Below are 56,432 nucleotides of genomic sequence, written 5' to 3'. Positions count from 1 at the left end.
ACGCAAAATCGGAATCAACTGAAATTTTGGGAATAGGTTTTTTTCGTGGATATCTAATGAAAAATGACATAATAGAGGATGTTAGGATCACGAAAGATTTTTGTTATCTAAATCAGATAATTGTTCATTTTCTTTTGTCAAATTTTGACACTTGAACAAGAAATGTACATCGGAGTCTTTCGGAGATATACCAAACTATACTTTTTTAAATTCTACTAAAGTAGACTAGAAAGATCCAGATTTAGAACTGGGAATTGGGAATTTCCCGTTTTGTTTTCATTGGTGACGAGCGACTATGCACAGCTCGTAAGCCTCGTCACTTTCACTATCAGCTGGTGTAAAATTTAGTCCATTTCAGCTCCATTAATTTGTACCAGTTGTAACGATTTGTAAGATTTCAGACTATAGTCTACATGTCGGAGAGTTGCAAGTTGCACTGCGTTATACCTATATTAGATGCATGAACAAAAAAAGGTAAGCTTACGGTCTGTTATTCTGTTATTCTGCCTCTCAATCTACTCGGCCAGTAGACTGACCACCAATGTGCTATGTACTTGTGTAAGTCCTTTCAAGAATGACTCTGGCCGAGGTTAAAATCTAGTAGCGAAGCGTCAACCTTCAGCCTCGCTGCTTGAGTCATCCAATTTGTCGCGGGATGCATGATAGACTGCGCCACTATAGTTACTGTGTGGTAATTATGTCACGACAATCATGCACTAACCTTGCCATGCAGAGCAACTTGCAGAATGGAGAATAGCAGGTAGCAACAGTAGCTAGAAGGAGCCTGTCTCCCAACAACACTATTGAAGCCTGTCAACTTGTACAGGGCTGAATCACAACTGGCGTGGCCACTTTTCTTCTTGATTTCTTCTTCCCTTGTCTTGTCTTGAATTCATCATGGTGACCATGATAAAAGTTAATGAAGAACTAACGCGATAATAGTTCAGAATAGTTCATAACACGATGGAAACTTCCAATTATCAAATTCAAAAGTCAAAAATAACGCAATCAGCAGAACACAACTGTGTGTAAAGTACTGGAACACTTCAAAGGGTAAAATATTTACAAGATGACTCTCATACTCATAGAGTTCAAATAATTGCTGTGGACTGCTTTAATAATCCACCACAAAGTCCTGGAGGTGTGGTGGTGCCTTGCGGTGACGCTCAGAGCGTCTGGGGCCATTGATTGCAAGACCGGTATCTGTTGGCGTTGAAGGAGGATCAGCATCTGCTAAAGTTGTTGAAGGACTATCTGCTGATGCTATGGGAGGACTCTGGGAATGAAGCTCATGCATGTCTGTGCTAGACTCTGCAGGCTGACTGCTCTGCTCACTGTTTATATCATTAGATGCAGGGGTAGAAAGCTCAAGTGGGATGAGAGGAGGAACCGGTGGCTGTGGACTCTTGTCCACAGGGTCATCATCATCGCTACCAGTACCATATGAATAAAGGCGACCTGGTCGAGGATGTGGTGTGTGCTCTTGCTGATATGGAACTGTGTAGCATTCAGACTTCTTAACGCGATATGAGGCATTCCTTAACTGTGAGCCTATGAACTTGCGCACATTACACCAGGTACTGTCAACTGAAGTAACCAAATACCGATTTCTGGCACGGGATTTATCATGGTCAGTTTTAAGGTACACAAGATCACCAACATCGATTGGTGAGGAAACGACAGGCTGTTTGTGGGGAGTCTTCGAGCGCTCGCTGTATGGGTGATTAGACTTGCGGAGCTGATGTTGTGACTGAATGAGCTGCTGGTCACAAATGGGGATTTGTTGATTGCTGAACTGATCACGTTGGTACCACATCTCTCGTGCAGAAAGACCACGTGACCTAATGCGGGCATTTAAGTTGGCAATGGCGATTGAAAGGGTGAGGTCCGTTATGGGGCCACCCACTGGGTCGAGGCGAATCAACTCATCTTCTAGTTCCCGAATAGCCTTCTCAGCAACTGGGTTTTTATTGACATTCTTGATGCGGCCTATCTCAATGGTCAGTCGGTGCTGTTTGAGGAGCTTGTCCTGAGCAAGGCGTACAAAGCCAGGGGCTGGATCTGTGCGAATAACAGCTGGGGACCAACTAGTGGGCGCAGTCCAATGCACCAGCGAATTAAAGCATCCCGGAGAGTGTCATGACGTTCATTATCAATAATACAAGATGTGGTGAAAGATGTGGAGGTTTCACGGAGTACAAGGATGCACTGACGACTGCGTCGTATGACATCAGCAGCGAAGGATACACCAACAGTTTCTGGAGGGTCACCTGTCGACTGGGTCAGGAGTGACTGGGGTATGTTGCTGAGGGATGCACAATGGTGACAGCCTGATGTGACTTGGTCAATGGTTTTATCCAGATCCAGGGCATAAAAGTGGCGCTGTGTGACTGAGCGAAGTTGGTGTCGTGTGGGATGATCAAGTTGAATATGAAGTGCTGTTAATAAGCCACTGAGAACTTGGCGGGGACAATGATGCACTCACGCCGTAGGTGACAATGGCTGATCACGGTGAACAACTAGTAAACCATCCTTGGCGACTGAAGCTACCTGAAGATATCGTTTAACATCTTTCACATTGGTTGCTTTCTTAGACGGTCTTGTGCCCTGTGTGAGATGTGCATGACATCGTCGCATATCGGAGCACTCCTGCTGGATACTTGTCCAGGCTGGTCTACTGGTAAACGGGAGGCGGGCATGCCCAGACATAATGTCTTGGGTAGATATACGGAGAACTGTGGATTCTTCCTCTCGTTTCACAAAGTTACAGATCTGACACACTGGTTCGGTGCAATCAGGGGCATTGCGGCTTGCAAAATCGGAGGGAATGTTGGCAGACCCAGCAAGGTGGCGTACAGATGCTTGATAGCGACTGACGGTAGACAGAAAGGTTGAAACCCGTGGGCTTGTGGAGAATTCTCCACGACAAAGCTTCACGTAGGCTTGAACACATGGTTTGCTGTCTGTGAGGATACACGCATGGTGATGAGACTGAATGAGCAAAGGGCTGAAGTGCTTGGTAGAGGCTGCTATTGAAAGGGCTTCAACTTCACAGGGTAGCCATGTAGGTTGACGACCACGAAGCTTGGCACTGAAGAATCCAGCGAGGAGTGGTTTATCATTGCGAGTAACATACAGAGTTGATCCAATACTGTGTTTCTTGACAGAACCATCTGTAACAATCCACAATTGGTCATCTGGGCGTGGAAGGGTGATGGTATGGGATGAGGTGAGAGCTGTCTGGGCAGTTCTGAAAGCTGTATTGAGTTCATCTGTCCATGGTATCTTGTCCTTTGACTGGAGACCAGCGATGGCATTATCAAGTGGGCTGAGGAGCTGGGTACAGTTGGGGATCACGCGAGCCAGTACTTTAAAAGCACCTATGAAGGATCGAAGACCACGTACATTGCTTGGAGTGGAACATGTGCTGAGGGTTGCAACTTTGTGGGGACTAGCCCGAAGAGTGCCACTGGACCATATCCACCCCAGGATCATCGTACTTTTAGGACAAATGATAGTCTTGGAGGCAGAAAGACGGAGGCTGCATTTGTACAGGGCATGGAGTACTAACCGCCAGTTATGGAGTAGCTCTTCGACTGTGTTGCCTCCACAGTACAGGTCGTCGGCGAGCTTGGTAACAACTCCCTTTTCAAGAAGATCACCAAGTACACGACACATGAGCTCTTCCAGTGCCGTTTCCGAACCAGGCATTCCCATAGCTGATCTGGTGTACACACGTATTCCGCGGTAGGGTGTAGCTACCCATGCAGTACTTCATTGATGCCCGTGACAAAGGGATCTGATAGAATGCACTTGTGAGGTCAGTTGCAATGAGATACCTCCATCTCGCAATGTTGCGGAGAGTAGAGTCGACGTCTGGCATGAGAGATGGCTGCGGCTTGCTATAACAGCCAACCTCTGCAAAAGCGGTTACCAGCCGAAAACCGCCGCTGGTTTTTTTTATTAAGAATGAGGGGTTGAGGTACTCCACCGTTACGCCGATGTCCTCTGGACGAGCAAACACACCTTGTTTCTCCAGGTCGTCAAATTTGTGTTGGAGTGCTTGGAGCTTGTCCGGTGCATACTGTGGGAGTCTACCCTTTCGCTGTGGTGGCTGGACCGGCCCCATATTGACAACAGCTTTGAAGGGACCTGCTGAGCCATTGTAGCCAGGAAATAAAGGATTGAAGACCTCATCATACTCCTCTAACAGGGTGCGGAACTTCATCTGATCTTCGAACTGAGTGTGTTGTCCGGATCCACCGAGACAGATACAGAAAAGGGCTGAGTTGGTTGGATCTTTGTAGCACCACTTTGTCTTACAGGCAATGTTTCTCTGGCTTCTGGGATGTAAACGGAACGGATTTGACCAAAGTGTTCTTGGCGTTTGAGGGTTAGGGGCTCATTGGTGAGATTAGGGACACGGATTTTCCCTGCAATGCTTTGCACTATAGTAGGATTGGGCCATATCCGGTTTGCTGCGAGGGTCTTGGCAATGTGGGTGTCGGTGCGTGGCTCCAGGGCATAGGTACCGTCATGAGGTGACACTTCTTGTGGTAGCTCAATCTCAACAAAGTCGCCTGGCCAAATGGTTGTGGTTCCTGAAGGGGCTCAGTAACACATGGGCACGTCGCACACTCTGGTGATTAGGCTTGTCAGTAGTGAGCCGAGATCCATATAACCATGTAGTTCCATCGGCGAGAATGATCTCGTGTTTAGCAGGTCTGATTGTGATGTCATTAACCTCCATGAAAGGAATGCCAGCCAATACATCAACATCTAAGTTCTCAACTACCAAACCCTCAAAATGGAAGTCATGTCCATCCCGAGGGAAGGTCACAGTAGTTTCAACAACAACAGTTAACGGTGACGAGCCATCTGCTTGGTGTGCCGATTGAGTGCTTTTACGAATGTTGGCGTTCAAGGATTTTGTTGTACTTTCACGAATGAGGTTGCCTTCTGCTCCGCTATCAAGAGTAACTCTGACTGAATGATGCTTGTGGAAGGCATTAAAGTATGGCGACTGGCGAACTTGGACACGATGTGTAGTTGGTATTTCTGAGAGTGGTTGATCTTGTATGTTTTGTTCCACGACGCACATGTGACATCAGAGGCTTCTTCTTCATCATCATCTTCACAAATGTTGCCTACTTCGCGGGCACGTAAGATAAACTTTTCATCTTTGTCAGGTAGATAAGAGCACTCGCTAAGGAAGTGTTGGTACTCCGAAAGCGTCCAACTTGTTTGCATATGGGGCATGTCTTAGTTGGTCTTGGTCGTTGGGGTGCTGTGCGTGATCTTCCACCAAAGGCGCCCTGGCGGGAAACTGTTGAGGACGGGTACTGTAGCACGCATTGATCTTGCATTCTCTGATGTCTGTAATTCGTCAAGAAGGGAGTCCAGGGCTTGAGATATCTCTGGTTTGATTGAGGCCAAAGTTCTTGAACGGAGTTCGGTACCGTATCGTTGTTTCACCAAACGAGGTAGATCATTGTGGATTAAACGTAGCCATGTAAGCACGATAAAGTTCTCCAAGGATGGGGTAAGCTCTTCATCCTCGTCAATAGCCTGACCATGGTGTGTTATCCTCCATCTGGTACAAGTAGGTTGTCCTCCACAAAGGCCATGAGCCGCTGATAGAGATCTTCATGACGCTCATTTGGTTCTAGCTGTATGGTGCTGAAGTCAAGAAAGTGACCGCCGGTGCTTTGAAAACCGTGGTGCAATCTAAGTGTCTGCCAAATATTGTTTAATGATTTGGAGTTTTTGATTATTGTTTTACGCGCGATGATTGGGCAATAATTAGCGATTTGTCCTAGCATGAGATCCAGGGTGGCACACTTCTGTTGCGCTGTTTTCCGTAACGGAAAAGGCCAACATCTTCTCCATCATCTATCTTGCCACGTTGGGGGGGGGGGCTGTTTTAGTCTTGTTGCCCCACTGTAGTCCTTCAGTAAGGTAGGGGGGTGAAGTTTTGATCTAGGGACAATGTGTACAGTAAGTTCTGTTTCCAATTCTCAAAAGAGTTTACTGTCTCAATCTTTGTGAGACTCCACTGTTTGGGGGCACGATTAGTAGCCATATTGTAAGACTGGTGAGGGCTCTGCAATAAACCAAGGCAGTGTTATGACAGTTCAATACTAACTGACTGATTGTCCACTGGGAAGTGTGTGACTTGACATGTGATGTAAGCTTAACTGTAGAAAGTATGCTTAAGCTTAAATTTAGGTAAGCTTAAATTCAGATAGTTCCAGACAGTGTCACAGGGTGCTAGGATGCAGTAGAGTAGGTTTCACAGGTGCGTGGAATCCTTTTCCAGTGCTGCCACCACGCCACTATAGTTACTGTGTGGTAATTATGTCACGACAATCATGCACTAACCTTGCCATGCAGAGCAACTTGCAGAATGGAGAATAGCAGGTAGCAACAGTAGCTAGAAGGAGCCTGTCTCCCAACAACACTATTGAAGCCTGTCAACTTGTACAGGGCTGAATCACAACTGGCGCTGGGAAAAGGAGGATTTGGGCTCACCATCAGCCCGACCATCAGACATTGGATTTTGTTGTTTCACTTTCTGTGGTGGGGCTAATTAGATATTCAGTGGTGAGACCGTGAAGTTCCTTTCGACATGGGGTGGGGGTGGGGTGGTGTGGCTGGAAATACTTCTTGAAGTACTTTTGCCATATTGAAGCTAAAATAGTGAAATAAGGTATAAAAATGGAACAATTTCTGCAAATTAGGCAGAAATGGCCTGGCCAAAAAATGAGGTTAATTTGGTCAGAAACTCACTAGCATCAAAATGGGGAGGAGGGGTGCTGATTGTTTGGATCACCCCCTTGGCCTTGATCTCTGCCAATGAAGATGTTAGCTACACCACAACACTTTTGTGACTTCTGAGACAAAATCTTATACTCATATTCCAAGTAGAAATATGTAGGCCTACATGTATACAAACCTGGGCAGTTACTACATAGCTCTACATTTAATCCTATTGACACCAAACATAAAATATTTCAACATATTAATTACCGTGCACTTTACTTTTCAGATTTCCTGTCATGAACTATGGCACAGAAAGTTAGCCAATTGCTGAATGAATGTGAGTATATAAACTAGAAGCATTTATTTATATGCTTTATAATTGGGATAAAAAGAAAGGCATGCATTTTATTTAGGCCTATAACAGATTTAAAAAATGGTGTGTTTTGTTTTGGCTTGTTAGGTTTGTGTGTATGTGTGGTTTTATTAATTATTTTGAGTCACAATATTCACAGATCTGCAGCTGCTGTCTGCATGTTTATTCATCATGTTTATTTCTGTGAATCGATATTTTATTTAAATACTGTACCGTACTGCACTACATTTTATTGCTGAAATTGCTGTTGTATGAGAAATTAATTATTGTACCATCTATGGTGCTTACATAGGAAAGAAAACATTAAAACAGATTTTCCACTAAAAACTTTTTTATTTCCTGAATGTGAGCCATTTCTTAGCATTTCTTAAAAATGAAGGCCATACATCCCTTAATCATTGTACATGAAAATATATTATACCAACTATGTAAGCATTACTTCACAAAATATATTACTTTAATTCATTTATTAAAATACTATAATATAGAAATGTCATAATATAAAAATTAATACTGTAATAGTGTACATGGGTAACAGGAAACGAGAATTGAACTAATGAACTATTTGCCTTGGCCTTAAGATTTGGATCACTCTGTTTGCTGGTATTGCTTGCAAATATCCCTTGAAATTGAATTGGCCAAAATGTTTGTGATTTCAAAAGTATAAAAATGTATAATAGTATGTATAAAAATATGCCTTACAATGATAGCAAATATTTGTAAATAATGCCAGCACGGGGGACTTTCGTAAGTACCTGCTAGCATAGTGGGTACCGATCCCCGGGTACCAATCCCAGGTTACCAGTCCCATCCCAGGGTATCAAAAGAACAGTGTGATTAAGTATGGTACCTAATTTGTAATATTGAACAAGATGAATGAATAAAGAGAAAGTTAAGGTCATGCAATGCATACAAATAATGTAAATAATGATCATTTTATTCTGCTACATAGTCTGCTCAAGTTGCATAAAGTTGTCAACAGAAAAATTTAACAAAGCAATAGCTATATGATATACTTATATTTTCCTAGAATTAATAACAAACTTAGCTAAACTTGTATCTTTTATATCAAACTATTGAAAATAAATAAATATCAATATGTAAAGTAGGCCCTATAAATGAAAATATGTAATGCTAATACAGTAGTATTGGTTGTAGTAATCTGAATATTAAAGGTCACCATGACTGAATGAGGCCAGAGAGCATGAGGCCCAGCTGTGCCCACCTGATGGAAAGTGCACATTTACATGTAGGAAATTTGTATACACTGACCACTGACCTGTTATATCAGTGGTTATCATGGTAATCCATGAATTTAATTATAATGTGAGGTCACTTGGGCCTACCCTGGGTGAAGGTTATGTAAAGTATACAGTATGCATGCTACATTGCCACAATGAAATGACCTCATAATGCTTTCAGTATTTAAGCTGTGAAGTTATCAGGTTTTAATGAATTCTGCAAATAACTGATTGCTATATCAACAACATGTTTCTACAGCAAGGTATGTACAAACTTTTCTTGAATTCAGAGCATTTTTGTTATGATGTTATTTTTAAACAAGTTTATAATAAAAATGTTATTATTGTTTACAATTTATGTTGTATAGGTTCCACTCAGGACACTGGTGATAGAACCCACCTACACTATGCTGCAAGTAGAGGTCAACTTCTTACTTTATACAGTCTTATAAAAGAGGGTCAAAATGTGAATGCCCATACCTGTAATGGTATAACAGCATTACATGATGCATGCTGGACAGGACATGTCTACTCTGCAAGACATCTTATTCAAGCTGGTGCTAAGGTAGGATGATATTATTTCGTGTTTATAGCTTTGGATATTTTACTTATTTTACTTATTTCACACCTGATGGCCCAAGTAAAAATCAGTCAAATTAAATTAAATATCCAAAGTTGTAATGTTAAACTAGGGAGCCTACTGGTCTAAATTATAGGCCTACCCGAAAATGCATTGTTTTTAAATTTATAACAACAACAATTCAAGAAAAAATGACCCACTTGACTTGCTGTATAGTTTGATAAAGAGAAACAAATCTTATGCTGTAATTTCCACCAGAATATGTTACAATCATGAGTTTTCATTGATAGTCTGTTGATCATAACCAACGCGCGCGCAAAATGACAATAGAACTGGGTCATGCATGTTATGTGCCTACCATATTTGAATTAACAATGGGGCGGGGCTATCATAATTGACGCCACAGTCACGTTACATAGCTTGATAATTATTTGGAAGTCAGTTTATTATCAAAGCGGAACAGTCTCGGATTAGGAGAGCTATTATGAAAAAATAAACAAGTTGGTTTGTAGATTAATTGAGTTTTTGTCGACGCACAGTGCTCCAGGAGCACTATAACTTTGTTGCCATTAGTTAGGGCTTAGTGGTGTGTTGGTTTTAATCTTTGGAGTGAAGGAGAAGGTGGTTTTAGCTCTTATTAATAATAAATAATAATAATAAATAATTATACCCAGAGATGGAACCGAGACTGTGGGACAGTCTACTGGCAGAACAACTAAAAAAGCTTATATGACAAAATATGTATGCACTTTATGGTTTAACATTTATATCAGAGAAAGCAGTGTAATACATCATGCATGGAATTGCAGACATTTGTGTACATTGTATTTGCATGGAAATGCAGGTTTGTGATAGTACTATAAATAAATATTGATAGTGTACCTTCCAACTGTTCTAACTGTTAAATTAAACAAATTAAAAACTGAAGTTTGAAAGCTTTTGAAGCCGATCTAGTATAATAGGACTGCACTAGTATCACAGGAAAAGAGCACAGATGGTTAATTTGTTCCTTCCAAGCATATTTACACTGTCTCTCTGTTTTGTTATTGTTATTTGTTTTAATTAAAGGGGGGTAACCCTATTGGTTTTGGATATGGATTGTCTTTAAAATTACATAATAATATCAAATATCTCCCCCCCTTTATGCTGCTTTGTGAAAAAACGAGAGCATTTTCGGCGTAAATGTGAATAAATAGCCAAATTTGCAATCCAATACCTTGGTATACGTGAATTGCATTCTGGGTAGGCAAGCAACAACAACCATTTCCGTTCAGTATGGCGAATTTAATGCTGACATGCTGTACAATCAATGCCCGGCCCGTAGCCTATTGAAAGAAAAATATATGTTTTTTTTTCGTACCGTTTCAGAAAAAAAGGAAACAAAATATATTTCCCCTTGCAATATGTACATTTCAAATGAATATAAAAAAGTTTGGGTTAAAAATGGAGAGGAAAAAACATTCCGACACGGATTTTGAACCGATTACCTCTCGGTAGAAACATGAAGCCGGCGCTAACCGACTGAGCTAATCGCCCGCTGCCTCCATCGTGGAAACTTTATAATTAAATACGGCACACCGTCTAGACGCGTCTCCTCAGCAGTTAGTGTGGTTCGCTTTTTCACAGAATGTGTATGAAGCGAAACCAAAGTAGCTGTTGCGGCGACTGCTATTACGAGCTATTTCGTACATAATTCCCAGCCCAGAAATCAAAGTATTTACCATTGTTTACAAACTGGTATACCTGTAAAAGCCGCTGTGTTTCATGATTTCTCCGAAATACATCGACTTGGAGCGTCAAATTTCAGGATAGTAATGAGAAAAATAGTATCTATTATGTGATACTAAAACCTCATCAACAATGAAAAAAATCGGGGGGATGATGCTGTCGATCGGGTTACGGACCTTTAATTAAAGAATTAATCAGTCATTCAGTCATTCATTTAAAATAATTAATGGTGAGTTTTTGAATAAATATTGATTAATTAATTTATTCATTTAAATTTACAGGTGAACACATTAGACATTGCTGGTCAAAGTCCTTTGATATATGCCAGTACTCATGGACACAGTGACTGTGTTAAATTATTACTAGACTCCGGTGCTAATCCAGACTTAGAAAACCAACGAATACCGCCATTACATGCTGCAGCATTCGAAGGTAATTCATATATAAAATGTCAAATGTACTTGTTGGATTACAGAAATAAAGGCATATACTCAAATTCCTGATGGGGTCTTGAAATTTTACATCAGTGCTTCATGTTGTCTGCAGATATGCAGAATAAGCTTTCTTGAGACAGTAGCGTTCGCCTGTGATATATGCGCGATCAAAGATGGTGCATCTGTAGCACAGCACACGGGCTGTGGTACAAAGTAAATGTGCCTTACAGATACACCACCTTTGCTACTGTCTATTGACAAATGGTATTAAATTCTTTAAAATGTCTAACACGCCATAAAGAAGTACCAGTATACATAGTATGGAGCGTGGGGAGGGGAGGGGGCACTCACTAAAATAATTTATTTTACTGAACTCCCTCTCACCCAATGACCCCTTTTTTGTTTTCCTGTCACTAAAAGACCCCTTTTTCAAACATTTTGGGGAAATTTCTGATCATCTATCACTAAATGACCCGGTTTTTTCATTATTTTTCCTCAAAATTTTCAAAACATTTTCAAATTTTGATGAATTTTTGAAAAATTTTCATCAACTCTTTTACCTTGATCCATAATTTTTCCCAGTCTCACTGAATAACCCCCTTTTTGGTAAGATTTCCCCAGTCTCACGGAAAGAGCCCCCCTTTTGGGGGCCCTTCTCACTGAAAGACCCCCTTTTTAGGTGCCTAGGCTCTCACCGAAAAGACCCCTAGTTTGAACTGCTGTCCGCACATCCCGTCACTTCCAAAGTTGAGTGCCCCCTGGGGTATGGAGAGGTTTCAAAATCAAAGTTTGGTCATGACAACCTCGGGCATGACAATCCTGGAGAGTGGAAACTGAATGTCAGGAACAGGGGCGGATTTAGGGGGGGGGCGCAGCCGGCGCGCGCCCCTCTATTTCTTGCCTAGCAAAGAGCGCCGGCCCAACTTAAAATACAAAAAATGAAAGGAATTTAAAAAAATGAACAAATTCGGCCATGAGCAGCAAACAATGGGCCAAAACCGTTGAGTTTTCGAGGGGGTAACCCCCTTAACACCATTTTTTCATCGTTGACCAAAAGGCGCCCCCTCTATCAAAAATTCCTGGATCCGCTCCTGAGGAAGGTTCTCTAGTGTGTTCAGATTCCCTGCAAAATGCTGATAAAAATATCATTCATTCATTCTGACTTGTATCAAACTGCTTTGTGCCTATTCCCAGGTGCCATAGATTGTGTGAAAAATTTGATGTCATCAGGAGCAGATATAGAAGCCAAGGATAGACAACAGGATACACCACTCCTGACAGCATCCAAGCGAGGCAAAGTACACGTGGCTACTGCTTTATTACAAGCTGGTAAGAGTCGTAAGTGATATTAAAAAGACTGAGGTATCCAGTGGCATAGCCAGGATTTTTTCCAGAGGGAACAAAGGGGGCAAGGTGACCTGGTGGGAAGTGGGGCATATGCCTATATCTTCTCAGTCACCTACTCCCTCTATTTGATTGCTATGCAAGTATAGTCCACTTGCCATTGTGCATGCTCTGGCTATTACTTTTACAGATAAACCCTGATTTGTTTTAATTTGTTCACAATTGATAGATTTTCCTGATCTTTTCAGTTACCGTACTAGCCTCGGTTCAAGGCGTTAGGGTGCTGGGATAGTATATATAGGGGGCAGGGGCAATTCCCTTAAAAGCACCTTACTGAGGCTTTTCCCCTATAGTTGTACCCTCAGTAAGATCAAAAATATTAGCAACATTGCACTACTTATGGCATACATTGCCACATTTTAGGCACTTTTCGGATTTTGTCCAGGGCTGCCCCCTTCATTTTACGCATCCATGTTCATAGTTGGCAGTGGTGATACAAACCCACCCTTTTTATTTCAAACCCACCCTTTTTATTTTATACCCTTTATACCAGAACTCCGAAACCCACCCTTTCTAAGCGTGGTTACACTGCAAAAAGTGTGTTTAGGAATTAAAAACTTTTCTAAACACTATCTTGCACCACATTTTTAAACATTTTAAATGCTACACATGTTTAGGAATTTGATGGGCTGTGTTTAGGAAATTTGACATTGGTGTTTAGGAATCAAACATGTTTAGAAACGTGGTGCAAGAAAACTGTTTTATTCCTAAAAACCAATGTCAAATTCCAAAACATCATGTGTTAAATTCCTAAACACATACCCATCAAATTCCTAAACATGTGTAGCATTTAAACATGTTTAAAAACATGGTGCAAGATAGTGTTTAGAAAAGTGTTTAATTCCTAAACACACTTTTTGCAATGCGCTGTCTGCACACCCCCATCACGTCAAGTGCCCCGAGATGGAGCGGTTAGTAGCTATATATCAGGGCTGGCTGCCACTATAGGGTTTAGGAATCAAGCATGTTTAGAAATGTGGTGCAAGAAAAGTGTTTAATTCCTAAACACGCTTTTTGCAGTGTAATGATCATAAATAAGTGGTTATGGTGGTCCAGGAGGTGCAGATTTGCATCCAAAGAGAATTACATAAGTTTTAGATGACCAAACAGAATGGGATTTCAATATACACCCTTTTAAGCATTTTGTGGATCCTTCAAACCCACCCTTTCTAAAGCGTGGGTTACCAACAGTGTTCTGGTGCCACCGCAACAAGACTGAACAAACTTTGCACCTAGTAATGACCCCTTTCAACACAAACAAAAATTTCCATCGATGATAATTCAGGCCTTTTCAGGTTTTTTTTTATGCTTATATTTATTTTCTATATGCTTTTTTTGTCAAAAAATGTTCACCTTTTGGGAAGAAGGTCCACTTTTTACAAAATGCCCCCCCCCTTGGGAAAAGGTCCACTTTTTTAAAACTCTGCACTCCATTGAAAAATATCCTTTGTATGCGCCTGAATGATAGGCCTACACCTGCATTTAGATAACCAACTCACCTACGCTACAGGAAATAAAACGAAATTTTTCAGTCATAAAAGTAATCAAATTTATCATTTTATGTACAGTACTATACATATCCTCACAATTCTGTGTTGCACATTTGCATTAGGACTTATTTGATGGTTCTTTTTTGTTTTTGTTTTTTTGCACTTTATAAAAATAATCATTCATAGAATAAATTTTAAAGCACTCAAGATGTGAACTAAAGGGTGTCATTTTGATCCACTATTTGTGACACATTCTGACGAACTCTGTCTGACAGGACTGTATTCATGCAATAATGTCTTGGAACACTTTTGCATTAACAAATTCTACACAAAGTTTTGACAAAGTGTGCCTAGTGTTCCAAGAACTAAATCCCCCCCCCCCTTCCTAATATGTTGCCAGGGGGATGATCATCCCCTCCAATGTTGATGCCTGTATGTGGGTTTCTGACCAAATTAACCTCATATTTGGCCATTTAGCCCCAAAAGTGCAAATTTGTGCATGCTTCATGCAAATTTATTCAACTTTTGCACCATATTTTATCAGTTTAGCTTCAATATTGCAAAAATGTTTGTGTGCTTCTCGTGCATTTGTACCATAAACTTATTCTGTCGCCAAAAGGTGGTTGATTCACTATACTTCAAGAATATTTCTCCAACCCACCACCCCCCCCCCCAATGTCAAAAAGAAATCTACGCCCACTGGTTTTGAAGCAGGCAGACAGACAGGTAAGGCAGGCAGATCCTATGCAACACAAAATAAACTTTACTCTATCATGCCATCTGTAGATGGTGGTCATGTTTAGGGTTCTGCAAAATAGCCAGGATTTATTTATTTTGGTGGTGGTGCTGACCTTGCTTGGTGTGAGAGCACCAAAATATGAACTTCTTCTTTTTCAGCCCAAAATTTAACTTCTTTTGTCCAATGGTGACCTTTATTAGGCCATACTAAAAGAGACACTTTTGGTAGATTTTTTTTCTCAATTGGCATATGTGATTTTTTAGCTTTATTTTGCTGAAATCCCCATCATAACTAGATTTGCACCTTGCGGTTGCAGAAATATGACCATTCGCCTATTGCACGGTTCTGCCATGATGCAAGAAGAGCCTCGAACTGGTATGACATGAAAAGGAAGAATTACATAACTTTACGCGATGTTATATGACTGGTTCAATTCCCATTCATGCATGCTGTCAGATTGAAGCTCTCCTCGCAATGGCGGAACCATGCAATGGGTGAATGCAGTGTTGCTCAGAAATGCAAAGGAAGTTGAATACTATTATTGGACATCTCAGAATAAATATTCCCGACATCATTTTGCTAATTTGCTTCATCACATCACATTTGGGGTTTTGAATGCACTCCTTACTAAACACAGCCAAAAAAGAAAGTCTCCAGTAGTTCCATCCCCATTTAATCAGAGCCTGATGAGTTTATGGCAAAATAATTTATATGATAGTTTTCTATACACTTTCCTTCAAAGGTTGATACCAAATTTGATATCAAAAGTTTAATCATCGTGAGCATAGAAATCGTTGTTTGGAAATTCGCGCAATTATAAAAATGACATAGGGAATTGTATCACGTAGCAGAGCTAGCGTGAGTGCCAAGAATTACGTCGCCTGAATAGGCCGGCAGGTTAAAGGTTTACCCATGCATGTCAAAATGCAAATCAAATACCCGCTCTTTCAATTGTGCGCAGGCAAGTGTGCAATGATTCCTGTACGGGTTGCTTCAGGCCACATAATAAGCTGATACCATGCATTGGATTTTGCGTGGTCAATTCGTAATTTGTCATTTTTAAAATTGCACGAATTTCCAAACAACGGCTCCTATGCTCATGATGATTAAACTTTTTATATCAAATTTGGTATCAACGTTTGAAGGAAAGTGTATAGAAAACTATTATATAAATTATTTTGCCATAAACTCATCAGACTCTGATTAAATGGGGATGGAACTACTGGAGACTTTCTTTTTTGGCTGTGTTTATCTAAACTACCAACTTGCTTTCCATCTGACACAGGTGCTAATGTGAATGTATCAACACAGGAGACATGTGACACACCACTACATATAGCTTCAAGACGTCATGATCAGGACTTATCAAGGTTGCTTATAGAATACGGTGCTAATCTAAGTGCAATTAATAAGGACAATAAGAAACCATCACAAGTTGTTAAACCGGAAGGACAGGGTGGCATGGAGATGGCTAGTCTCTTCAAATACTATGAAGGTAAGCATTAGCGCTCAATGGGTGTATATACCTTATGAGTATTGCATGAGACTACTCCTGATTTCAGAACTTTTTAAAAACCATAATTTGATGTATTATGGTCTTAAACAGGCCTAAAGAAAAGTTTGCCTTTCCAATTTTGGTTGATTTTGTTGGGGGATAGTGTTCCCTCCACCCAACTCCCAATCAGTGCATAAAGGTCCGTTCATACTACCACCGCATTTGCGATGCGTTGCTTTGCGATGCGTTGTCGCACTGCATCGTATTGCAAACTACTGCATTGCGATATCGCAATAAAGTTAAATACATTTTAACTTGGAAATGCGACAAGTTGCGTTGAGTTGCGGCAAAAAGTAATCGATATATCGGCATTGCAAAGCAACGCATCGCAAATGCGGTGGTAGTATGAACAGACCTTAACTTTGATACCTGTAACAATGCTGTCCGGACTCTTATCCTATACATATAGTATTGTTGTTCAATTTATTTCCAATACAACAAGGACCTGAATCGCAATCAGGATAGTGCGGCTGCTAGGCTGAGTTTTAGGGTACCAAAATGCACCCATACCTCCTATCGGCTTTGTGAATTACACTGGCTGCCTGTTGCCCAGACAATCTCATTCTCCTCACATTGGTTCACACCTATAAAGCTTTGAGATTATCATATCGTAGTTATTTTTCCTCACTTCACTGTGTCTATCAATCCACTTACTCTGCTCCTTTGCTGCTGGTGATCATCTTGTCATCCCTAGTTTCCATAGGCAGGCTGGGGCTAGTTTCCATAGGCAGGCTGGGGCTAGTTTCCATAGGCAGGCTGGGGCTAGTTTCCATAGGCAGGCTGGGGCTAGTTTCCATAGGCAGGTTGGTAATATGACATTTTTCATCATTGCCCTTAGTCTCTCTCTTAGTAACCTTGCCTTGTTCAAGAAGGAATTGCAGTACATCTTCATTCAAAAAGCTGATCAAGTCTCATATTTTCCTCAACCTGTAGTCTTTCTCTCTTTCCTCTTGTTTTTCTTTCCTTTCTCTTTGGTCACCATGGTCACCTTGTGTCCTTAGGAAATTAGGCACCTTATAAATGCTGTTATATAGCTAGTTAGTTTTATATTGAGGTATATCGCTATAAAAACAGTATATTGTAGAGGCTGCTGACAATGGCCTGGCTGGCTTGCAATTATCCCAGCCCTGCTTACTAAAGCTGTCCTGTGATCATACATAAAGAATATTCAAAGGAAAAGCATTTCAATGAGCTTTAACTCTCTTCACGTGGGTGTCGACTGCAGCGACATGTTTCAAGAATTTTTACAAATTCAAAAATTTCAGAAATGTACATTTTCATGACCATATTTGGAATCAGCATGACAAATGCATTAAAATGAGTACAAACAAGCCTAGTATTGGTTCAGCAGTTCTTGAGATAGCTCTTGATATTTTGAGAAAATATTTCAAAACTTGAACTTTTTCCGTTGAAGCGCATGGTTAGCATGCAGAGCATTAATATCATTATTTGAGATGAAAGTGGTGTGTTTTGATATGAAAGATGAAAGTCAAGTTCTTTTCAGCCCAAAATTCAATGTTAAAGCTTTCACTTATTCTCTATTTCTTCATCAGATAACCCAATGACTCTAGCCAGTATTTGTAGATTTGGTTTGAGGCAATACCTAGGACCAAATAAGTTAAATACCATCCCAGACTTACCACTACCAGATTTGATGAAAAGATACCTACGATGTGATGACATAAAATCAAACCAAGAGACAACTGCTGAGGAAGACATGCACCATTCAAAGTAGTTTTCTGAGCAAGATCTGATTGTGGATTTGTAGATACATCACATCCCAAAATCACCATCATACCTGATTGGATATTTGATGTTGTTGAATACACAAGTGTGTGAATACCAAATAAACTGGACTTGGAGAAGTTGTATAGCCTCAGGGTTTATTATTATTATATATTTTTATATGACCTGACTTTTTCAGTAAAACGTTCTGCGTTTGCAGCATAGCACTTGTACAATGCATATCATAAATAAAACATGGATAAAAAATATGAATTTTGCTGGCGCTTTTTGGAACAATCCGGAGGTACTATTTCCGTCTCCATGAGCAACACACAAAATGCAAAATGGGTGGAATCATGAGCTCTTGGCTGAAGGACTGATGAAATATGGGAATGGGGATTTTTAGGGGGCACACAACAGTGGTGTGTACATAGGGGTGGCCAAGAGGCTATTGGTGTCAGTCAGTCAGGGAAATGCACCCAGTCGGGGGAAATCATGGGGCTATCAATTATGATGAAGGAAGCGAGACAAACATTTTTTAGCAGTCTGGGGAATCAAAACTTGTGCTCCCTTCTTTTGAAAACCTGCGCATGCCATTAGGGCATGATGTTAAGGTTTGTTCATGAAAAGGGACCACTGTCTTTTTAGGAAATTACATTTTAAATGTGGAAACTTTTATGGATGTGATGCTGGTGCTTATAAATTGAAATGTTATATAATGGTCCACAAATATGTGACAGGGTATAACAAGCCATGCAGTATCAATCCCAGCAGACAACCTTACTATTTTGGTCTGCTGAAAACTGCAAAATGGCATCTGGTACTAAAATCTTTCATATTTTTATCAGGGACTTTATGAGTATTATTTGTATCATTGATGTAGAATAATGACCAATAATTACTCATTTGCATAATAGATATGTTATGTATGTAGCATACATTTGTTTGACATAATTGTACTACATCATTATCAAAATTACTAATTTTGTACCTAATAATGTAGTAATAGTAAATTAATGCAAAGTTACGACAGGCCCCAATAACCTTAGATAAAATAAATAGAGCTCTATAAATTTGACAACTTATTCAATCTTATTAGCCCCAGAACAATACAGCACTAAATATTGTTGGGTACAAAAAAAATATTATCTTGTTTTACCAAATGAAACATAGCTAAATCGTAATCCTTTAGTTAGTTCTAGCTGGCAAAGAAAGTCCAATTTTAATATTTTGACCAACTATGTGAAATAAAGGCCAAAAAACCTTTTTTTTTTATTGCCAGTTATTCTAAAGGAATGCAGCTAAATTCTAATCCTTTAGCTTTATTTCATTTGGCAAAAGAGGATAATATTTTTGTAATCCAAAAATATACCATGTTTGTTAACAACGTTTATTCCAGTGGCATAGCTAAGAGAGGGCATGTGCCCTGGGCACAAGCTTAGGGGAGGGCATTGAATCGACCAATTCAGCACCACCTCGATTCTGCGCCTCCTCGAAGCAGTGGAAGTTAACGTTTTGCTGTTTAAAGACTGAAATTCAACTTGATTATAACAAAATTAGTGGTATTTTTGCAAATTATTGTGCGCTCTGTGCGCAATTGTTTCAGGAATTGGGGGCGCCATTCTATATTCTTGCTCCTGGGTGCCACAACCCTAGCTACACCACTGGCTTATTCATGCCCCCAAAAAGAGAATCCTGGCTATGGAACTTTTCAGAATTGGTAGTTTGGCAAAGACATTCCAATTTGAATTTGCAGAAATTACAACACAGTGAGTATGGAAATATGCATGGCTTCACTCATAAAGTCAATGTCCGAGTCAACTGAAATTTTGGAAATCAGTTTTTTTGGTAGATATCTATTGAACCATCACTATGGACCACAATGGCCTCATCCCAATGGCATAGTTCAATAACCCTCAATTAAACACTCATAGTGCAAAATTTGACCTCAAGTTGCAGAGTATGGGTTTTTGTACCCACATTTTCTAAGGTCATTCAATGAATGTACAAATGTATTGGGGTTAAAGAACTGTGGCATGATGGATGAGCATGTTGTGGATCCTTGTGCATAGCCTAAAATGATGATGCTAAAAAACCACAAAATGCCTGTATCCTACATACATTACAGTTTTATCTGTTAGAACTGGTCATACTTTTCTTGTGGTATTTAAAAAAATGAATGATATTTTTGATTCATTTTTACAAAGCATAGTGAACTATTTTTAACAAATTTTAGAACAGTAGACAGTAGCCTAGATGTAGAATATTCGGTAAACTCATGGTAAATATCAATAATATAATAGAGAATTCCAAACTTTTTATTCAAGAAATAAATAACTATCCAACCAAACTCAACTATTGAGTTGGCTCTGTGGAATATGATGTGAATTGCTTGTTATCTAGATGTTAAAGGAGTGGCTTGAAAAAGGAGTGCCATGCTTATTCAAGGGGTGGTGAAAATGACTCAAATAATGGTGATAAAGACCCCTTGAAGCTGTGCAAGACCCATAGACATGAAAGATGGGTGTAGTGCGAGTCATAGGATTGGGGCACCGAGCCCAATTTGAGCGGGGATTTGAGAGGGCACCTGCCATTGGATTTTTTTTCCAAAAAGTTCACTTTGATTGGGGAGCATATGCCACTCATTTCCCTGTGACGATACACCACTGAAGCTGACACAAGCCCAGGGACACAAGACTTTTTGACCCCCATTTGATGGTTGTTTGCTTCTTTGTTTCTTTGTATCTTTGTTTGGATAATCCACTGTGGAGCTCAAACGCAATCACCGATCAACTTCAAACTTGGTACAGTGATAGTATATGGTGGTTTTATGTGCTCTCTACTTTGTGTCACATTATATACATATTTATGAATATTGATGAGCTCATTAGCATATTTTGCCTACATTGTCATTAATTGTTAGTAAGCTATAGTATATGGTGGCCTCATGTGCTGTATACTTTTGTGTCATTTTTTATTTGCATATCAATTTTATGAATATTAATGAGCTCATTTGCATATTTTGCCTACATTTCCATTAATCCCCTCTCCAGCTTAGGGAGTGTTCATAAATACTTTGGTTGGGGGGCTGGAAAATATGTAGGGGGGTCATAAAATTTTAGGAGTTCTGAATAGGGGGTTAAAAAGTTTTGGGTGTATGAACAGGGGGGTTACAAAGTTTTTGGGCACAGAGAGGGGGGGTGTAAAAACTTTAGCAACATTATATAGTCCTGAAGCAAAAAATATAAAACAGCCTGAAAATTTTTCGCGCGCTACGCGCGCAAATGTTCGAGTAATACCAGTACAAAAGTTCATTCCAGATAAGGGTATTTGATCAGGTCCTCTATGTATTTTGACAAGTCATTCAATAGTCAAAGCTATAAGGCCAAGTAACAAAAATAACATGTATATCGTCCGGAATTTTTCAAAAATCGGTGAGGGAGGTCTTTATTATTTGGTATTGTGTTATTTTGTTACCATTCATTTCTGTGTAAAATTGCAATTGCAAAGTGTTTGTCAACACATCATCAAATCGGGGAGGCCCCCAGATATTTTTGTTATTTCCCCAAAGCCTTACCCCTAGCTTGAAGAAAGTGTTTGTAATGTGTTTATAAATGATAACCAAGAATTTCTTAACATGTCTTTTCATCACAACAATTTTAGAAATAAAGTAAGGGAGCAAGTAGGAAAAATAACAAAAATATTTGAAAATCTCCAAAAATCGGTGAGGGCGGGGACGATATACATGTTATTTTTGTTACTTGGCCTAAGTATGAAGTGTTAAAAATTGTCTTGTTGTCTATAACTTAATTTTGAGGCTTGTGTCAGTTCCTTCTGGTCTGCTCTTTAAATCACTAAAAAGCTGCAATATCTTTGCTCTTCTTTAGTGTTGACAATTTTTACAATGATGTTTCGTGCAGTACAGATTATTAATTTATTATCACTAAAATATACAACTAAATCATGTTGCATTACAATCATAGGTGGAGGAAGCTTGTAGAACCGGGGTACATGTTTCCACTCCCATAATTTTTCCATGGGGGACATCCCCCTCAAAATCCTATAGGAGAAAAGAAAACAATTGCCCTATGCAACTTTTTTAGCACATCGAAAAGCACCGTGTTTTGGGCCCAAATAGGGTAAAATTGCAAAATTGTGCGCTGCGCGATCATGCGAACTGGCCCATCAAATAGTAAAACACACCATTTTGGCAGTAGCGTAGCCAGGGGAGAAAGTGCCCCCATGACAAAGATGAAAGAAAATGTTCCCCTGACAAAAAATGAAAGATCAAATCTGGAGGGCAAAGGAGCCCCTTTTCCACCCAAATTCACCCCGATCATGGGCCAAAATACTTTTTAAATACAAAACGTTTGCGCGCTGTGTGCACACATTGTCACAATAAAGGCATTTTCATCCCCATCATGGGCGAAAATAGTGTAAAATACAAAAATTTTGCACGCTACGCCTACGCCGCACACATCATCCCAATAATGCCTTTTTTGGAAGCTCAAATACATGAAATGCTCAAATACAGTCTCTTTAAAAGACTTCTACAAACAAAACCAGTATATGTATTTGCAACTGCAATCTTTTTGTCAACTGTGCCCCCGGAATTTTATTTTGCCCCCCCCCCCCCAAGTTCTGGTAAAACAAGAACAAAATATACTCGTCCCCGACCCCCTAAATTTCAATGCTTCCATTGCCACTGATTTCAATCATAAATGAATGTTTTTTAATACTGGGTTGCATAAAACATACATGAGCTACTTGATAAAACATTTCCACAATTTCACATATTTTATATCAATGACATGGATGTACAATTTCATTGCACTATACAAATTTTAGTATCATTAATATATCCTTTGATGTAGAATGGTACATTAAAATGAGGGGGGGTCAAAATAGTTTTGAACCTAATATGAGGGGGGTCAAAAAAGTTTTAGGTCCATCAAGAGGGGGGGGCCAAACAAGTTTTGGGTTCACAAAGAGGGGGGTTAAAAAAAATTTCGACATGAAAAAAAAAAATGTCCACCCCCCCCCCCCCCAAAGTATTTATGAACACTCCCTTAGATGCAATCCCGATCAACTTCATTATTATGTTCTCAGAATCTTCCTTCCTATATACTTTGTACAGAGTTGAAGAGTCCAATATAATCAACACTTGGACTCAAAGCTTGGACTGTGTTTGATAGGCTCACTTTTCCCCAAAAAATTTTGTTTTCTACAATTCTTTGACCAAAACTCATTTTTGACTTGCTCATTTTTGACCAAAATCACATTTTTGACCAACAATCACATTAATTGACCAAAAATCACATTTTTGACCCAAAATCACATTTTTTACCCAAATTTGTGTTTTTGAACAAAAATCACAGTTTGACCAAAAATCACATTTTTGATTAAAAATCATATTTTTGACCAAAAATCACATTTTTCAACAACAATCACATTTATTGACCAAAAATTTTTTTTTTTATTATTTATTTATTTTATTACTTATTTTATTGTTTATTTATTTTGTTGTTATTTATTTTATTATTTTATTTCTCATTTGTTTATTTTATCATTTAATTTCTTATTTATTTATTTTATTATTAATCCGTTTAATTATTCAGTATTTATTTATTCAGAGCAGTCATAATAATTCAGTGCAAATCAGTCTGAATAAATAAAATGCTGTACCCGCACCCCTTGGAAGGAAAAAAAAGTTTCACAAAAAAGATGAGCGCCACCTGTCACCTTAGTGATCAATCAATTATTTGTACCGTGATCGTTGCACCTGTTCAATAACACAGTAAAGTGCATGCAGAATGGCAGGCAGGCAGGAGAGCAAGAAGTGAGTTGAACGGTAAACTGAGTTGAAAGTCAGAACAGAATGGAATCAGGTACGAGAAAATTAACATTGGAGTCAAAATAGGTAAGTTCAGTAATATTATTATCATCACGAGACAGACCATATCTTATTCTAGTATAACCATCAGCCAGCAGTGGCTATAAAGGTATAGTTCAATCTCACTGCACTGGCAATTGTGTATGTGGTTAGTAATTCAGTCACTGACCACTGCACTGTGGTCAGTTAATAGTACGTGAGTTGAGTTGCTGTAATTGAGGCTTCACCTTTGTTTTCATTACCATCAGTATAAAATGTAGTGTTATGTGTGGTACTGCCAATGACTGCACATGTCAGATAGTACGATTTGACATCCCAGCAAATACACAAATATTTTTTTTAATGTTAATATTGTTATAACTTGAACTGGTTTTGGTGTGTACGGTACTTTCAGTCAAAATCCTTATAATAACATTTAACAGGTAAAGATTGTGTAAACGGTTAAACACTTTTAAAATAAAATTTAATGTAAAAAATATTTAGCGAACATTTTTGCAAAGTATTGTGTCTTGTCAATATATACAAATATTAACTGTCTATGAGTGTGATGGTTGAAATATAATCACGAGGTGAAAGATTGATTGTTCCATTCCACGAGCTGGAACGGCGAGTGGAATGGAACAATCAATCTTTCACCGAGTGATATTTCGACCATTACACGAATTTAAGACAGTTAATATTTGTTTTATATCACTCATGCATAAATTCTATTACTAAAATACTTATATTTAAGGTAGGAAATACATTTTTTTATCAATATAACACCATGTTTTGCCTTGATATACTTCACATTTTGGGGTCCACCCCATAATTAAATCGGCGAGTCCAACAGTCAGCACACGACTTGACGTAGGCGCACTACGGCAGATCACTATGATAGTAAAGACTATCACACAGAGGGGTGATGGTAAAATGATAAATGGTAATCAACCAATGAACTGTCTAGAATTTATGTATGAGTGATATAATATAGCATATATAATATCTTCATCATCATCACCACCAACTACATCATCATCACTACCAACATCTTCACCATAATCATCACCACCAACATTTTCATCATGGTCACCATCAACATCTTCATCATCATCATCCCCACCAATATCATCTTCACCATCACTACCAACATCATCATCACTACCAACATCTTCTTCATCATCACCACCAACATCTTCATCATCACCACCACCAACAAATTACAAAATGTTCTCTATCATTATATCCATATCATTATTTACTTCCAACAAACACAAGATTGACCAAAGTGAATTATAAACACAGATTTCCAATTTGATGGGAGTAAATCGTCATCATCATCATCATCATTCATTGTCGTCATTGTAGCAAATCCTACTAACACCACTACCACTGACATTAGTATCTTTGTCATCATTCCTCATCATCACCATCATTCAACATTTATCATCACATTGTCATAATAATCATCATCACCAGTGCACCACCATCATTGTCAATAGAGGCCGTCAGCCTTTCGCCATCTTGTGGGTACAAATGATCTGTGTGTCCATGCGTCGGACACTACGCGCAGGGCGCAGCTTGCCACGCAGCTGTTATCGCGCCTCAACGCGGTGATTTTGCTGCTCATGCATGGAGATCGAACGACCATTACAGCGTGTACCCACAAGATGGCGGCATATGACGTCACACTGACGGCCTCTATGTGTCATTATTATCATCAACACATCACCACCGCAATCTATTATCATCAATATTCATCCTTGCCACCATCATCATCATCTTCATCAACAACAATCATCATCATCAATGTGATCTGTACTGCCACCATCATCGTCATCATTATTATCATACCATCAAGTAGTTTCCTGTGTTTTCATTGGATAAGCGCCCCAATTTACTGACATGATATATCTTCATCTTGTATATCATATACCTGCTGATCGCATCACCGTATCATGTTAGTAAGGACATACATGTACGGCGTAACGCATGTGCGGCCCTGCATGACAACTCGCACAGCAACGATCGATTGTAGGTAAAGTGGTTCGCTAAATTTAAAAATATAAAATATTATCGAAAATCAGATTTTGTTTATAAAATAGCATTTATATTAGGTGTACCAAATATATCGTGGAAATGAAAAGGCCGAACACATACTAATAAGGCTATAAAAGGTCCTATTTTAGTCTCGGTGTTAGAGGAGTCCTCTATACCAGCACTGCACACAGTTGAAAAGAGCTTCATATATTTATCAACACTGCTGGTTTTTTTCCTTTTCGCCAATTTTGTTTTCATTATAACACATCTGTCCAGTGACAATTGTATTGACTTATCCTTCCCTTGTAAGTCATTCCTTTAAAAAAAATGATAAACTCATCACTGATCACCTACCATGGGGCCTTTTAAACATGCAATACTCTGAGAACCGCTAAAAAAAACCAGTGAGCTTTTTGTAGGGCAGCGGGCGGTCACTGCTTGGGTTTAGCAGACTTTGTCACCGAGTCAGTTCTCTGGATGTGCAGATTGCCACAGTCAAATAGCCCTACCACTGGGCCTTTTTTTTACACACTTTTATACGCCGAGACACCATGCTATATCCTAAAAACCAAGTGACAGCTCACAACCCACTAACCGCTGTCCCCGAGAAGGGTTAAGCATTTGTCGGGGTATAGCGTATCTCGGAGTATAGTGTGTAAAAAAAAAGGCCCTGTGGTAGGGCTACAGTCAAAAGGCCTGTTATGTAACTGATAGTACTTTAAAGTGTCCAAGGCACTAATTAGAATGTGTATGGTACTCAATTTCATTTTGATTCTTTTCACAGGTAATCCCAAAGATATATTGCAGCGACATTGTTCATCTGGTACAAATTGAGTACTTCTTGATGTGACATCACAGACAAACATATCACTTCAAAAGCAAAGTACTTGTTAAAAAGTTTTGTCACAGACCACACCAAACAAGCATCATGACCTAGATAATTGCATTGCAATGGCTGATTTCATAGAAACTTTTTAGTAGCCTGGCTAAAGCCTTGGCTGCTGATTACAAAACCAAACCCTCCAGTGACCTCGGGTCACCAAATTATGGGAAGTGGCTCTAGCTCTCGCATAAAAGTACCCCTGAGAGTAACGCACGTAGTATGCCAGAGCCCACCCAAGGGGGCCAGAAAGGCTCCCAGCGGCCATCTCGTGGTCGCAGACAATTTGAAGAAGTGCAATTGCAAGATCCTGATGCACCTCAAAGAACTGCATCAGATGCCAGTACTGGTGCTGGTGCAACAGCAAGTGCACCAGGTGCACAGAACTCTCAAGCACGTAGTCAACCAAGAGCTGCACCCACAGGACCTGCACAGCCAGGTTACCAAGGGCAACAACTTGGTTACCAAGGGCAACAACCTGGTTACCAAGGGCAACAGCCTGGTTACCAAGGGCAACAGCCTGGTTACCAAGGACAACAACCTGGTTACCAAGGTAATGGTGGTTCAAACAATACCTGGCAAAATGCTGGTCACCAAGTACAAAGTGAACAGCAAGTATTGAACCAGTTCCAGACTTACAAGCAAGCCAAACTGGAGGCTCAACCAGGACAAAATCCAGATGAATTCTTCTCAATGGCACTCCAATTACAAGAAATGGTAAGAGGACTTCTACATCATGTAATATGTTTGTATATAAATATTGGCCATCTATGAGTACAATGTAGAATGTTTTCATGAGGTAAAAATGTGGACTGAAATTGAATGGAACTCTTCATATATATGAATTCACAGAGTGAAAATATTCTTTCCATCGTATGAATAAAAACATTGAATACTTGTTTTATACATATGTACCGTATTCATTGCAATAAGCGCCCATGTCCAAATAAGCACCCACCCAGGGTATTTGCAATTTGCTAAAGGGTACCATTAATGTTGAAGTGACAGATAGTGTCGATAGAGTGAAATAGCTGGAGGACAAGTCCTGTGTAAACTTGCAATACATTTTCTGCATCAGAAAAGCTACTAGAACGTCTCAGGACCCTTTTATAACTTATATCAATTTGTCTCTAATAAACGCCCCTTACGAAAAAATTAGGTAAACTGGTAAACCAGGTAAAAATAAGCGCCCATGCAAAATGACTTTGTTAGGCGCTTATTGGAATGAATACGGTATGTCTAATAAGGGAACAAACTAAAAGTTTGATGATGTCCTATAAATGAAAGTCCACCTTACGCACTCCCCTTTCCTTGAAATGTAAGTGTGAAATGTGGAAAATTCTAACCCAAATTTCTAGAATATTGATCATGATTTAGACTACAATGGAAGGCTTTTTAGGGCATATACTCAAATTAAACAGACTCATCAAAATTGAAATGCCTTCATATCATGCCCATCAGAAATTTAGAATATTAATTTGATGTTGAAATCTCAACCACTGTAGCTGTGGAGCATCACTATTGAACATAATATTATTGAAAATACTTAAATTTGACAAATACATAATTAAGTCTATCAATGTCTTGGATATTTTAATTAGATTATACAAACACAATCAGAGGACATCATCATATTTTTTGTTCCGTATGTCAATTCAGTAATTTCATAATTCACCAGAATAATTAAATGAATTGAAAGTATCTCAAATCATTTTAGAAGCAGCTTCCATGCATTGGCAAGTCCAGGTGGTCAAGGCATGAAAGCCAGTTTCAATACAAATAGCTCAACTCAAAGCACTTCATAAATGACTACCGGTCAAAGAATAGAACCTGTATCCAGGAAAAGCTTTGTCCAAAAATGTTGAAAAAACAGAAATCCCTGCCAATGAATTAATGAAATGTATTTAGAGACAGGATGTTGAAATAATGCACTCCCCTTTCCTTGAAACGTAAGTGTGAAATGTGGAAAATTCCAACCCCAATTTCTAGAATATTGATCATGATTAGACTACTTTGTACCTTACTTAGTGTATAATTACTATTGGTGCACATTAATATGCTACATGAGGACATACTCAAATTAAACAGACTCATCAAAATTGAAATGCCTTCATATCATGCCCGTCAGAAATTTAGAATATTAATTTGATGTTGAAATCTCAACCACTGTAGCTGTGAAGCATCACTATTGAACATAATATTATTGAAAATACTTAAATTTGACAAATACATAATTAAATCCTTCAATGTCTTATTGATACTTTAATTAGATTTTACAAACACAATCAGAGGACATCATCAAATTTTTTGTTCCGTATATTGTCAATTCAGTAATTTCATAATTCACCAGAATAATTAAATGAATTGAAAGTATCTCAAATTATTTTAGAAGCAGCTTCCCTACATTGGCAAGTCCAGGTGGTCAAGGCATGAAAGCCAGTTTCAATACAAATAGCTCAACTCAAAGCACTTCATAAATGACTACCGGTCAAAGAATAGAACCTGTATTATTCTATCCAGGAACAGCTTTGTCCAAAAAATGTTGTCAAAACCTCTACTAATGAATTAATTAAATGTATTTAGGGACAGGATGTTGAAATAATGAAACAGACTTATGTATAAATGAATATCCACAAATTCCTGCTCACTGATGATGCAGTTTTCAAATTAATTCACATTATTCACAAAGTAAATATGTAAAGTGATGTAAAATCCATAATGATTGATGGTACATGAAATAGGCCGTAAGGGATGATGTATAAATACCACAAGCCTGATGCGCTATGCACAGTCCTCATCATATTAAGACCAATTTCCTCTTGGTATCTTATCCACAAAAATGATTAATTATTATTTAATTATGAATATGCTTCATATCAACAAATGCAAAACTATCAATTATTAGATAATTATGTTCAGTATACTTCAGATTGATTATTATTACGGTATTTAATTATGAAATATGGTTCATGTCATTTTGATTGTAATGTAACTTTTAGTATGTTTCAGTAGGCCTATTTGTCATTTGTGATGCTGAAATGTGAAACAAAATTTTAACCTTGAAGGGCTGTAGAGAGAAAACTGTTTTAAATTTCAGAATATTTTTTCTCTATAAACCCTTCAGGGACACAAAATTTTGTTTCACCTTTCATATGCATCAAAAATGACATACTGAAACATAATGGCCAAAAGTTACAATAATTACATTAAATATTTTAAGTTAAATACCGTATCAGACCTAACCATATAATGAAATTTATTTATTTTTTGCACATTTTATTCATTTGACTTAGTGTATGCTGATCTACTGTTACAAATAACATTGCACTCAACTATATTTAGTAAGACAAATAAATGAATTATAGGAGGCACGTTTAAGACAGACACCTATTACTGTGCATCGTTCATATATCCTTTTATATGGATTAGGCATTCTTACAGCATACATCGGACACAATATATATTACGATCAATTAAAGATGTTAACTGGCATTCTTAGTTATTGATTTGTATGGTTATGGTCTCCACAATACAACACAGTATCTAATAAGCAAAGGAAATTCACTAACAACGTGCCTCAATGATGATGAACACAAACAGGAATGAAGGATAGGGCTTTACTTGGGGTCAGAGGACTTGGAGTAATAGCATTTGGTTTGGATCCCGGAGCTAGGGGTACACAAGTATGGTTTTGGAAGGGGTGTGTCACTGAGAATTTGAAAGTGGACCCATAAATATACAAAATTTTCAAGAAATTGAGACCCATTGATACACCAAAAGTCAAAATTTTTGGCCAAATTTTACTCAAATTTTCAACAAAAAAATTCTGAAAAAATTGAGAAAATTTTGAAAAAAGGACCCATCCATATACCAAAATTGGTCTAGAAAAAGGGGTCATTGATATACCAAAAGGCCGAAAATGCTACCCATGTTTGCGGCACGTCCCCGTATGGTCATTTGTACTGAGTACCCCCCTGGGGTTTGGATGTGAGGCGGGGGTTTCCAAACCATTACTGTTACACATTTGTAGGAGGGTCATTACACTCCCCCCCCCAAAAAAAGACACATATTTCAAGTATTTTGGTCAAACTGTGGCCAATATTTGAAAAAATTTTCTTTAAAAATGTATGTTTCCCAATTTTTGACTACCATGTCTAATTTCTCACAAAAAGTACCCAACAGCAATTATGGGTGTCATACATGTATGTAGGCCTAAATGTTACATCTAGAAAATGTCTAAATTGAGTTATTTTACTATTTTTGTTTTCAACCCTGTATTATTTTTTTAAATTTGTAATCACAATACCTTATATTTTGCAGAATGCGTATAACCTCAAATGAATATTTTCATGCTTTATGAAATCACAATGAAAAAAATTGACACTTCATTATAGTATGGCCATTTATTTAAAACCATACTACTTATTATTATCCTAGTGAGGCCCAATCAGTTATAGCTAATTAGTTCAATTTTTGTACTATTTATAAATTCAAAATAATAATGCAATATTAATAATTACAATTTTGTAACATGTTTTGACGTTATGCCCTTGATGCATGTAATTGTTAGTTTAAGAATTGTGATGTGTTTGTTGCCATGGAAACTATATTATACCGGTACTATTAGCTCCCACACCACATAATTTAATACCGGTAATGCATCTTATGTGCGATGTGTACAGCATTCAAATGAAATCATCATCTGCAATTTCCCTAAAATATACTTTCCATGAATTATATTTTGAAGACAGATATGCTACTGGGGGGGAGGCACTCACATAATATATGAGACTCATATTTTTCTCACCCCAGCAAAATTTAATGCTCAAGGTACAATTATGGTGATTTGTGGTAACCACAATCCGGAAGTATTTAGTCTCCTATGCGCATTGTTATACACCTTTTTGCTTCCTATATTAAGGGATGCACCATTAGACTTCAAGGTGGGGATTAGGAAGTTTTAAAAAAAACTTCCCCCACTAAATGAGAAAAAAAAAATCTTTCCCCACCAACACTAAAAAAAAATTACCCACCTAACTGTATAAATGCATGAAATTAAAAAAACAACTTGCTGCCTCTTTGGCGGCAAAAAAAAAAAAAAGCCATCGGTTTCCCCGACCCCAACTTCTTAACCCTCCTTGAAGTCTAATGGTGCATCCCTAAATCTGTTGGAGCAATACAACTCAAAATTTGGAAACATTGTTTTAATAGTAGGTCTCAATGTAAGATAGAAAAGAGAACTTGAAAATTCAGACCACACCCCTTTAACGTTTATAATTTCTCCTTTACTTTTTACATACAGGGTGATGAAGGAATCATTTTTGGGACATACCATCATCCTAATGGCAAGCAGTATCCCTGTATACAACAAGGTGACAAGAGGTTTTATCTCGACAGTTGGGATACACAGGTAACTTTACTAATGATATGATGGTATTTTGTAATGAGGGTATTTTGTTTGAAATACACTGTATTTCATTCTCAATACTGTTAGCATGCATCTGATGATTCTCTTTTTCTTTTCATTTTCATTATGGTTTTATGTGTGTATGGCACATTGTCAGTTGTTTATGTATCAGTTTCATAATAATTATCTATCTGTGAAATAGATGCATCTGTAAAGTTGTTTATTTTGCTTATATTATATTTAATACATAAAACTGTGGCGTAGCCAAGAAGGGTCAGGGAGAAGTTGTCCCCATGAGAAATCTTGCCCCGTCTTGCACTACCCCACCTAAGCTGCTGGCCTCATCCCGTTTTGCGACCCTTTTCCCCTCCCCCCTCAAAAATCCTGACGACGGATAGGAATAGGTTATCTCTCCTATGTCACTGAGTAGAAAGAAAAGGCCTTTCTATATATAGGGACGTGAAATAGACTGAGCTAAATGGCATTTCATATCCTTTTCTATGGAAATATCATAGATATTTATTTACCAACTTACGTGGGCTGTAAGTGCTTTTCCTCAAACTGGAGATACTTATTAAGGTCCCATCAGATCAGTTTCCATAAAAAGGAAATAATATTTTAATTTTTAAGTCTTCTCAAAACCATGTTTTGTATTGTACTATACTTTTTCAAATATTTGACATTGCCATAGGAATATGTAATGAAATATGCAACACCTAAACAGCTTTGTAATTAGATTGGATGTTGCCATGGCAATTTTGTCCTCCATGTTATCACAAGATGATGTAAGTAACATAACCGTGGGACTCTTATCAAAGGATTTTTTTCTAATGATGTGCCCTAAAAGACCTTGGCTTTTACAAAACAAGAATGGGATAGACTTAAAATAGCAATAATTTGACAGAATGTGGATGGAAATTTTACAGTGAGCTGTTTCACAACTTAGCGTGCATGTAATTGTAATTCTGTGTCTAGATCTTGTTAAATGTTATGCCTCAATGACTGTTTGAAAACACTGATAGATACTGTGGATGTATAATTATTATGATATTCAGTAATCATTGTATCATGATGATCTACTTTTTAGTGGGTGAGAGTTGCTCTAAATACCAGGACATTGTTATGTTGGAACAAAATTGCCGAAAAGTTGAAATGCTTGCAATTGTTTTAATACTATTTTGGCGTATTGTAGCATTACAAATTTTCAATGTTACTGGTGATATTGGATGTTGTATTGCATTTGACAATATACTTAAGAAAACAAGTTGCTGATGAAAAGAGGTAAATTGTGGAAAAAATATTTAGTCCCTACTCCCCTCCCCCGCACAGTGTCATCGCTCTGATATGTTCATGGCAGAAATCGCCATGGTAGGTTGAATCCACCGCCACGCATGGCCATTTTGTATCGACCTGTTTAATAGTTTTGAGTCGTATAATGGGCCGAAGGACATCTGACTAAGGCTACTGACAATAGTCCCGATTATCTCGGTGACTGACCTTGCTAGTGTGTGAGTCGAGCATTAACGCCATAGGTCATATGCCTTTAGACTACCTTCACGATTGGCCTATACACTGCGCTATATAATTCGGCACATATAAATCAGAATTATAGTCAGTTTTTGACTCAAGACGCAAGCTACTCTCTCAAGACACAAGCTAACGACTATCATATCTGTTCAAAATATATATTCAAGTGCAAGGAACCACATCTGGTTTCTTTATACTGAAATCATTTACGGGAGATATTCATCATTTTCTACCCCGGTATCCAAAGATTTTCTTCTCATATCAAACTCGTGCATAGCAAATTCATGTGTATCGATCCCGGGTATTTATTTTAGTATCTCTGCTGACAAAGTAATTATTAGCCAGGCGATGTCAGTGTGCCCCGCCACTTTGAAAAATTCTGCAAACAAAGTTTTGGGCCTATCTGCGAGACAATTTGGAAATTTTGCATCCCCCTGCTCGGTAGTCCCAGTATTTCCCCTGTTTCTTGTGTCATAGTTTAGATAGAGTTGATAATATAGAAACTTGCTGTAAATGCTAAAACTTTATATTACAGTCCAACCTTTCTTTTATCCAGACAGACCTGTCTAATGCAGACATGTGATGGTTAATTGTCACTTATCCAGTTGAATAATCTTAATACAAGGAAAACACTGTTTTCAATGCCACAACATCTTATTTTTACGCTCAGAGGAATTGCAAGGACAGCTCTTTCTTTTTCATACAGCACTAGGCCCGTATGCAGGGGGGTGCGGGGGTGCTACTGCACCTCCCCAAATTTGCAAAAGTATACAAAAAGTCCCAAAATTTCAGGAAAAAAAATCAGGGTTTTTACGGTTTTTTGGTCAAAAAAGGTCCAAATTTGGGGAAGAAAGTCCACTTTTACAAAATCGCCCCCTCCCCTTGGAAAAAAGTCCACTTTTTCAAAATCAGCACCCCCCCAAAAAAAATTTCTGCGTACGGCCTGTACAGCACTGTTAACTTACACTCAAGTCTTTTCATTGTTGTTCCCAATATATCCTAAATCAAGCATATTGAGTTCAGAAATGCAGAATTTCCCTACGCAAGGGGGCGCTACCCCTTGCAACCCCCACCAATGGGCTCTTCCCCTGCACCCCACCAGGGGGCCAGCCAACTGGACCCCCGATTTGGTCACTAAATTTACAACATCCGTGGGGGGGGGTTAAGCATTCCTGGATCTGTCTTTCCCAAGAGGGGGTTCTCAATGGTTAAAGGTGTACTGGGATGTGCCACAGTTTTGGGGTACCTTTTCAGCAATTTTGGTATATTGATGGGTAGGTTTTCAGTTAGGCAAAAGTGACAAACACTCTATTTGGGTGCTTTTTTTGAGAAATTGGTACACTGATGGTTTCCAAAAACAGCTATTTTATTATATTAATATAGTTATTGTGAGAATAATTTAAAATTATACTTCAACACTACTTGTTTATTTTGCTTAGCAGGAGAGCTTTTGAGGGACTTCATCAACATTAACCGATGTTGTTTGCTATTAAATGTAGCTCTGATATTCTTGGAAACAAACCAACTTGAGCAGATGTTTCCAAGACACATCAGAGCTAGCAACTTCCGCTGCACTATAAATTTCCTTGAAAGGGAAGTGAAATAAGCAAGTAGTGTTGAAGTCTAATTATTCTCATTTTTATTACTTATACTACATTATGAATCTACCATTTTATGTATGTGTTGTCACTTTCAATCACATTTTTATTCGAAAAACGAGGACTTGAAATGTACTTATTGGTGGGCGCTGTAAGAAACAATACATCATCAAGAAAAGCAGACTGATACACACATAGACCCTTTTTTCAGGATCTATGGTCTATGATACAAATAAGGTTAGGGAGGGATCACTGTTTACCCCCAAGATGGAGGACGGAGGATTTTCATATATTTTTGCACACAAATTTTGCATCCCCCTCATATCGAAGGAAAAATTTCACATGCCCTTGAATCCTCTATTCCTTGTATCTAATTTTATGTCTCCCCTCCAATATTAAGGTCAAAATTTCATTCCTCCCCCCTCAAGTCAATCAAAAAATTTTGTGTCCCCCTAAAATCCTCTGCCCCCCCCCCCTGGCATTAACAATGATCCCTCCCTTAGGGTCAGAAATGAGTTTTAGATGACGCACAAAATATCAATATTAATATTGAGTCTTCCTGTTCTTAGTAAAGCAGAGTAAATGGGGATACGCATCCTGACAAGAACAAATAAACACAATGGGGGAATGATTGCTCTGAATATATTTAATGTGAAAGAAACTGAATATATTTAATAAGAAAGAATGAACAGTTTACCAACCCAAAGTGTTACAATTAAACATGACAACAAAGAAACACAATAATCGTTTCCCCAGTATAGTATAAAGAAAGTAGGTAACTGAATTTCTGATTTGTATCAGGTTATAGAAATACAAACTAAAAGCAATTTTAATATATATTTGATAAAAAAAATATTAATGATAAAAAATATGCATTTGGACATTAATGAACCTCTGACTGACCCACTGCATTTGGATTTTAAATGGCACTTTTCGTCTGCAAGACTTGCGCCATTTGTTCTCAATAAACAAAATACCAGCAAGCAGAAAAGAAGAAGCCAGCCATCATGTGCAAGATCTATTTTAAGACCAATTAGTGAATGTTGTGTGGTATATTTATTTATTTCTAGTGATAGTGAGAGTGATGAGAATAATTATGGTCTCATCTTACTATACTTTATCAAAGGAGTATTTCATGATCCTAGCATCCTCTTTTTATGACATTTTTCAGTAGATATCCACAAAAAAAGCTTATTCCCAAAATTTCAGTTGATTTCAATTTTGCATTTGCTAGTTATGCATGATTATGTTTATCACACTGCTCCATTATAAGCAATGACTAGTACGCGTAGTTATGCTATCTACTGAAGATAGCAGTTATATATAGCTATAAAATAGACTTGTTATCCACTGAATGCATATATAGTTATGAGTAATATGCTTAGTAATGCTATCTACTGAAGATAGCACTCACTGCATATATATGTCATAATATAGGTTTTCCCGCTTAATTTAACACTTTTTTCATTATATTTCATATCTGGTTAAATTAGAATTCGTCTAAAATTATTGAATTGGGAATTTCGTGAAATAGATTTCATCAAAAGATCATTATATTTCAGTATGTCCACTTTATTTCATTCATTGGTCATTTGATTTCGTCCTACAGCACATGGAGAGTACTTGTACAGATACCGATTTCGTCAAATAAACGCCCCGGCGTTACATTTTCCCAAGGGGGGGGGGGGGCGTTTATTCAAGGTCAATTTTAGAACGATAATTCGATTTTAGAACGATAAAATCATTTTAGAACTTAAAACTCACGCTAAAATGACGAACTATGAACTAAAAACACTGACTTCTGGTTCACTTCCGGGTTTCCAATCCAGATTTTCACCAATTATTGACGCTATTTTCGACCACGTGGGCAACTTGGTAAGCTTACTACAAAAGATAGCATGGAAATATCAGCATTTTTGAAACATCTTGGTTGAATAAAGTGGCGGGGGCATTTATTTGAGGGGGGAGACTATTTGAAGAAATACGGTAATTAGTCTTTGTTCATTACTTTTCATGCTTTGATCAAACTTATTTGTCATCCATGTGTTATAATAATGCATTGTAGGCCTTCATTTTTAGATTGCAGCTTATATTAGATTTAAACCACTGTGCTTGAGTTCTGGCTGATACAGATCGGAATAGACGTATCTAAATTTATTCTGACCAAATAACAGTTATAATGATATAGAAATGAGAAAAAAAACACAAAACAAAAAGGGACAGTGGTATAAAAATCTCAACTTTTTTGAGAATAGTGGGGGATGAGGCTGTAGATCACAAAGTGCCCCTTTAACTGTAAGGATGTTTGTGGGTGTATGTGTGGGGGTGGTGGAGAGGGGGGTTGTGGATGTGCATGTGTTGTGTTTGCTCACAAACGTGTGATAAATATCATAACCTTGGCGGTATCAGCAAACCATGGTTGAATAATGTGAAATTTCAGCATTGCTTTTTAAAAGTGTAGCCCGTTGTCCCAAACACATGTTTTATAAATGATATAAGGGACCGTTCACAAACACTTGTTAGGGGGGGGGACTGATGCAAAAAGGGGGGCCCTGAAAATGTTGACCCTCCTAAGGGGGGGCCCTGGGAAAATTGAGTTTATGCTTTTCTATGGGGTTGACCCATAATTTTCATGTCAAAAAGGGGGGGCCCTGAAATTTTTGAGGTCTGTAAAGGGGGGCCCGAAAAATGTTTGCGATAATTTTTTTTTGCATCAGGCCCCCCTTACAAGTGTTTGTGAATGGTCCCTAATGCTATTTTATCTTGGATACCACTACCAGGTTGAATATTTTGTTAAATGAGAAAAGGAATGCTACTTTTTATTTCTAAATTTTAATCAGTTTTATAGAAAAAACAGAACTTGACAGCGAGTGAACATTCACTTTAAATATTGTAAATCTCCAAAGCTGATGGCACTAAGAGCTTTTGCTGTGAAAAGGATTGTCAGAATTTGTAATTTCATCTAATATTACAAGAGGCATATGAAATCCCAATGCTTGGTCAAGGTCAGCCTAAATGAATAATCTTACTCAATTATCAAGAAAGCGCTGAAAATTTATCCTGTTTTTCATATTTGGGCACTTAACATGGTAACCGAAAGTTTTGTGAATAATAATATTCGTATGAAACTAGAAATGGCATCTTCTTATAATAAAAATGGAAAGTATTTTTCATATTTGTGTTATTTTCAACATCTATAAAGGCAGCAATGAACAATATAATGGAATGTCAAAGACAAATTGTGAAATTAAATGGATATTTTAAACAGCAAATTTTATGGGAATTCAAATTATGGCAGTTTTTAAACAAGTAAATTCCAAGCAAAAGAAATCTAATGTAGACAAAATTAAACTGAATGTATGTAGCATGGATGATCTCAAGTCCCGGGTCTCAAGTACTGATTCAGACATTGTAAAGTTACATCAATGTAAGGCTAAAGTAATATCATTATAGTAGTTGATTTGGGACTTTAAAAGGAAATATATGTAAAAAATTAAATCAGAAGATTTTATGTAGAAAATAAAATCAGTTTTCCTTGTTCTTCATGAATCAATATGAGTTGATAGGATCCATTTGCCCATGGTAGTTCAAAATTAATCTTTCAACCAAAAAACAACAACCCTTCAGTAACTTACTTCTGTAAGTGCCTATTTTCTATATAATATGATGATGTTGTCAGTACTAATAGGCTAGTAGTATTGCAAAAGGGAAATATGAACCTTGTGGAGAAAGTGTGGGTATTTGTTATTAAAATGTGTTATGTTCAGTGGCGGCTCCAGGATTTTTTTTGGGGTGGGGGGCAAAATTGCTGCAAAAAGTGGAAATTTACGTAATTTGGGTGTTTTTGCCTCAAAAGTGAGGGGGGGAGAGCAAACTGGGGAGCAATAAAAATATTTGGGAATGCCCCCCCCCCTAGTGCCGCCACTGATAATGTGCCTTGAAAATAATGTGGGGCAAAGCTGCCAATGAATTAATAAGATGGTTTGAATGTTGGGGATGGTTTGAATGTTGACGAGCAATTGCTTGTTAATTTTAATGATTTGCCATCATCTTGATTGCAATGATGATGTAATCATACTAAGTGAAATGGAAATGTTAGAAAAACAAGCTCTGTTTGTGTTTGATATTGCTACTTTGATTTTTTTTAATTACTCAATTGCTATAGTGAGTAACAACACACGCAGTTGAGATTTTTTTCCTGCAATGATTATTAAACACAATGGATAAATGTTTTAAATTTTGCTAATGTTTTCCGAGTGGAGGGTGTCTGCCTTTTGTCTTTTTCGTTAAAAAAATACTCATTTAGAGGCATATAGGCTATGCTTGTGATTCTATGGAAATATACCATTATAAAATACATGTTACATAACCAAACCAGTAGCTTATTCAGGCAGCATATACCGTAAAACCTCGTCTATAAGCATATATAGTGTTTTTGATGAAAGCTAAATTAATACGATACATGCGAAAATATGCCAATACAATAGATTGGCTTTACAATAATACTTGTTTGTATATGCTTGGATCTGTAATCTATTTGCTCAAATTCCATAATGACGCCTGGATTAATTTAGCTTTTATCAGAAGCACTCTATATGCTTGTAGACGAGGTTTTACAGTATTGTCATAAAGCCAGTCAATACATGTACAGTCAGGTGAAAATTCAAAAATTTCATCGAAAATTTGTCACAAACCAATCAGTCCCCAATTAATCATGCTTGTTAGCCCTTTCTCATCTTTGAGAAACAAAGACTAAACAGAATTTATAGACATTGAAATTTTACCCAGGTCAATGTAGAATGCCTTCCACAATTTTAGTAACACTAACCTAATTTTGCTTATTTGCCTCATATGTGGATAAAAAAGATCTGTTTCAATCCTTTGCCCTGCTGGTACTTCCCGTATTCAAATGAATATCTATGCTTACTATGTTATAGGCATCTTGAATATCAGCGATATGCAGCATGCATTGGAAATATACAGGTTTGGTAGTTTTAAATCTTGTTGGGATAAACATAATGAATAATATTCACCAATACAATGGAGCATCTTCAGACTTGCTTTTTAAAAATCATACCATATGAAATGGAATATATTATTACACAAGCTCAGTTTGTGTTTGATTTTGCTAAAATTTTGCTATTTAAAAAAAATATGTATATTCAACTGCTTTACTGAGTTAAAACACACTAAAAAATGCAGTTGTGTTTATTTTTTTGCAATGATTATCAAACACTATGGATGAAAGTTGTACATTTTATCTTAAAAATACCAACTTAAATTTATTAACCAAACCTTTTCTGCCCCAAAAATATGATGTAATGTAATTAATTAAAAGATGCTGTAAAACATGCAGGCATCTCATAGATGTAATAAAGCAAATTGCATTACATACAAAAATAAAAAATACTGTAGAATTCAATCTACAAGCGTATATGCTTCAAAATGAAAAAACAAAAAATTTTGACGTGTCATGTCAAAAGGAGACACTTTTGGGCAGGATTGTAAATGGAGAAATAGCCAAAAATTTGCCCGTGGGTGATTTTTTCACAATTTGGGTTTATTGCGAATTTGTGATGTTATTAATGTTAAAAATATTGTCTGATAGTTTCAGACGGAATATAACTAGCATCTTGTATTTTTTGAGACATTTTTCAAGGTAATTCCTACTCTCAACATTGTCAATAATATTTTTAAAGGCCGATATCTCAATTTCCAATTTTATAATACCACAACTTATGAACTCAATATCTTCGCTTAGGAATGTCCGATTTCATTGGGGGGAAAAGGCGTTGTGGAGCAAAATATCTCTATATTTAAGTTATGTAAAAAGCTCAAAATTGATAACCTGCCCAAAAGTGTCTCCTTTTGACATGACACGTCACATTTGTGAGCGATTTTATTACTTATACAGCTAGGTGGCTGTATAAACATGTATTATTGTACGACCAATCTATTGTAATGTTTGTTGTGGAAGGTGTCTGCCTTTTGTCTCTTTCATATAAAAAAAAAACCTCATATAAAGGCATATATTCTTGTGATTCTGTGGTGATATACCATAAAATACATGTTACATAACAAAACCAGTAGCTTATTCATAAAGCCAGTCAAAATGGTCAAGTGAAAATTTCATTTAAAATTTGTCAAAAAAACAACAAAACAATCACCCTAAATAGTCATGCTCATGGAGAAACAAAGGCTGAACAGATTTATAGACATTGAATTTGTTTTAACCAGGTCAATGTCAATGTTTTTGGCACAATTTTAGTAATCCAGTCATAATTTTGCCTATTGGCTCTTAATTAGGCCTATATGTGGACACATAACATCTCTTTCAATCCATTGTTTTACCTGCTGGTATGGTACTTCCCTGATTCAAATGAAAATCTGATAGGCATCTTGAATACCTGGTACTAGTAGCATCTGTGGCATGCATAGGAAATATACAGATTTGGTAGTTTAAAATCTTGGTGGGATAAACATAATAAATATTCACCAATACACTGGATGTATATTCAGACTTGTTACATCAACCTTTTTTAAAATATCAACAGCAACAAATAAGACAATTTTATCCTAATGGATGACTTTGCTGTTCCGGAATTGTGTAGCTTTTGTTTGTACACCTGCAGTAGCAAGATGACCCATTTAGGCAATACAAGCTATTAACTTGAATGTCTGTATTTGTATGTTTATTTTGTATGTACATGTATGATTGGTTGTTTTCTGTGGAGAATGAAGAATAACTGAGATGTGTTTAATTTGACATATGGACAATATTATATAACACTCATACAAATGTATCAATATTAAAACTATAGAATAAGCAATGTTATGTTATATTTCCCCCGGATATTTCCCTTTTTAACATATATTAACAATAATAATATTTGAAGGTTTATTTCTTAAAGAGTTTAGCTCCCAGGTTTAGTTCTAGAGTTAAGATCAACAAATAAAGTGTAATCTTCAGAGCAACAATAAGCTTCCATTAAATTTGAGTGTGTGTGTGATGGGTGGGTGGGTATCCTGTTAATCTTACCAATACAGGGGCATATACCGAACTTCAGCAAGGGGGTGGGGTTCTTGGTGAGCTAAGAAAGGATCCTGAAACATGTTAATATACCATATTGAAGTGCTCCTAAAATTTTTTTTTAGCTGAAATGGTCACATATGAGATTAATTTCATCAAAATCACATACAAACACAGGCATTTCTCTTTTCTTTTTCTTCAATATCTGTTCTCTTTTTTATTTGATACCTGGGGTGCGCGCCCGTTCAATAAGGGCTGTATACACTACATGTACTGCAATAGAAAATGTGGTTACTGTTCTCCAGTGTTAACGATAGTACTGTTATTCTTGAGCATGTTGAGAAACAAAAAATAAATGTTCTTAACTACAAACCTAGTCACAAAGTCAACATTTCAATAAAACTGAGTCTTGGATTTTGTCTTCCTTTCATAGGAATGGCGTCCTTATCCAGATAGTTGGAATGGCTTTGGCTATTTCGTCAAAGATGGAGATCCGTTACCAGATGAAGGTTACAGGCAACAAGGTGATGGGATGTATCAGAGAGGAGAACCGTTGGTTGCACGTTCACTGGGTGATATAGATGTAACACCAGGGTTGGGTGGATCTAATGATGATAGGGCAGGATCATTGAAACACCCAACTCGAGGGACTTTGTTAACTTATGTGTTTGAGGTGAGTTTATAAGTCTTTGGGAAAGACCAGATCTTCATTAGATTCTCCATAGTACAATGTGTTTAGAATAGAATAGAAATGAATAGAATAGAATAAAGATACAAAGGGTCTCTTAAATTTTGTAGGATAATGATGTAAATTACCTTCTATGTACCCTATGTGAACTGTAACTCTTTGACTTTAGGGGGCTATCATTTTCTTTGGAAGGAGGGTCCCAACTTTACAAAATAAACACACTATCTGTGGTCATCTTGTGACTCCCTACATTTTGGTCATCAAAAATGTTATGACCCCCCTATTTCTCTTTCCAAAAATTTATGACCCCCGGTATATTTGGGACCCCCTTCCGAAGAAAATGATAGCCCCCTTAACGCCAAGCTGTATGTGCCTGTTTGAATCGGGGTGTATTCTGATTTTCAATTCTTGCAAAATTGTATTAGGCCCTATGTTCAATTGTTACCAATTAATTGTAATATATACATGTATAATGTTGTTGTATTTACAGGAAAAGCGTAACATTCACTGTTACTTTGATGAAGACTCTGGCATGTGGGTCAAGATGCCTGTATCATGGGAACAACATACAAGTTTTGTCAAGCCATTGGTAGGACAAATTCAGGTAGGTTACATCATGTAAGGCTTAGTGGCAACCTGGGTAACATTGCTAAATCATCTGTTTCACTGGCCCCCAGGATGGGTGATGCATGAAGGGCTCAAGAAATTATGAATTCTATCAGTTCACACTATTAGAGTTAGGCCAAAAAAAAATCATTATGTTGGCGAAATGGACTGATCAAAAATAGGGTAGGTAGGTCGGGATTTCTTTTTTTTTTAGTCGCCGACCAAAACCTGTAATTCCCCCCTTCTAATCGATTGGAATATTGTTTTTGAACCAGATTTACCAAACACTGAAACAGGGTAGCCGTCAGAGTATAAGTAGTCGGAGGCTGCCATGACGAACACTGGTTTGGTACTTCCGGGTTGAGTAAAATTCTGTTTTTTCCAAAGAGCACCGTCATATTTTTGGCGAAAAAAAAGTTTTTGCTTGTTTTAGGGTCGGTCAATCGTTTTTTTATTGTTTTTTTTCAAAAAAAAAAAAGAAAGTGTAAGGTCGGGCCTAATAATAGGGTCGGTCGGGTTACGCCAACATAACAATTTTTTTTTGCCTTATGATCTGCACTTCACTGTGTTCAATTCCAATCAGTATCAGCAGGTTCAATATCAGTATCATTGTCATCAATATTAAGAAATGATAAGATAGCAGCCAGTAAGCATCTGTCCCAAAACAAGATTGAATGAGGATTGTGAAGAAAAATGAGAGTATTGAATATAAAGCTCTTTTCTAAATTCTGTGTTGAGAATCAGTGTTGGTGCAAGTTGTACATTTTGTTGTGAGTACTACCAACTGAGCTTGGGTAGGCATGGTAGGTGATAGAAGTAGACAAGTATAATTATTATCATGTGTTGGCTGGAAACCATTGGAAACTACCTTTTCTAATATTTTATTGTCTCAGTTTATTGTGAGCTAGGATTGACATTTTTGAAGAGAAATATAATGATGTCATCATTCACAACTTACAAGTTGTCCAGTATTTTCAGGAAATAACACACACTGGTTTGGTCCATAGACTTATAGGGTCTATGTTTGGTCTCAGCTTCAAATGTTAACTCTTTGATACATAGTAACAACATGTTACAATCATAAATTTTTATCAAAAAACTTCTTCTTTCTACCGCAGGAGACAGTACCAACTTGGAAGGATAAATATGACATCATTTCATGTCTGAGACAGAGTAACTATGACTCAGATGATGTAATATCGACCTATTTTACCGTTGGTGATACTGGTGCCATGGATTCACCAGACAGGCTAGCTGGGGTCAATAAGAAGATGATTAAGGAGAAAGATGAGAAAATTGCATCATTACAAGAGAAATTTTTGAAACTGGTAAGTTATAAATAAATTATTCTTATTTATCCAATAATTGTGAGGCTTTCAGAGTTATGCGGGGGTTTAATGGTTAAAATCACCAAAAAACCGCTGATTTTACATGATTTTTAACAAAGTGCGGGGGGGGGGGGGTTCAGTCCCCAAAGCACCTCCCTGGACATGCCACTGAAAAAGGGGGGTTGTAGTGGATGCCAGCACCACTACTCAAAAGATTGGACCTACCTGTCTTACATCACAGGGTAGAGGATAGTAAATCAAAATTTTATATTGTTTATTCTCTAAGCACCAGAGTCTGAGGCACTGCCGATTGATCTAACTGGTGGGATCAGCATGAAGAGTACTGACTTAATTATCATTTAGTAATACCATGTTGTCTTTATGCTATTAATAATCATTTACTAATACAATGCTGTCTTTATGCTATTATTTTCAGAAACAAATGTATGAGAATGTATCTGCCAAAAACAAGAAGCTCCATTCGGAATACAACAAAATCAAGAAAGATGTATGTACCTGTAAAATAACTTTAAATTTGAATTATTCCTGGACATCTAAAAATCTTGTTTATTAAACTAGTTTGAGCATAACTGATATGATCAAGCAAAATGTTGCTAACTGCTGATTATGTTTTTGAGATATGGGAAAAAGGAAGGAAGTACTCAACTGTTTTTGTATGAACTGCATAATTCTATTTTTCACTGCAATATGAATAACGAATAATAACCAGATCTCAAGCTGAATTTATACAACATTGTTTTTTGTGATTGTGTATTTAGCTTAATGGATAAGAAGTTATTGTTCTCTTTACACCAAATGCAGAGGTTCTGAATACAAATAAATCCCCAAAAGGACTAGTTAGGGAATATTCGGATAATACAATAAAACAAATGTTAATAGTTAATAAACATTGTTATTATTTATTCATCAGTGGTAAAGATTGGTACCAACTATAAGTAACATTGTGATTTAAACATTTATTATTCCATTCAGGTGGGTAAGATGAGAGAACAAGTTTCAGGATTGGAAGTTGAGTTGAAGACAGCAAACATGAAGATAGTAACATTACAGCAGGAAAGGCCAAGTAGACCACCAACGGCAGCACAGAGACGTGCTGAGACTCCGGTAAGTGGGATGGTATTCATCTGGGCATTTTTCAAGGCCATATCATAATCCGAGGGTCCATTTGTGTTTGCACTATGACAAGACCTAATATTTAATCAGATTATTTGCGCTCTAAATTTCATTTGTTGCAGTTCAACATTTAAAATTGGAAATGCAAAATTGATAACGCCTCAATGTGATCTCCAGGAATGCGCATCCATAGTAGTGAGAGAACAAGTTTCAGGATAGGAAGTTGAGTTAAAAACAGCAAACATGAACATAACAGTCAAGTTAGCTCAATCGTTAAGGCGTTCGACTTTGGTGCGAAAGTTTGTGGGTTCGAACCCTGGCGGTGCCTAGTATGCTCACGTGGAAAAAAATTGAGTTAGCTTGAAATTCCCCTGGACAAGAAACTTATTGCTAATTTGTCTCGTTGTAACCCGTACGAAACTCGGGGAGCTGATCCTGGTTGATTCCACATTCCTCAAAATTGGTTTCACCATTAATTTTAAGAAAAAATAGATAATCGTCATACTAAACAAATGTTTGTATTTTGCACATTAATGTCCGGGTGCGCACATAGTTAAGGCATACGGGGACGTGTCGCTCCAATGGGTAGATTTTCCACACAAAAAATCCTTAGACATGGGTCTATGTGTTGAAGAAAAAATCCTTACACATGGATCTCCCTTTTATAATTTTCCATGCTATGTGTGAAAAATATGTTGCTTTTACCATTTTCAAGCTCAAATCCTTAAATATGGTCCCTATTTTCGGAAATTCCTTAGATATGGGTCCCTATTTTTGGTAAAATTACCCTTGGAAATGGGTAAGGGTTCGGAAGTTGGAGCCGCACATCCCTGTCGGAAAATAATCAAAGTACTCCCGGATTAATATATGCCATGAAGAAAAGTGTACCTGAAAGTAGACCATATTGACGCACCCATTTACAAAAAGCAATGGTCAAGAAATGCTTTATAGTGAGAATTTTTTGCAAGGTTTTATTTTACTGGTTGCAGTTAATTTCATATTTTTCAAATTGAATGTATAATTTTCAATGAGCCAACCAAAATGTTTTGACCATAAGGGTTAAATGCTGAATAATACAAAGCTCTGACCTACTCGGAACTGTAAAAATGACATAAAATATATAATGTCTCTAGAAATATATCCTGCTAGTTATTACAAGTAAGCAAGGGTCAACACCTGGATTCTAAAGCAATATTCCCAACATAATTGTGAAGCCAATTTAAGGTTTACATAGAGAAAATTAATTAGGCTCAAAATAGTGCATTGCTAGCCAGCTTCTGTGATGTGTTGAGATATCTCATATGAAAATAATTGAACATATAGGCAGTGATACATACAAATATGAGTGTGACATTTACTATGGCAATTAAACCAACAGTTTTCAACAGCAAGGCAAACAACTTCAATAAATTTGTGTAAATAAGATTGCCCAAATGCCCAAATAGCACTAAATTGGCATTAATCATCAAAATACTTATACTACAGTTTCATGCTTATTACAAATTAAAAGTTATAGTAATAAATCAAATTATCCATTTGAAACAATGTCAACTAGACTTTTAAAACTAAATCTTAATTACTTCAACTCTACAGGAGATTGAAACAGCAGACTCTGATCCAGAACCGGATTCTCAAACCTTTGAAGCAGAAGCTAAACAATCAGCAGCCCCTAAGGAACCCACACCTCCTCCTGTACCACAGGGACCAGTCATTGATGTAGAGATACTAAAGAATGTAGACTCATCTGCCAAGGAACTAGATAAATGTCAACTGACTCTGAAGAAAGAGGTGAAAGATGGATTTGAAGGTAATTGGTTTAACTTGTGTGTTTACTTGTTAATAGGCCAAATATTATTATGTATTCAAGACATAAACATGCTAAAGTAATAATAGTAAAAACAGGGAAAATGTGAAACAATCAGGGTTGCCAAACCTGTGATTTGGTAGCCCAATTGGGCGACTTCTGAAGATTTTCCCCGCGACTTATGACAATTTCCTGTCCCATAGAAACCAATGGTTAAGAAAAAATTTGGGCGACTTTTCAACATTGGCTCCCGCAACTTCCAATAGTTTACTGTCCCATAGAAACCAATGGTAAAGAGAAAAATTGGGTGGCTTTTCGATTATTTGACCCACGATTCGGGCTGAAATCTTTTGGCAACCCTGGAAACAATTGCCAATGGGGGAATAATTGCACAAAGGTTTAAACAAAGTAAAAAAAAACCTGACGTTTCGAAAAGACAAGACCCTTTTTTGAAAGGGATAAAGCAATAGAGGAAAGATTTTTGGCAAATTGTTCCATCAGTATTGCTCCTATCCATTTTGAGCAGGATCAGAAATAATGTAAAAAGTTATTTCACTACCTGTGTAATGTTTATTTGTTGTGATTTTACACGATTTCCCCCATCAATTGCTCAATAGGATTAGGATCCTTAGTGTTTTGTGATAAACTCAACCCATAAAGTGTCGAAACGATTATAGATGGTCAGATATATTGGAAACTGAAATATATAGCAAAAACTTATTTAATGTATATAAAGCGCAATTTTCTCCTCGCATTTTGATACCTCTTTTGTTGCTCTCACGATATCATTTGGTCGAGTTATGGGTGCTTGATTGGCTTCAAGTCAGATTTTGAAAGTTGCACTTAGCTCCTATATAACCAAGCCAAATGCGTTGTATTGTGACCAATAAATGCCCATTGCTTTTGTCCGCCAAATTCAAATGAGCATGTGTGATGGTGTGCACACCAAGTATTGAGATGTCAGCAGAAAGAGTTCATGAGATAAGTCAGAGATAAGTAAAGGGTAGCAAGATTTGAAGTTGGAAGTCGAAGGAGTAAAATTAAGTAAAGTTCATGTTTAAGTAAACAGAGCACATCAGTGTCATTTGTCTTGATTTTGTGTGTGTCTGTGTACACCACAAACGCATTTGGCTTGAATAGGAGCTAAGTGCAACTTTCAAAATCCGACTTGAAGCCACTCAAGCGCCCATAACTCAACCAAGTGATATCGTAGAGCAACAAAAGAGGTATCAAAATGTGTAGGAGAAAGCTGCGCTTTATATACATTAAATACGTTTTTGCTATTTATTTCAGTTCCCGATATATCTAAGTCTAACCATCTATAATCGTTTTGATACTTTATGGGTTGAGTTTAGATACATTTGTTTGGCATTGATATGTACAACTAAATTTGCACATACTAAAAAAACTAGAAATATAATTTCAGTGACTCTGACGGTCGGCTAATTCCATGCCAGGATCTTGGGACAAATATTCAAATCCCAGGTTTCGTCTCAATTACATACCTTAGGCTAATTTGTTTTTGAGTATTTTAGTTCTTCCAAGAACAATACAGTCATGTAAAAACTTGAGAACAATCCAGTGCCTCCTGTTAAGCAAATCTTGGCTTTAATTGGACAGACACTGAATAAAGTTTTGTTGGTTTACCTTCATAGAGTTGAATGATCTTGTGAAGCAAGCTATGGATGGTCTTTCTCAAATGAAGACGATGGATTCAAGCAGTTCACAGGAACTAGATGACCTCAAAGTGCTCTATAAGAAAGAATGTCTGCAAAGAAAGCTGCTCTATAATAAAGTGAGTACAATAAATTGTTATAATTGTCAGGTAGGGTAGTGATTCACAACAACTGGAAGACCTCAAAGTGCTCTATAAGAAAGAATTCCTACATAGAAAGCTGCTTTACAATAAAGTAAGTACAATAAATTATTATAATTGTCAGGTAGGGTAGTGATTCACAATAACTGGAAGTCCTCAAAGTGCTCTATAAGAAAGAATGTCTGCAAAGAAAGCTGCTCTACAATAAAGTGAGTACAATAAATTAATTATTTAGTCATGTAGGGTAGTAAATTACAAAGTAAAAGATCCATTAATGCTCATTGATGAATGTCTACAAAGGAACTTTGCTTAAATAAAATAAATTGTCAGTGATCACGATCAAAGACTTACTCCTTTCCATGATGTCTCCCCATTTATCCTCATCTTTAGGTTGTTTTCTCTCTTTTGTCAAGTCCATGGGAGGGATTTAGACACCTACACAATCATTTTGGCAGTGGCTTAGCATCATAAGGACAGTGGGCATGTGGCTTCATGGAAATAAACAAAAGAATGTTGTGAAGTTGACAGGTTTCATTTTCTTTCATCATTCACACTTGCCCCCTCCCAAAATATTTGAGGTGTTTTGAAACATCCACAGGGTTAGACCACCCAGTGAGACAGTAGCGTCCGCATGCGATACACACAAGCTCAAAGGCAGTGTATATCTAAGGTACAATCACTTCACGCAGCATTATGCTACTGATGCACAACCTTTTGGTTTTCTCTTTTGCATGTGTACCTAATTGTTCTAATCTTAATCTTTGCAGCTCCAGGAGTTACGAGGAAACATCCGTGTATTCTGTCGGGTTCGTTATGATTCTCGTACAGAGTGTGCTCTTAATTTCCCATCAGATCAAGATATTATGGCAACCAATCTTGCTGGCAAGAGATTATCTTATTCTTTTGATAGAGTGTTTACTCCACAATCAACACAAACTGAGGTGAGAATAACTCAAATCATATTTTTCAATCTGTTTGGTACATAAAGAACATATCAAAAACGACCGTATGAGATATTACTACAAATAAATTCCCTGAATTGATGATGAATGATGATGATAAATTCCCCTGTGCAATGCATTTTCAAATGGAACTAAAATTAAGCATTACGTTTTGTTACCTGGAGAGATTTGATCATGTCTCACCTCCTTTTTCAACCAAATCGACGGTAATAACTCTTGTAGTGAGGGATCAACATTTAACCCCAAATTGCCTCAGGCAAAACTCACTTCCTGGGAACTAAATACCACACAAGGTCATTTTTATGTAACTCATTGACCATTTGTGTTATATACTGCCTATAGCTATATGACATCCTTATGATCTGGTCAACTCATTGACATATATCAACCTCAGGAGGGAATTCAATTTTTGATCAATTCTCTCCAGGTAGTGAAACGTAATGGGATTTATTTGAAATGTTGTGATCATTCATAATATTCCCTGAGTACACTAATGTGATATTTAGTCCACACCAAATAGTCATGCAGTAAAATCTATTCATACTCATTCACCTGTGTAGAAATGGCCTTAAACACATGAAATAGGGAAAGGTTTTAGCATAACAAAGAGCAATCTCAGTGTAAGAGCTACGGAGCATAAACTGTCTCATGTGTAGAACAAGGAGCCAACGCCCTTTATATCAATTTAGTTGATACATGGTTTCTCATGTTCTAGTTGTTGTTATTGTTATGTTGTTAATGCTTGATTTTTTGCTGTTTTTCATTTGTTTGTTATATCATTTCCTGTAACAAACTGACTATATGGTTTTGTGAAACTATTGAAATTAGTTAATGGGGGTAACAGAAAGATGCAAATTTGAAATTATGATTTTGAGAAATGTGGTTAAATTTGGGAAGGCCTAAATTGTCAATATGCAAAGGTCTCACATAGGTATTTTAGTCTTAGGTACAATGGTGTAGGTATTTACTTGGTTGCATCATGAAGGATATGTTTTTTCAGCCAAGTTCTTGTAACATTACTCACACAACAAGATATATAAGAAACAAGAAATGTCTTTAAAAAGACAACGCCATGGATGAAGATCGTGTTTCATAATTTTGCATTGCAAGTACTTGGAATGCTATTAAATTTGAATGTTTGGCACAACTAACCGGGTGCGAAATATTGGCATTTATTGGTAAATACCACCAATGACATACTAGGAAATACTCAAAATTTTCATGTCGAAAGCTGCATTGGTTGGAAAAAAAGCACATTAGGTTTTAAATGTAAATATGTATCAGGTTTCTGCCAATATGGAATACTTGGTTCTGCTGACAATGCTGATGATGTGATATTTACATGAAACCATAGGCTGTCTTATTTCTTTATTCCATTCATTTTCCTTTGTACAGGTATTCAAAGAAGCTCTTCCAATTATCACTTCATGTGTAGATGGTTACAATGTATGTATTATGGCCTATGGGCAGACTGGTGCAGGCAAAACCTATACAATGATGGGAACAAAGAGTGACCCAGGGGTCAACGTCAGAGCCATACAAGAACTGCTCAAGATATGTGGTGAAAAAGAACAAATTAATTATACACTTAAGGTATGGAAAATATTTATGCACTTTTAATTTTAATGGATTTTTCTTCAAGTAAATTCATGTGACCTTGCTCTTCAAACTCCCTACCCAGTGGGCACAAGTTGACATGTCAACATTGAATCTTGATATCGGGTTGAAACTAAACGCAATGTTGACATCGGGTTGAAAGTGGGTTAAAATCAGGTTAAATCTTCAACATTGATTCAACGTTGAAATCAGGTTGAAATCAGGTTGAAATTAGGTTGATATCAGGTTGATATCGGGTTAAAATTAAACACAAGGTTGAAATCAGGTTGAAACTTCAACGTTGATTCAACGTTGACAAGAGGTTGATGTCAACTTCCACTTTTCAACCTGATTTCAATGTTGATTCAACATTGATGTGCCCGCTGGGTATGTTTTTGGTGTTCAAATGTATGAGAGATTCCAAATCAGCAAGCTGCATGTGCTGTAGGAGAGAGACAGAAAGAGGGAGCAAGACAACAATTGTATGTGATGCAAAAGTGAATGCAGTACAATGCAACACATGCAATACAAATAAATGTTTTCTTGCCAAACTTAATTTCTTCTTCCAAGTCAGAAAAGGGTTGCTGTTCATTCCCTGATTTGATATCTTAAAAACATGATACAATATTATAATGTTTTTAAATTTGGTAAATGAATATACATCACCTTCATTCCCATTGAAGTTACTATCATGGATTTGTTATTATTTTCAGGTGTCTATGCTGGAGGTATACAATGAACAGCTACAAGATTTACTTACAGACAAAGAGTCCAGAGAGAATCTAGATATCAAAATGCAAGGCAAGAAGTTATCCATCAAAGGCTTGACAGAGGTTGAGGTCAGAACAGAAGATGATATTACCAGAGTCATGGATACAGGAGATGCGAACAGATCCGTAGCAGCAACCAAGATGAATTCTACCAGGTTTGTGTTTATGCAAATATATCTGCAGTATTTGGCTCTCACAGACTTTGACCAAGCATGCAGTGGCAGGCCAGCCTGACTCAAGGGCTGGACCAAGCCAGGACTCTGATTGTGCAATTTGGCTGTATATTACTTGCATGCTGCAGAGCCTGAAAACATAATGCTGTGTATCACAACTTTGTACACTCATGTGGGCTGCCATTGGGATGCTGGTGCCAGCACATCCCTGTTGTCTATCAGGCAATAGGCCGCACAATGGCAGCATCGTTGCTGTACACGCTTTTCAAGATTTTCATAATGTAGAGCATTGTAGACGTATGCGAAGTGGGTGATACGCGCACACAATCTCAGTATGTGCAACTATAGTTGTAAACCTTTGGGTCATTATAGAATAAAGAGAGTTTTTATGATATCTTATTTTTGCAAAATAAAGTTTTTTAGTTATCAAAATAATATTTACCTGACTAAGAATGAGAATAAATGATAAGGATTTTGTTTTTTGTTATCCTGTATCGTGTCTTAAAGGATAGGCAGGTGTAATATGTTATCGTATTGTCATCCACTCCTCAAAATATTGGAGCTACCTATCCTCTATGACATGATAGAGGATAATAAAAACAAACATTCCTATCATTTATTCTCTTTCTAATTCCATGATATAGAGTGTTGTTTTCACTTTTTTTTCACTTTTTAATTCAATCCAATATGGAGAAGGTAGCTTGAAGGTTTTATCATAACATTTAATAAACAATGTGGATCATAAATGAAGGATTTGCGCTTAGGTTATATAAATCAAATGAAGAAGGAAGCTGTTTAAAAGTTAGGAAAGTAACTTATATAAACTCATTGCTGTATATCTTTTCTGTTGACAGTTCACGCTCCCATCTACTACTGATGTTATTTGTAGAAGGTATCAACAAGGTATCCAAGGCTACCTCGTATGGTTCCCTCACACTAGTAGATCTTGCTGGATCTGAGAGGATAGCTAAGACAGGTGCAACAGGACAGACTCTTGTAGAGGCTGCTGCTATCAATAAATCACTTACTTCTCTAGGACAGGTATGAGGATTACATATTATTTAAGTAGTATTATCTATCATTTTGATTATGTTTTGTTTTGTGCATGTGTATTTGTTTTGTACCACATTTACAGAAGAAAGGTAGTATAGTAATTCCTTATAAAAATTACATTTCAAAAATAGGAAAGAACAACAATTAAGGTATAAAATTGAATATTCATACGTAGTGGTATAAATTAAATTAGAAGAATTTTTGACTTCAACACTACTTTTTTGCGATCAAATTTTAAGTAGTGTTGAAGTCAAAAAATTCTTCTAATTTAAAACAATTAAGGTGTTACACTCTTAATTTACTTGCATAAAGGTCAATTTCTTGTAGTCAAAGTAGCCATGGGTCATGGGGTGCCAATCATAAATGTGATATAATATAATAACTTTAAAATAATTGACACAAAAACATCATTAAAATGTGATGGTTTTGCGTTATAACCAAATTAGGACAGAATAATTATCCAAAATTCAAGAAATGTCAAGTTGGCAAAGGTCCGCTTGGAATGAAATTGCCATCACAGGACATTGATATATTTCAGGAAGGGTCATTTTTTTGACCTGTTACACAAAGATTTCTGATTAATTTCATAGGAGTTAGGTATAATGATAACGAATGTTGTGAAATTGTCCTGGACTGAGATGTGAATGTGCCATATATTCAAATATAATTTCAACTAATCTCAACTGATTCTGATATTATATTGTTGTATTGCAGGTATTCACAGGGCTGAGAACTAGTGCCTTACATGTTCCATATCGTAATTCAAAGCTTACTCATCTACTACAACCATCACTAGGAGGAGATGCCAAGGTAAGTCCTGTGACCTTTGACCTTCATTTTTCAAAGTAATTGGGGAATCTTTTGTACCTTTTTCCCGTTCTTGTAGAAAAGATTTGATAATAGTTCATAGTCAAATTTAAGGACATTCAACATTTGTATGTGACACGATCTGGTCCATGGGGACCAAAGGCGGCGGCAAATTTGATATTGAGATAAAGGCAAAAATATGGATTAAAAAAATAATAAAATACATAAGAAAATACACATTACAGAACTTCAGAACCAAGTGTGCTAGACCTTAGGTGTTTTCAGTATATAATATAGCGTATAAATGTTTGTAGAAAATAATAAATATAGTAACTCAATTTTCAAAAATGCCTCTTTTGGCTGCCATGGAGCAGATTGTGTCACATATATGACTTTATATATTAGTATATCTGGAAACACTGAATGATATGAAGGGATGATGTTTTTGACTCCAATACCAATTTTGGGACAAAAGATAGAGCATGAAATTTTATATGTTAGTTTTCTTGTTGAAAGAATATGAGTGAATTTAATTACAAACCCAAAACTGCAGAAATGCAAGCATGTATATTATAATGTCCCGGGGCATAATGTTCCATTGTTGTCTTACTGTCCCAGAGAAAGGTGAAAATAGTTTCTAATTACCCAAGATGTTTCAAATAAATGTATAAATTTTCATTTTCTTTCAGGCTTGCCTGTTTGTCAACGTCAGTCCAGATGGTGACAACATTCAGGAGTCCATTAGTACCTTAACATTTGGATCTGGTGCCAAACAAGTTGCATTAGGACAAGCTTCTAAGAATACTGGTAAAGGGAAGTAGTGAACAACCAGACATAGGAAGGATCTGATTCAAAACAGGTTGCTGTAGAAGTCACAAAACGTGCAGAATAATATATGTGATCTGATCTGATCCAACAAGGCAATTGTGGCAAAATAGTTAGCATGAAACCTAAATATTGCATAAGAAACTTTTTTTGCAGCAAAGTATGCTAGAAATTTAAGGATTTCACATGGCCTTAAAATTTTACTCCTGAATAGCCAGTATCGAAGGAGGGGGGGGGGGGTAATAATTTTTCTTGCCCTGATCTTATATTCACATATCCTTAGATTATTAATACACAGATTGGAATTTTCCATGCCTGTGCCCTCTAAGCGTACTCGAATTCAGCTAACGCCGGTACAGCATACAGGCCTGGCGACATCGCTTACGCGCAAAGTTTCTTTTGTGTACGCTCGCGCTATTGCGCTATTTTTGAGTTTGCTCACGCAGTACCTGACTTAGCGTCGATCCCCTGAGGCAACATGCCAT

The 56,432-nt window shown here is 37.2% G+C and overlaps 3 protein-coding genes across 3 annotated transcripts; 2 read left to right on the top strand and 1 right to left on the bottom strand.

The window, feature by feature from the left end:
* The first annotated feature begins 335 nt into the window (after positions 1 to 335).
* LOC140147682 (ankyrin repeat and SOCS box protein 5-like) lies at positions 336 to 18,171 on the top strand. The gene is made up of 7 exons (XM_072169451.1): positions 336 to 474; positions 7,049 to 7,099; positions 8,745 to 8,941; positions 10,966 to 11,116; positions 12,313 to 12,447; positions 16,037 to 16,246; positions 17,860 to 18,171. The coding sequence occupies exons 2-7, from the start codon at positions 7,066 to 7,068 to the stop codon at positions 18,039 to 18,041; spliced, it is 909 nt and encodes a 302-aa protein (XP_072025552.1). The 5' UTR covers positions 336 to 474; positions 7,049 to 7,065; the 3' UTR covers positions 18,042 to 18,171.
* Positions 3,659 to 4,228, bottom strand: LOC140147229 (uncharacterized). Its single transcript, XM_072169009.1, has one exon. The coding sequence runs from the start codon at positions 4,226 to 4,228 to the stop codon at positions 3,659 to 3,661; it is 570 nt and encodes a 189-aa protein (XP_072025110.1).
* A 5,674-nt stretch (positions 18,172 to 23,845) lies between the features above and the next one.
* LOC140148443 (uncharacterized) lies at positions 23,846 to 56,129 on the top strand. Its single transcript, XM_072170390.1, is given in 17 exon segments — positions 23,846 to 23,951; positions 26,728 to 27,016; positions 27,019 to 27,540; positions 32,126 to 32,233; positions 42,819 to 43,058; positions 43,564 to 43,677; positions 44,798 to 45,007; positions 45,444 to 45,515; positions 46,001 to 46,132; positions 47,735 to 47,948; positions 49,601 to 49,740; positions 50,529 to 50,702; positions 52,119 to 52,316; positions 53,033 to 53,244; positions 54,117 to 54,303; positions 55,030 to 55,125; positions 55,812 to 56,129. Coding segments are annotated over 16 exon segments (2,778 nt in total). The 5' UTR covers positions 23,846 to 23,951; positions 26,728 to 26,989; the 3' UTR covers positions 55,944 to 56,129.
* The last annotated feature ends 303 nt before the right edge of the window (positions 56,130 to 56,432 follow it).

The sequence above is a fragment of the Amphiura filiformis genome, chromosome 3 (genome assembly GCF_039555335.1).
Source record: "Amphiura filiformis chromosome 3, Afil_fr2py, whole genome shotgun sequence".
NCBI lineage: Eukaryota > Metazoa > Echinodermata > Ophiuroidea > Amphilepidida > Amphiuridae > Amphiura > Amphiura filiformis.
The sequence above is the reverse complement of the archived record's forward strand: the minus strand, read 5'-3'. Positions and strand labels throughout refer to the sequence as shown.

Bases quoted from the DNA above. Each gene is read 5' to 3' on its own strand.
- LOC140147229 (XM_072169009.1), bottom strand. From the start codon at position 4,228: ATGAAGTTCCGCACCCTGTTAGAGGAGTATGATGAGGTCTTCAATCCT.
- LOC140147682 (XM_072169451.1), top strand. From the start codon at position 7,066: ATGGCACAGAAAGTTAGCCAATTGCTGAATGAAT. The intron at 12,448-16,036 runs GTAAGAGTCGTA...CATCTGACACAG, and splicing joins TACTGCTTTATTACAAGCTG to GTGCTAATGTGAATGTATCA. The intron at 16,247-17,859 runs GTAAGCATTAGC...TTTCTTCATCAG, and splicing joins TCTCTTCAAATACTATGAAG to ATAACCCAATGACTCTAGCC.